Here is a 71,713-nt window from a genome sequence, read left to right as displayed (position 1 = left end):
TGGCTTCCTCCACCTTGGCGACGTTGGCCGCGGCCTCGGCAGCCCTGGCCTTGAGGTTGGCCTGCAAGCTGGAGAAGAACATCTCCACCGATGCTTGGCCTGGGTTCCCCTCCCGGCTGGTCACCTCGTAGGAGTCGGCGCGGAGCCACGCCTGCTCCATAGTGCAAGCTGACCCAAGGCTGGAGTCGGAGGCGGACGGCACGTGCAGCAGCCGGGCGCCCTTGGCCACATGAAGGCTCCCCAACGGCGGCGATGGGGCTCCCGTCCTCACCAGCGCGCGCGAGTCGGCGCCCTCCGTGCGCGCCGGCTCATCCCTTGCCGGCTCCTGCCTGGCCTGCTCCTCCGTCGTCGGCTCCGGCGGTGGCGGCGCTCCGGGCGAAGCAGCTGGCCCGCCGGCGCAGCCACCTCCGGCGCTCGAGGTGCCCCCTCCGGCTCTCCACCAGCACCACCACGCTTGGCCCGGCTCTGGCTCCGGTCGCAGGTGGCGCAGCCCTGCTGGCTCCAGCTCCGGTCGAAGGCGGCATGCCCCGGCCGGCCCCAGCGGCTGGGTCCAGAAGACGAGCACGGCGTGGAAACATGTCGTCCAGCGTCGGCTGGCGCGTCAGCTCGACCCGCGTGCCACGGCCACCCGCTGAGGCCAGTGGCACGGCGAAAGAAGGCGCCCCTGCGGGAGGCGGAGTACCCGCAGGCGGCGGCGGCGTAGGCACGCGCGATGGAGGCTGTGGCGTCAACTCCCTCCTTTGTCGCGGAAGCGGCGACACGACACGCGGGGCTTGCCGGGAGCCGCCGCCCTGAGCGAACTTGATGGGGGCCCTAGCCGAACAAATAAGGAAAAGATAAGCATAAAGAGTAAGGAAAGAAAAGGAATCAAACAAGAGAAAAAGAGAGCTCACCCGGCCTGCTCCGGAACCTTCTTCGGCTGCTGCCGGCGGAGCTTCTTCGCCTTCGCCTCCAAGGCGGCGGTGGAGCGGGGGTCGCCGACCCGCTTCTTCCCCTTGGGCGCCGAAGTCGCCGTGGTGCTTGGCGGCCTCGCGCGCAGGGGCACGGCGGGGATTGGCCCCGTGGCGGACGTCGCCGGCTCCTGGTGGAGGCGGATTGTGCTCCCCCTGGCCGCCTAGGTCAGGCGCCTGCAGCAGGTCGTCATCGCCGGCCTGGTCGCCGGCTTGGTCAGCCGGATCGGCGTGATCCGGCGTCCATCTCCTTGTCACCAGGTCGCCGTCCTCGACGTTCTGGCGGTCGAAGAGCTAGAAAAACAGGAGACATGAGCAAACAGCAAGCCGGAAGTCGGCAGAAAGGGAAGTCGGCCTCGCAGCCGCAAGCCGGAAGTCGGCCAGAACATAAAGCTCACCAGTTCGGGTTGATGGTCCCTGTCGTGGGGCGCCAGCCCGTAGTTCCACTCGTCCGGCATGTTCGCCTTGGTGATGTTATTCACCCGGCGGGCCACCTGGGCCTTGGAGAGCAGCGCCTTGGACGTCTGGTTCGGGTCGAACCGGCCGGACATGTGCCCGATCTTGTGGGTGCGCATTTGGAGCGGCAGCACCCGGCGCTCGGCGATGGTGCAGAGGAGGTCCTCGGCGGTCAGCCCATTCCCGACGGCCGCCCCCAGAAAGTCCCAGAGCTGGTTCACCTCAGCGTCCGGGTCCGTCGTGCGGGCGTTGTAGCTCCAGTTGATCCGGCCGACTGGAGGAGCCGGATTGAACTCCGGCAGGTTGATCCGGTCGACGAGCTGGCCCTCGTTGCGCACGTAGAAGAATGACATCTGCCAATTCTTCACCGAGTCAACGGTTGGAATTTTGGGGAAGGGCGTACCCGGCCGAGTGTAGATCGAGGCGGCGCCGCAGGCCCGCAGGCGGCCGTCAGTGGTTTGCGCCTTGAGGTAGAAGAGCCGGCTCCAGAAATCTATGTCTGGCCACAAGCCGGCGTAAGCCTCCATGAAGGCCACGTAGCAGCTGAGGAGGATGCAGGCGTTGGCCGGCAGGTGGTGCGGCTGCAAGCCGAAGTTGTCGAGGAATTGGCGGAAGAAGTTGGACGCCGGCAGGCCCAACCCGCGATCGAGGTGCGCGCCGAAGAAGACGCGCTCGCCGGGCCTCGGCTCGGGCTCCGTCTCCGCGCCGGGCGCCCTCGTGACCACCGACGACGGGATCCGACGAAGGCGCACCAGCCGCTCGATGTCGTCGTCCCTCATGTACGACCACCTCCACGATCCGCTGGCGGAGGCCATCGACGAAGAAGAAGAAGAGGAACCTCGCGACGGCGGCGGCGACGACGGCGGCGGAGGGCGCACGGTTGAAACTCGGGGCCCCGTGGCGCCGGCTCGATGGAGCGGCGGCGGCGGCTTGACGGAGACGCGTTCGCCGGAGCTCGCCAGTGAGAACCTTCGCCGGAACCGCGAGGAGCGACGGCGCGAAGAAAACAACTAAGAGCTCGAAGTGTAGCGGAGCAGGGCGCGGGCGCGAGGAAGAAGAAGTGCGGAAGTGCTGCCTCGATCCCCCCCGCGCGGCATTTATAGCCACCCGGGGCGGACCGTTGGCCTCCAAGTGGCGGACGTGGCCACGTCGCCCGGATCTTCTGCGCATTAACTCCCCCCACGACCGCTGCAGTTACCGGAAACTGCCACACCACGTCGCCCACGACCGCACCGGATCCGGAGGAGACATTGATGTGACCAGACGAACCGGCGGCAGAGCCCAGACGTCAGACCGGTCAAGTCGAGTGCAGGACCCGAGGCGGCGGAGACTCCGGCGCGCCGCAAGCCGGAGCCGGACACTAAGTTCACCTCGGCCCAAAATTTATCCAGCAAGGCGGAGACATCACCAAAACTTGCGAGAAAGCAAAAGCTGCATAAGTGTAAATAATGGCCGGCTAGAAGCAGCCGGCCGGAACGAGCCAGATGAGGGCGCAGCCGGTTGAATGGAAATTCTCAGTCGACCCCTCCAAGTGCCGTCAAGTATATCCGAGAAGCCAGGAAAACCTGCCTAGGTCCTTCTAAACGGAGGACCTTGCCAGCTTCGGGGGCTAATGTCGGGGGGAAGACCCCGGGTAGGGCAATGGACGCGGAGCAGCCGGCTGGCCACTGGCCGGCTCGTGGCAAAGGCCGGCTGAGGAGCAGCCGGCTGGCGCCGTGGCCGGCTGGTCCGGAAGCCGGCTGGCTCTAGGTCCTAGTCGGCCTGGCTACGGCCGCCAATGCTGTGGCTGGGCCGGCTTCTACAAGCCATATCCGACTGGGGGTTTGTACCTCAGACCGACTCGAGGCTGGCGAGTCTTGCACTAGAAGGAACCAGGTTGGTGATCCGGGTTCCCAAAGTCCACGCTGACTTCATCTTCCGCAAAGCGCGGGGCACTGTGGAGCAATAGTGCCACGCGCCGGACAGGCCATCATGGTCTACGTCGATCCGTACTAGCTACAGTGGCTGATGGCGACAGGGACACCTCCTCTCCATACCGCTGACCTTGGCAGCCGGATGGGACAGGCCATGAGGCCTCAATGGCTCCTGACGTCACTGCCTCGGGAAGGAGCGGAAGCCGGAGCCGGCCAAGCCGGCCAGTAAACTATAGGGTCTTATATGTAAAGTGCCGGTGCCTATATAAGCCGCACTACCCCCTCTCGTGCAGGGGATCGATCATTCTCACCTCACTTCCACCCCTAGCGCTGCCCTGTGAGAGAGACTCTTGTCTTCCTTAGCCTCCCAGGAGCAGCCGGACACAGCTCAAGGAGCAACCTTGTATTGTGTGATCATCATATACACTCTAGCAGGAGTAGAGGTGTTACCTCCATTGGAGGGACTCGAACCTGGATACGTCGCCGTGTCGCTCGTCCCCATACCCGCATCCGGATACCGCCGTGAGATCTCTTAGGAACCACCTTCGTTAGCCACCCTATGGCATATGCCGTGACGATACCACGACAATGGAAGTTTCTCACGCTCGGACAATTGTGATCGGGACTTTCAGAGGATTGCTGCTAAGTTTGGCCTGAGGCAGGAAATTACTGACCTTCCGTCGAAGACATCTTCACGCAGTAACAAGGAAGAAGAATGCGTCAGAGGAGCAAAGAAGAAGTCAGCCGACCTCGCCCTTGAAGCTTCGGCAGCACAAACTTCGGCAGCCCAAGCTCCGGCAGCAAAAGCTTCGGCAGTTGATGGTGCAGAAGACATAGGAGGCAGCAAGACACTGACAATCGCTGCCCAGGCCTCTGGCGAAATCAACGACGCTTCGAAAAACACCAACACGGTGACCAAGCCAGAAGATGATAAGAACCCCTTCAATACTTAAACAATCTACTAGTGTTTAGTTTCCCTTTCCTTTTCAAGCAGGGCTCTCCCTTTTTTTGCCCTTTAGTCCCGCGTTTTTTATTATTAATAAGAACTTAAGTTTTGATTCCTTGAAAAGCATTGCAGTTGATCGGAGCACTTAAACCGCATCCTTGTAAACCTTGCCCACGCCCCGTGGTGAACGATGGTACGACACAGTACGCGGCAAAGGATCGTGCTCCGAAAAAAGCCTCTACGAGTGCTACAGGATGCAAAGTAAACAAGGACATCAATTCTTGCCTCTGCTATAGATGCCTCTACGAGCGCCGTGAATAGCAAGAGTCCGGAAGTACACATGAACACAACCCACGTTCGATATTTTACTTATGGAAATATCAAAGAACAACGGGCTCATCGGCAGATTCATTGCACCCAAAATATTCGGGAGAATACATCGGTTGAAAGCAAAGTTGCGCATACAACAGGATTAGCAAAACCCGCAACACGAGCTGATCACTCAAAAGATTTGCTGACCAACGAATACACATACGAGCAATTAAGATTTTCTCCTTAAAAATTTGCCAACGGCATCAATATGGTAAAAATACATATACATGTATCTACCAAATAAAAAGCCTCGGCTAAAAAATCCTAACACTTGGATCAAGTAGCCAAAATATCTATTTACAAAAACAATCTTAATTCCTGAAATCACCCTTGCGGAGTGTCTTTTTCTTCAGGTACCTTTGAATCCTTCTCAAGCTTGTCGACAATCATATTGGCGGGCAGCAATACCTTCGGATACAACGTCTCCAAATCACCAGTTGCGTTGGCGATAGACAGCAAACTCGCTGAAGAGTAACGCGCAAGGACAAGGGAAAGTGTAAACCTGGCCCCTGCAAAGACCTGGGCTCGCACCAAGTCCCGAATCTTCTTGGTATTTCCAAACTACCCTCAGGGCTTTGTAGCACTTGTTGAAGAAATGGTGGACCTGTTGGACCCGATCCTGAAATTGCGCGACAGCCGAAGCCTTCGACTACTCCCGCCAGAAAATTTCTTCGGCTGATGATAACTGGGTCAATGCGTGTACACGCTCATGGACCCGCTTGTTTTCTTCCGCACGATTCAAAGATATGACTGGCAGAGCAATTAACGGAAGATCGGGCAATACGTTTTTGGCGGAAGAGCAATGAATGCAAGGATCAGGGAACTTACAGTTTAAAATTTCGGTGGCTTTATGAAGTTCCGTAAGGGCATAGCGCTCTACGTCAGCCGCAATCTCGCCCTTCTTCTTGATGATTGCAGCCAAGGCATAGGTGCTGCGCAGATCCTTCTCCAACTGCGTGATCCGATCCTTCATACGTTGGATCCGATCATCTTCAGAAAAAGCACCCGAAGAATCTTCGACAGATGCAGGCACGGGGAACACCTGCAAGAAACAATGTCAAAAGCATGACAGACCGATTCACACCAACATCGGAAGGTACTCCCATTGGGAGAATGCAAGTGAAAATATTATAACAAAGAGTGTGCTAGCAACATTGCTAGCACAAAGTTTATTACAACCAAAGGTTATCCAGTGGAACAGTGTTTCACATCCGATCAAAAGAAAAGTTTGCTACAAAGATCAAAGGGCTTGGGTCTGAGTCGATAAACTAGGGCCAACCGATGTCTTCCTTGATGAAACCAACTCGAGGAGCTGGCGTGCACATTTAACGGCTGACGCCTTGAAGGTGCTTAAATCGACAAACCGCCCATCCTCCTCTTTCGGCAGCTCCTTGGACATTTCTTCAATGTCGGCCTTAAAGCCGTGACCCATCATAAGTTGGAAGGCAAGGACGGCACCATAGGTACGCGAAGTACGTTTGAATACCTCGATAACCTCCTTGGTGTCAATCGCGAAGGCATCGATCAACTGCCCCAGAGTTTTGTCTTGACTGATCTTGGGGAAGATCATCGAGTGTATCCGCGCCATGGCACCTTTTCCCTTCTCAAGAAGCTCCCGCGTGAGCTGATGGGAGGCGAGAGTCATCGACAGACCATTGGCCGGAGAGTTGTTTGGAATTTTGTCCAAGGCATTGGCAGGGATGTTGGCGGCTTCTGCAAGAGAGTAAAATGGGAAAGGTCATTGACAAAAGGCCGAACCCACAAGTGCAATAATCGACAGAGGTATACAAAGGAGATTACCAAGTAAAGCCAAGGAAGACTGACGAAGGAGTTCATCCTTTTCAGCCGCCCGAGCTTCGGCAGCCAGCCTGGTCGCCTCCTCTTCTCTTAGCTTCTCCCTCAGCTTGCCCAGTTCCTCCTTCAGGGAGTCGACTTCTTGGCGGGCCTCGGTAGCTATCTTGACTGCACCGTCCAACTTCGAGGAGGAAGATTTAACTTCCTTCTGCAGCCGAACCTTCTTTGCCTCCAGAGAAGTGAATTGGGAAGCGAAGGCCTCCAAAGAGGAGATAACTCCTCGCAGGTCCTAAAGGAAAAAGGATATTCGATGAAGAATCATTAAGCAAGATACACATCAGAAAAGTTCATGTTGTAATCGAAAAGGACTTACAGAAGGAGGAGTCCTGGCGGCGGCAGTTGAAGGAGCATCTTTCCCTTTAGAAAGGGAGGAAGCTGTCGATACCTGAGCTGCGGGGGCTGCTTTAGGAACCGACGCTTCGGAAGCAGCAACGTCCGGCGGAGCAGCTCCGGATTTGGCTTTCTTAGCCGGCGGCTCGACAAAACCTTCGTCACTGTGAAAGGAGATGATTGATAAAAAGTTATGAAAGGAATGCAAGAAATAAAAAGGCAAAATATGACTTCAGGGAAGAAGGTGCTTACATATCGAAGAGATCGTCTTCATCGGCAAAGCCGCCGGTCGATCTCTTCACGGGCGAAGCCCTGGTCTCCTCCACAGCTGCATTAACAAAGGTATCACGATCAGCGTCATCATCACGCATTGATCCCTCTGTGTCGCAAGCGTCGTCGGCTGAGGAAGGAAGATCGGTGTGGGCAGCTTCTGAATTTATTGGGTCATTATGTTCACTCTTCGGGCTTGTGGGCCCGACAGTATGAAAGTCAACAGGGATTGAAGAGCCTCTTCCCTCAGAAGTATCATTTGGCGAATCACGCAAGTCGCCCGAAACTATGGGGATCTGCCGAAGAAAGGAGTAAATGAGAACAGCGGAAATTATGTCGACTGAGAGGAAGCAGCGTAATAAAAGTATAAGGAGGAAAGTTACCTCTGACAGTGGATGATCAGCATCAAGAGGAGTGTAGGAAGATATCAATGGAATCGAGTCTTCTTGACTAAAGAGAGTAAGGCAGCGGACTTCATCAAGCAGTTCCTTTTTCGACAGTTCAGCAACATTGATCCTGGTCTCATCTTTTGGACCCGTATACAACCACATTGGACGAACTCTTGCCATGACTGGTTGGACCCGACGTTTCAGGAACACCGCTGCTACCTCTGTGCCAATCATGGTTTGACCATCGGCCTCTTTGATTCGAAGGAATTTGGCGAATAATTCGTCGGCTGCTGCCCTTTCGTCGGGAGAAAGAATGTTCTTCCAAGAATCTTTCGGCTTAGCCTCAAGGACGTCGGCAAAGCAAGGAAGCTGGGACTCGGTTCTCAAAGAATCCTTGACATAAAACCATTTCAGTCTCCATCCTTGCACAGATTCTCTCATTGGGAAACTGAAATAGTTAACCTCCGAGCGAGCCACAAACCCCACGCCTCCAATGACAAAGGATCCATTGCTACTGCTATACCTCTTAACATAGAAAATCTTCTTCCACAACCCGAAATGAGGCTCAATGCCCAAAAATGCTTCGCAGAGGGTGATAAACACAGCAACGTGAAGGATCGAGTTGGGAGTGAGTTGCCACAGTTGGATTTCATAAGTCCGTAGAAGGCGAAGAAGGAACTCATGAGAAGGAAGCGAAAGACCCCGATACAAGAATAATAGGAACACCACGGTAAAACCAGCAGGGGGATTGGGCCGGGAAATCGCACCTGGAAGGATCACGTTCCCCTCGTCGGAGGAGACTAATCCAAGGCTTCGGGCCCTGTTCTCGTCACGTTTAGTGACGGAGGATGCTAGCCAATCCCCTGGCTTGGCTATTGAGTCTGGCGGCGCTGGCGGCGCCGGAGCTGGAGGAGGAGCGTCTGAAGAACTCTTCTTCGGAAGAGTAGAGGAAGATTTTGCGGCGGCGCCACCAGTCGTGGAGCTACCGGCGGCAGTAAGGCTCTTCTTCTTCACCATTGTGAGATCTGGGAAAGATTGGAGAAGCGGTGGTGGCGGCGCAGCAGTTGCGGAAGGAAGAAGAAGAAAGGCAAAGGCAGATGTGGGAGAAGATTAGGGATTTTCGTCCTTCGGAGATCTTAAGAGGAGGAGAACTACGTGGGCACGTGTCGTTGATGCCAGTTTATCAAGTGGACTTTTTTCCGATTGATGGTGTCGGGAATCGAGGAGACGCCTTGGTAACTGTGCGAGAAGGGCGGAAATTGCTTGAAAATAGGACCAGACAGAGAGAGAATGGGCCCAGCGGGTCGCGTCTTGTCAGTCAAAATCAAGACGTCGGTAAAATGTCATCAATGACGTCATAAAGAATGCTCGAAGCACTCGAAGGAATAAAAAGCTATCGGATGGTGAACTTGAGTCTATGCACAGATTGCGAAGCATCTGCGCTTAGACTCGGGGGCTACTCCCATCGGGAGCGCTGACGCGCACCCGACAGATTGAGGACTCGAAGGAAAAAGAGGATGAAGGAAAAGGTGTTTGTTCAACTCGAGTCTGCACCCGGTTGCAAGCACCCGTGCCCAGACTCGGGGGCTACTCCCATCGGGAGCGCTGGACGCGCACCCGACAGAACTTTTTTGTACTCCATGATCATGCCCGGGGACTTGATTCTGTGTAGGGTAACGTTGTTTTGCCATCGGTAGTTAACCAACAAAAGTTGGGCACGTTACTCGTCATCCCTTGCAAGCAAAAAATATATCGGATGCCTTATGAAGACCTGCAGAAAACTTCGGCAGAGAAGAATGTTCGAGTGGTACAACTTGAGTCTACGCACGGATTGCAAGCATCCGTACCTAGACTCGGGGGCTACTCCCATCGGGAGCGCTGACGTGTACCGGACAAACGAGGATGATGCTGATTCAAGATGAACAAGAACAATCAAGGAGAAGAACATCAGAAGAAGACATGCTTCAGTCTCTACCCGAACAATGTTCGGCTACACACTCGGGGGCTACTGACGTGGGCATTACCCTTCGGGTAACCGACATTGCCCTATCCTGTATTGACTAATTGGAGACCCATGAAGACACTTGAAGGCAAGATGGGCCACCTGAACGGCGCACCAGAGGAATCCTTGACGGACAAGACAAGGAAGCAGCCGAACAAGGAAAGATTAGATTCGAAATTGTTGTAAACCTAGTCGTACTAGGTTAGACTTCTTGAGACCTGGCCTCCTATATAAAGGCCAGGAGAGGGGCTGCTGAGGGACACAATCAATCTTAGCAGCCTTAGCCACCAAAAAGTCTAGAGCTAGATCACCATAACACTTAGCCTCTCGACGAGATCTCAGCCGAACTATTCGGCACCCCATTGTAACCCATTATCGTCATAATCAAGAACAGACAGGCAGGACATAAGGGTTTTACCTCATCGAGGGCCCCGAACCTGGGTAAATCGCTCTCCCCGCTTGTCTGTGAACCGATGTCTCGTGTCAGCTTGCAGGATTCCGTCAACCCTAAGCCCCAAACGGAGGGCATTGCCGAGGAGTACCCTCGACACCATGCGCTTTCAAATGCCCTATGCTAGTCAGCTGGTAGAGGATGAAAATCTCAAGCCTACAACGTTAAGTTTTCTGTTTCTATCAATGCTTTGTGTAGTCACCCTCTTTCTTGTATTGGTGTTGTTTTTGTCTCTTGTGCTTCATTTTAAGATGGTGTCCCAACATGTTTTTACTCGTACTCATGGCCACGAGGAGCATCATTAATTTGGAGCTGAGCTATTTAAGCCTTGTAAATTAATTTAAAGCTAGGAAATTAAAACCTTATGTCTACAAAGATTCGTGCATACTTTGGCCGTTTCAAACAAGCTTTCCATTGAAAATGCATTTCTAGTGGCACCATGGCCTCCCGGTCATGGATTGATCATTCACTAGCTAGTGATTCATGCTAGGCTTCTCATCATATATGACGTGTTTCACAATGACATGACATATCGTTGATATCTATGTGAAACTGTAATAAAATTTGTATTTTCTGTATAAACCAAGATAAACTATAATTTAACTAAAAACAATTGAAATGATCCAAATTGTGCTGGATCTGTCATGCCTTGTTTACTGGTCTTGGTTTTCATCCCAAGAGGTCGAGGAATGGTAGGGGATTTGGTGTTCACCCAATTTTCTCAAATATTCTTCTAAAAAAACACACTAGTTTGAACATGATTATCTAAACTAGGAAAAAAAGGAGGATTTGCGTGGCTATCTCGGGATTATCCCATCTAAATCCGGTGAAGTAATCGGAGTATTGGAGATTTTTCAGGATTAGACTCTAGAAGTAAACAAGGAATGAAGGATATTTCTGAAGTAACAAAAAATTAATTACCGTTTTCACTTAAGTCGAATACTAGATTTTGAAGATACTACATATCATATCAATGTGAAACAAGCAAACCTTGCCGACGGGTCTAATTAAGCATATCACAGAGCAGTGGCGAAGGATGGAAAAAATTTGATGTAGGGCAAACTAAAAAGAAATGATGCAAATACCAACATAGTTGTAAGAATGAACGTCATATATGATTCTTACAAAATAACTTAGTACGATAAAAACAAATACATATTTGATATACGTAGAACCTAAAATATAACAATGCCACCTCGATGCCAAAGCTTTACTTTTTTTTTGTAAAAATAATACTTTTATCGATTAAGACTTTTAAATATCCATAGTGAGCAACTAGATCTTAATGATCTTTGTCGCTAAGAAACCCTTCCAATTCACCATCTCAATGAGGTGATAATGTCTTTGATGAAATCATGGTGTGTCTTTCAAATATCAAGAAATTTTTAAATTTTCAATTCTACACGTTTGAATAATGAATATCACAAAGTTATCTCGCATATACTAACATTACTGATAAATCTCTATAATAGAAATATAAAATCATTGTTATTTACATTGAACCTAGAACATGAGTCTATGTTTTCAGTTCGAAATCGACTTTACACAATATTCACTAAAACAAGCATAAATTTCTCATCTGTCATCTGTTTTCGATGCATGACCTTTCAAAATATTCAAAAAAAATACATCAAAATGTATTCATCAAAAATCAAAATAAATCGACTGCCCTGCCTTGCATTAAGGGGACCTTCGCCCCTGTCACAGAGGACAGCTAAGGTTAGTGAACGGTCGATTCCTCTACCGTGTCGGCGGCTGAGCTGCGACGCGCGTGTATGCGTAGGCGTCTAACTTGTCTATCCCGGTGTGGTTTTCTCCGTCGCGTCACGGTGCGTTCTCTCTCCGGAACACCGTCGGCTCTCATCGTTGTCCGTTCCGCGGCGCAAGCCCCACCCTGTGCCAAACCATAAAGTTCGACGTTTATATATATCTGGCAGGTAGTCGGGCACACAGCAGGAGATAGCTACCGCCGGACCGGCGTAGGTGAACGCGTGGTGTACGTGTACCGTCCGATGGATGACATGAACAGGCATGTATATACCAGGACACTGGACACGAGTAGTAACGGCCGTCACGCTTTAGCTCGCGATCCCCAGAGAAGGTTGTGCCTGCCACATCACGGACGAGTCAGCTCACTGATCACTTCCCCAGGTGGTATAGCTGGACGTGCACACTTCCTCCGGCTCGCTGCACCGCCCGTCCCCTTTTGCCTCGCGTCTCTCCGGCCGGCCTTATAAAAAGAGCACAACACCAGATGATCTACTCACCAGTCCCGATCGAGATCGAGGCGACAAGGAGCCTGATGGCGGAGGAGGAAGCTATCATGGCGGAGCAGGAGGAGGAGGCTATGACTTCGGTAGCGAAGGCGGCGCCGGTGACGGCCCAGCGGCCGGTCCGGGCTGACCTGGAGAAGTACATTCCAAAGCCATGTGAGTTCCAGATCCAACTTCGACAATCTCAACGTAACATGGAGGGCATATATATGACATGCATGTATATATAAGCAGACTTGGCTCGAGCTCTGGTGGCGCCAGACGTGAACCATCCTGAAGGGACCAAGGACGGGCACCAGCACAGGCAGAGGAGCGTGCTGCAGCAGCATGTGGCATTCTTCGACGAGAATGGCGACGGTGTCATCTATCCATGGGAAACATACCGAGGTAATTAACTACGCACGGCGGCGCTAACCAGTACCTGTTACGGTCAGCGAATACCTTAGTGCATCTGTGTTCACGGCCGGTCGAGTACTAAGTCTACATTTTGCCGCTCGAGCGCGGCTGTAATCTTGAACGAATTTTCAGGACTTCGGAGACTGGGGTTCAACATTATCGTGTCTTTCATTGTAGCAATCGGCATAACTCTTGGTCTGAGCTACCCAACTATGCATGTAAGTCACAAAACAGCCAACAACTTTCGATTCGAGATGCTCCATTGTATTCGACATTTTCTGAACAGTATCGCAAGTTCATTTTCATCTGATCTCTTTCGTGGCCGGCTACAGTCCTGGATACCATCTCCCCTGTTCCCGATCTACATCGACAGGATCCACAGGGCCAAGCACGGCAGCGACAGCGCAACCATTGACACCGAGGGAAGGTAACCCAAAATCCTTTCCAGGTCATGAAGTTAAATATAATCTGCTAGTTACATGGCTGTCCGACATGTTGCAACTTTGAAAACGTAGGTTCATGTCGGTGAATTTCGAGAGCATATTCAGCAAGAACGCCCGCTCGCGGCCGGACAAGCTCACCCTTCGCGAGATCTGGACGATGACCAACGACAACCGGGCGCCGTACGATCCATTTGGATGGTGAGCACCTGCGAAGGCGCTGATTTCGTTTGATAGATTGGACAACATTTGCATGCCAGTTTTTCATCTCAGGGCAAATGAGAGATGCTTACCGATTTCTAAGGGTAAATCCATGTGAACTAATTCAGGATTGCGAGCAAGGGGGAGTGGATACTGCTGTACATGCTCGCGAAAGACGACGAAGGGTACCTGCCGAGGGAGGCGATTCGCGGCTGCTTCGATGGTAGCTTGTTCGAATTCATCGCCGACCAAAGGAAGAAGAAGGCACACGCGAAGCAGCACTAGCGTGCAGAGACATCCCGGAATTTCTGTTTTCGTGCGTGTGATTGTAAGGACTAGCTACCACCTCATATATGCCTATGGACTAAGGGAGCGAATGGACTAAAAGCTCAGGGAATTAAAGACTTAAAGTTGTATGTTCTTCATAAAATTTCATCACCTGAGAAAGAAGTGTTGGAAATATATCCTAAAGACAATCATGTGACACTACCCAAAAAAAAAAACGTGCCCACCGTGTGGACCTGACTTTACCATGTGTAAAAAGGTCTGAAACTCGGTAAATATGGGCTTTGCCGAGTAAGTCGAAAAAACACACGACAAAAATTGGCAACACATGGCAAACAACCAAACACGATACAGACGAAGGAAAAGATATATCAAAGATCAATCACACGATAAATTTCGGCCAATACACACATGACAAAGAATCCGACATGACAAGCACCCGGGGCACGTGGCTGTGGTGGCCACACTTGACGAAGCCGTTAGGGTGGTATGTCTTTTCCGTGTGTCCCCAGTGGTGGAGCCACGTTAAGTTTGTGCAGTCCCCAACTAGCAGGGGCGGGGGAATCAGACAAAATGATTTACCGATGCCACGTCGGATATTGACATGCTAGATTTTCATAGGTACAACGGCTGCTCATCTAACCCTATTGATGGAGGCGACAATTCTCAAGACGGAGGTCAGCGAGATGTCTTGTTGGGTAGCGTCTTCCCCACGCGATGGCATTAATGACCAATAAAGATCCTCACGCCATTTCTAGCTGCATCCCGCTCTGTTTCCTGCCCAATGCTCTGGCTATACAACTCAACCACCGCGCGGGGATCCAAGGCCACACTCATTCCTGGCCGCGTCCCGTCTACCTTGCCTGCAACATGCCTAGCCGCATTCCAACCACCTATTGTATGTTGGGAAACCATGTCCCACTGCTAGAGCAGAACCCACCCCCACTGCCACCGGAGCAGAACCCACCACCTTCGGACGAAGACTTGTTTCAACAAGTAAAACAAAGATAAGGCTATGTGAGAGACACATGAGGAGGAGACACATTGTTCTCTCGTGCCAGCACCGGCAGACTTGAGGAAGACGGGGATGCTCTCCTCTCCTACGAGACGATGCCAGAAGAGGAACGATGGCCGAGCCCTGGTGGACGTCGACGAGGCCCTCATGGATTGAGTCATGGACATCTCACATTTTTTTCGATAAAGGAGCGTAGCCCCAGCCTCTGCATCAATAGATGGACATCTCACATGAGAGGGATCCAGTGGAGGAGGCCGCTCATCTGCTTATGGATGCCGAGCGACATAAGTTCATCGACCTCAACACCTATGGCCTCGCTGAGGCTGCCATCCATGAGGCTCAACAGATCACCCAAAACGAGAAATATCATAGGGATCATGGGATATCGAAGGCTCGATGGCGCATGGAGGTGCCACCCTCACCAGTGACCGTGATGCACCGATAGTTGGTTGAATACAGAGTGGAGCGACACGTGGCGGCGCAGGGAAGTGCCACCCACACTAGTGTCCTATGCGCCCACCCCTGAGCTAATTCAAGTGTTACTTGTTGGGGCGCAACTAGCAGAGGCTCCCCATACGTAGTACTTGGTGCCGACGTCCCCATACGCTAGACGATGTATGGGGGTGGGGTGGGAGGGGGGGGGGGGCTGAAGATGCTCTTATTGTTTCTTGTATGGACTTGATGTGAGTTCAATAAAAGGTGAAAAAAGCAACGTGCAACCGGCCAACAAGTAGGAAGCATTGCTTTTATCATCATGATGAGCCTATTAATCTCTTATCTTTCATCGCAAGTTTGGTCATTTTGTACGGTGAGTCATTCACATGTCTTCGAACTTGTATCCATTTCATAACTTTTTTGGAACTTGGTTAGGAACGTGGATGTACAATCCAGCCATCCAGATTCAAATTCTCATAGACGCGGATTTGAATTCTTTTATAAAAAATCAGGGCTTCGCCTACCGCATTCATTTCGATTTTTTTGGTTGTGAAACATTTATCGCATGCTGTCCTCATTAGTGGGGGTGATAGCCTCAGTTTGGTTTCTATGACTATGCATATAATATATGGTCTTTAACTGTGGAAATGCAATGACTATGCATGTTATTTACCCCGTGTACATAGTGACTCCATTCATGTTACACTCTTCTAAGGTAGGAACACAACGAGCTGTTTAGGGGGTGTGCGCGCAGTTGGAGGAGGTGGCCAAGGATGTATTTACCCAGAGAGCCAGAGAGAGACCTCCCCCCAGGGCCGGCCCATAAGGCGGGGCAACGGGGCGACCGCCTTGGGCCCTCGCGAGGCAGAGGCCCCGGCCCAGGTTGTAGTTCAATACAAGGATTCTTCTGTATTAGAGTATTAGGCTCAAGAAAATAGAAAAAAAATTAGAAGAGGAGAAACATGGCCTAAGCTCACCACGTAGCTAGCATAGAAGGACGAAATCAATGGATCGGTATGCGAAATCTAATCGATCAATTACTCCCAGTACGGCAGCACCCATCGTTCTCCTCTGTACTCGCGCGTTGTCGACTCATCTTCTCCCCCCAAATTCTCCAATCCCAGAAGAGAACAGCGCCGCCGTCTCTGTGCCTTTTCAATTCCGAGGTTGCCGGCTCGCCGCAACCATTAATCAAGACCAACTGTGGTATTTTGTTCCCCAATCATCTCTCCAGTCGTTCTAGACGTTGGAGACATCACCGCATCAGAGATGAGAGATGGTACGTCTCCCTCCCTCCCCTTATCCTGCCTAAATAGCACGGTTCTCGGCTTGCTCCACATCTCCAATTCTTCTCTGCCACGGTACGTTCTTGAGTTCTTCCCTGATTGGATCAAGGGGTTGATGGAGATGATGAAGATCGTGAAGATCCAAGCTGCAGTGGTGATGGATGACCTTTTGCAAGTTCCCCCTCCAGATCCTCATAGAGATGATATTTCGCAGTTTTCTGGTTTCTTCGTGTGTCCATTCCATGATTCGGCCGCACAATGTGAAAGTACCTGAAGCGGTTCCACCATCGGGTCATACGCATACATGTAAAATGTATCCATGAACTTCAGTATATTTGATATAATATTTTATGATATATGCATGATATGTGAGGTTCCCTAGTTGTTTTATACTGTTTTATTGAGATTTGCAACAAAGTTTCCTGTCATTATTTTTTGACGTTGCAATACATGAAAACCCTATTTTGCATATTTTTGAGTCTCAAGGATCTTACAAACATGAAAATGAGCTGGAATTTTTGGAGCGTTATTTTTTGGGGTTTATCAAAATGATAACAAAGTGGACTAGGAGGCCCGTGGGCCTCAAGAGAGGGACTAGAAAGCGGCCACCCGAGCCCGTGCCATGAGGCCAACCTCGAGACTCGAGCACTCTCTGTTTCGGTTTTGATACCAACCGATTAGTTTTTCCCTAAAAACACACACACACACACACATATGATAATGATACCATCTGCAGTTTCACAAAGAGGCGTCCGTCAACACATAAAAACATGAAATAGAGAAGTCCTGCAAAGATTGAGAGGGGAAACATCACCAGAGTCGCTCTCAGTTGGTACTCTGCCTCCATGACTATGGTTACCACCATGATAAAGAGGTAGTAGTCCACCCTTGGACTATGGGTTTGTGGAAGTAGCTTGTATCATTTCTCACTAGGATCTTCACTAATTAGTATCACTTGAGCTTCCTATCATGATTGTGATCATATATGTAATGTTTTGATAGTGGATCTTTTGTTATAAGATGCGTTATGAGATGCAATGGATTATTTTGTGGTTGATGAATTAATAGATGCATATCTTATCCTATTTATGTATGTTATGTTCTGATCAAACTTGTATACATGAACATGTGTGGGATATGTGTGTGCCATTTGGAGTAACTTGGTATTATGCATGTGGTTCTGACAATAATTTGTATGCTAGTAAGGTTTTTTATCGTTTCATTGGTTACCTTAGTAGGGATTAAAAATTATGTATGATATTGTCATCAAGTGAAAATCTATGTGGTCTTATTTTCTCAAGATAGTATCAGTAAATCCACTTCATGTCAAAATACTTAAGGAAATAATCTATTTAGTCTTAAAATTGGTTCGAGAGGATCTCTTCCCAAGGGAGTATTAATCAGATGTGTTGCATCATTTCTATGCTAGGATGTGATGTCCATATAAATGGCTATCAACTACATAATATTACTTTCTACCACATGTTCCTTTATGCTATATTCATTTCACCATGTTTAAAAGAGAGATATAAAGCGAACCCATGAACCCTGGTCCATTTTAAACTATAGGAAATACCTATCTATATCTACTTTGCTTGCAATTTTAGTCTCATTAATTTAGTGCTTTGAAAATAAAAAAAATACTTTTCCTACTTTAATTTCTTTAATTATTTAAGTTTTGTATTACTTACACCTTGTTGTGCCTGGAAAACACTTCAGTGAAGTTGTGGACACAAAACTATTGCCATTACTTGTTAGGTTGATTGAAGAGGATGGAAGGAAAAACTAAACTTTTTTCCGAAGAGTTTGGCGTAAACCCTCGATACAGGGATCATGCGGCTCGGCTCAGTGGAACCATCTAGGTACCGTCCAGGGAGGATGTGGCTCGGCCTGGTGGTACCAGTCAAGTATCATCTAGGGAGCATGCGGCTCGGCCCGGTGGTACCAGCCAGGTACCGTTCGGCCACAGAAGGCATCAACGGGGGAGTGGACCAGGGACCGGTAGTAGCTCAGCACCCGGGGAGGAAGTACCGCCCGGGCCTAGAAAAAGCTTCTCCCCATTTTTTATTTTGAATAAACATCGCAAATAGCACATATGAGAAACACGGTAATTTGAGATTGGACCGATTTAGATGAAACCACGTTTTGCACGAATTTACAGGTGAAACCTCTCAACATGAAGAACCGGGAAAACTCCAAAATAAAAAACGCAACCAGTTTTGCATGTGAAATCCGTTTTCGACGAGCTAGAGCTTGTCAGGAGAATGAACACAAGCTCTACAACATCAGATGGATAAGAACCAAGAATAACCAAGAAAGTTTATGCAAAGCATGCAAGGGATTGAGATTTATTCGAATGATACGATCAAGTTAATCATTCGAGAACCCTCTTAATAGTATGTCCAACTATCCTATAAAGCGGTCTCCCAACAATGCCACGAGACTGGTAAGAAAGAAACCGTATAAAAAACAAACCTTAACCTTGATCTTTTCACTTAAACTAGATGATGAATATCTTGACATTTCAAGATATAATTCCTTTCTTGATTGTGCTTGCTTGATGAATTCTAGCAGATTGCTCTCCCATAATCATCATGGGAGAGATTCTTCTTCGGCATATCTTCATGTATTCATGATCACCATTTGAATGGCCAGCTCCGTCTTCATATATCTTATTCAATGAACATTATTTCTTCTTTATTCATATTGTTGATGTCTTGAAGATGCACAAGAAAGTTCACTTCGTCTTCTTCTTTAATACATACTCGACATTGGCTCAACACTTGTCATAACCAAACTTTGGATCACTCCTTGATCATCTTGGTTTGATAATCTTGATTATCACTTCCTCTTCAACTTTCAACAATGAAACCAACATATGGTTCAATGATAATATATGGACAAAGCCTACAAACATAACTCAATACACACAACATTAGTCCATAGGAATTTCTACCAATTATCAAAACCACACATGGGTCTCCATGCGCTTTCAAATGCCCTATGCTAGTCAGCTGGTAGAGGATGAAAATCTCAAGCCTACGACGTTAAATTTTCTGTTTCTATCAATGCTTTGTGTAGTCACCCTCTTTCTTGTATTGGTGTTGTTTTTCTCTCTTGTGCTTCATTTTAAGATGGTGTCCCAACATGTTTTTACTCGTACTCATGGCCACGAGGAGCATCATTAATTTGGAGCTGAGCTATTTAAGCCTTGTAAATTAATTTAAAGCTAGGAAATTAAAACCTTATGTCTACAAAGATTCGTGCATACTTTGGCCGTTTCAAACAAGCTTTCCATTGAAAATGCATTTCTAGTGGCACCGTGGCCTCCCGGTCATGGATTGATCATTCACTAGCTAGTGATTCGTGCTAGGCTTCTCACCAAATATGACGTGTTTCACAATGACATGACATATCGTTGATATCTATGTGAAACTGTAATAAAATTTGTAGGATTTTCTGTATGAACCAAGATAAACTATAATTTAACTAAAAACAATTAAAATGATCCAAATTGTGCTGGATCTGTCATGCCTTGTTTACTTGTCTAGGTTTTCATCCCAAGAGGTCCAGGAATGGTAGGGGATTTGGTGTTCACCAAATTTCCTCAAATATTTTTCTAAAAAAATACACTAGTTTGAACATGATTATCTAAACTAGGAAAAAAAAGGAGGATTTGCATGGCTATCTCGGGATTATCCCATCTAAACCCGGTGAAGTAATCGGAGTATTGGAGATTTTTCAGGATTAGACTCTAGAAGTAAACAAGGAATGAAGGATATTTCTGAAATAACAAAAAATTAATTACCGTTCGCTTGTGACGGTAAAGCACACGTCCGTTGGAAATCCCAAGAGGAAGGTATGATGCGTACAGCAGCGAGTTTTCCCTCAGTAAGAAACCAAGGTTATCAAACCAGTAGGAGATGAAGATCACATGAAGGTTTACTTTTTTTTGTAAAAATAATACTTTTATCGATTAAGACTTTTAAATATCCATAGTGAGCAACTAGATCTTAATGATCTTTGTCGCTAAAAAATCCTTCCAATTCACCATCTCAATGAGGTGATAATGTCTTTGATGAAATCATGGTGTGTCTTTCAAATATCAAGAAATCTCTAAATTTTCAATTCTACACGTTGAATAATGAATATCACAAAGTTATCTCGCATATACTAAGATTACTGATAAATCTCTATAATAAAAATATAAAATCATTATTATTTACATTGAACCTAGAACATGAGTCTATGTTTTCAGTTCGAAATCGACTTTACACAATATTGTCGGGGGGAAGACCCCGGATAGGGCAATGGACGCGGAGCAGCCGGCTGGCCACTGGCCGGCTCGCGGCAAAGGCCGGCTGAGGAGCAGCCGGCTGGCGCCGTGGCCGGCTGGTCTGGAAGCCGGCTGGCTCTAGGTCCTAGTCGGCCTGGCTACGGCCACCAATGCTGTAGTTGGGCCGGCTTCTACAAGCCATATCCGACTGGGGTTTGTACCTCAGACCGACTCGAGGCTGGCGAGTCTTGCACGGGAAGGAACCGGGTAGGTGATCCGGGTTCCCAAAGTCCACGCTGACTCCATCTTCCGTGAAACGCGGGGCACTGTGGAGCAATAGTGCCTCGCGCCGGACAGGCCGTCAGGGCTTACGACGATCCGTACAGGCTACAGTGGCTGACGGCGACAGGGACACCTCCTCCATACCGCTGACCGTGGCAGCCGGATGGGACAGGCCACGATGCCTCAACCACTCCTGACGTCACCGCCTCGGGAAGGAGCGGAAGCCGGAGCCGGCCCAGCCGGCCCGTAAAACTATAGGGTCTTATATGTAAAGTGCCGGTGCCTATATAAACCGCACTGCCCCCTCTCGTGCAGGGGATCGATCATTTTATTGCTTTCACCTACCTACAGAGCTGCCCTGTGAGAGAGACCATAGTCTTCCTTAGCCTCTCAGGAGCAGCCGGACACAGCTCTAGGAGCACCATTGTACTGTGTGATCATCATATACACTCATAGCAGGAGTAGAGGTTTTACCTCCATCGGAGGGCCTCGAACCTGGGTACGTCGCCGTGTCGCTCGTGCCCATACCCGCATCCGGATACCGCCGTGAGATCTCTCAGGAACCACTTCGATTAGCCACCCTATGGCATATGCCGTGACGATACCACGACATTTGGCGCCCACCGTGGGGCCTTCAGCATCCTCGGCCGGTGTCTTCATCCGGACGGGCCTCACCACCACCACCGGCGAGCGAGTCGCTTCAGGCTTGATCTGGAGATTCGGCTCCCTCGACTGCGTCGGCCGACAACGCTGGCTGCTTCGCTGACCGGCCCTTCCCAGCCGGCGGCAGCGTCATCTCCTTCGGCGGCTTCGACGTCTACGTCGCCACCGTCGCACCGCCGCGCTACCCGCGGCAGGTGCTGCGCTGCGCTAGCCCTCCTCCGCGAGCCGGCAGCAGCGCTCCCGCCAGCCCCGCCGTCGTGCAAGTCATGATGGCTGGCGACGAGCTCCCCACCAAGAACCCGCGCATGCGCGGCCCCGACCTGGAGCGCAACATCGACCCCAACGCCTCCGGCTCGGGCCCAAAAGCGCCACCACCGCCGTCCCGGCTGGATGCAGTCCGGGCAAAGCTGAGCACCCCGCTCACGCCTGGCGGAGACCCCACCGCCGTCGAGGCGGACTTGGAGGCGCACCGTCAGCTCCTCCTCAAGCAAACCGAAGAACTGGCTGCTGCTAAGCGCCAGATGGAGATCACCCAGCGCGAGTACAACCGCGCCCACGGCCTCACTCCAGGCGGCGACGAGCCAAGCCGAGCCGGCCACATCCGCCGCAGGGGCCGCGACCTCGGCGCTGAGATCGCCCGCGACGGCGCTCCTTCGCCGGCTCCGTCCGCGGAGCTCCCCGTCTACAACACCCCCGACAAGAACATGCGTGCGGCAGAAGCCGCCGCAGAAGAGCTGAACCGCCTTCAGGGCGAAGAGTTACGCCGCCAGACCAGGCGGGTGACTGAGCTGCTCAACGCAGCCAACAGGCAGATCGCCGACCCCAGGTATGTCGATGCCCCCAGGGCCTCTCACGCTCGTGGAGCTGCAGGCAACGATAGGGAAGGCGCCAGGGACACGGCCGAGTCCTCCTCCCCAGCACCAAGCCGGCGCCATGACTCCCGGGCCACGCACAGCTCGGGCCGGCCAAGCCACCAGCCGAGCGGCCGCAGCCGCAGCCGGCCCCCTCCGAGCCGGAACCAGGAGCAAGACTCCGGGCCCCGCCGTCATCACCGGCCGGCTCCAGAAGCAAGCGGCGCGCGCCAGCCGGCACATTCCCGGCTGGGCCCGCGCATCGAGCCCGCCGACGCCCGAGACCGCCTCGACCGGCTGGTTCAATCCCGCATCGCGGAAGAAGAGGGGCCAGCCGGCCCAAAGTGCTTCGGACCGCGGATCCTCAACGAGCCCATGGTCGAGGGTTTCCAGCTCCCGCGCGACACCCCCAAGTACGACGGCACCACCAAGCCGGAGGACTGGCTGCTGGACTACTCCACGGCAGTCGGCATCGCCAAGGGCAACAAGCGCTGGGCCGTGCGCTACTCCCCCCTCATGCTACTCGGCTCCGCCCGCACGTGGCTCAACAACCTGCCAGCCGGCAGCATAAACGGCTGGCTGGACTTCGAAGCCGCCTTCATCAGCAACTTCACTGGCACTTATCGCCGGCCGGGTCGCCCTCAACAGCTTGAGATGTGCAAGCAGGGCCCCGACGAGACGGATCGCGCATACCTGACGCGCTGGTGCGAGATGCGCAACTCTTGTGAGGGCGTGCACGAGATGCAAGCCATCAGCTTCTTCATGGGAGGCTGCCGACCCAACACCATGCTGTGGCACAAGCTACGCCGCAGCGAGCCCAAGACGATGGCCGCCTTGATGGTCATCGCAGACAAGTACGCGCTGGCAGAGGAAGCCGGCAAGGCGCCGGCTGATGTTTCACCGGCCCCAGCAAAACGGGACAACAACAAGCCGGCCGAGGGCGCCTCGCACGGCAGCCGGCGGGACAACTACCGCGGCAAGCGTCACAACGACCAGCCGGACCGCCGGTACGGCTCCGCCCACGTGGCCGCCGTGGCAGGCAACGCGGCAGGCGGAAGCCGCCGCCAGAAGCAAGACCGGCAGTGGAAGCCGAAGTACACCTTCGAGCAGATGCTCGACTCGCCGTGCAAGTATCACAGCGGCAAGAACCCCTCCAACCACACCACCCGCGACTGCCACTTCATGAAGCGGCTGACAAGCGGTGAACCCCTCCCGCCTCCACCCCCGCCTCCACCAGCCGGCGGGCCGGGTGGCCAAGCCGGCGCGGAGAACGTCAACCTCGAGCACCACGAGGCTAACCAAGTGCACCATGCCGGCCGGTATCTGGCCGAAGACGCCACCTACATCATCTTCACCTCCGAGCCCGAGGACAGGACGAGCCAAGAGCGCCGTTCCCTCGAGGTCAACGCGGTCATACCGCCGGTTCCCCAGTACCTAAACTGGTCAGAGCAGGCCATCACTTTTGATCGCCGCGACACACCGGCTGTCCTGCCGAAGCCGGGCAGCTACGCCATGGTCCTCGACCCCACCATCGGCACAACCCGGCGCAGCGTGCGTTTCTCGCGCGTCCTCATCGACGGCGGCAGCAGCATCAACATCCTCTACCGCGACACCGCCCGCAAGCTGGGCATCCAGAGGCCGAGTTGCGCCCACCCCCACCGTCTTCCATGGCATCGTGCCAGGCCATTGCTGCCAGCCGATCGGCCGGATCACGCTGGAGGTGATGTTCGGGAAGCCGGACCACTTCCGCACTGAGAGAATCGAGTTCGAGGTGGTGGACCTCGTGAGTCCCTACCACGCGCTCCTGGGCAGGCCGGCCCTGACCAAGTTCATGGCGGTGCCCCACTACGGGTACCTGAAGATGAAGCTGCCTGGCCCCAAGGGGGTCATTACCGTAGCCGGCGACTATCGCCGCTCCATGGACTGCGCCATGCAGAGCTCCAAGATGGCCCAGACGCTGGTCATCGCCACCGAGAAGCAGCTCATCCACGACGCCGTCGCCCTCGCCAAAGCCGCGCAGACAGACATGCCGGCTGCGGGCAACCCGGCTGGGACGACTCACTTCCAGCCGGCCGACAACACCAAGAAGATCCTGCTGGACCCGGCGCAGCCGGACAAGTTCGTCACCATCGGTGCCGGCTTAAACAAGAAATAGGAAAGCGAGCTCACCAGCTTCCTCCGTGAGAATCGGGACATCTTCGCGTGGACTCCAAGAGACATGCCGGGTGTGCCGAGGGAGTTGGCTGAGCACCACCTCCACGTCCGGCCTGAGGCCAAGCCGGTGAAGCAGCCTCTCAGGCGCTTCGCCGAAGAACGAAGGAAGGCCATCGGTGAAGAAATCGCCCGGCTCCTAGCTGCCGGCTTCATCATGGAAGTGCTGCACCCGGACTGGTTGGCGAACCCGGTCCTGGTTTTGAAGAAGAACGGCTCCTGGCGCATGTGTATCGACTACACCAGCCTGAACAAGGCGTGCCCAAAGGATCCCTTCCCCCTGCCGCGCATAGATCAAGTCATAGACTCGACTGCCGGCTGTGAACTGTTGTCTTTCTTAGACGCCTATTCAGGCTACCACCAGATTCCTTTGAATCCGGCTGATCAAATAAAGACTTCGTTCATTACCCCGTACGGGGCTTATTGCTACACGACTATGCCGTTCGGCTTGAAAAATGCAGGCGCCACCTACCAAAGGTGCATGCAAAAATGCTTGCAGGATCAAATCGGCAGAAACGTTCACGCATATGTGGATGATGTCGTTGTAAAGACCAAGGAGACGACTACCCTCCTTGATGACCTAAGAGAAACCTTCACCAATCTGAGAAGATTCCGGATGAAGCTCAACCCGGCCAAGTGCACATTCGGCGTGCCGTCTGGCCAGCTCCTTGGCTACCTCGTCTCTCAGCGAGGGATCGAAGCCAACCCGGACAAGATCAGCGCCATAGAGAAGATGGAACTGCCGCAGTGCCTCAAGGACGTCCAGAAGTTTGCTGGCTGCCTGGCCTCCTTGAGCCGCTTCGTCAGCCGGCTGGGGGAGAAGGCACTGCCCCTGTATCAACTAATGAGAAAGGCGGACAAGTTCGTCTGGTCACCGCAGGCGGATGAGGCTTTCCGTGACTTAAAGCGTGTGCTCTCAACCGCGCCAATCCTTGCAACGCCGGGTTCAATGGAGCCGATGCTGTTGTACATCGCAGCCACCAATCGAGTGGTTAGCGTTGTCCTGGTGGTGGAGCGCAGAGAAGCCGGCGACAGGGAGCAGCTGGTTCAGCGCCCAGTCTATTACCTTAGCGAAGTGCTCTCCCAGTCGAAGCAAAATTACCCCCACTACCAGAAGGTCACCTACGGCGTCTACATGGCGGCCAAGAAGCTCAAGCACTACTTCCAAGAGCACCCCATCAGGGTGGTTGCCACAGCACCCTTGGCGGAAATCATCGGCAGCAAGGACGCCAACGGCCGGGTTGCCAAGTGGGCCCTGGAGCTAGCCGCCCACACCATCCTCTACGAGCCACGCACAGCCATCAAGTCGCAGATCCTCGCGGACTTCTTCGTCGACTGGGCTGAGATGCAGTACCTGCCGCCTGTGCCGGATTCCACACCTTTGGAAGATGCACTTCGACGGCTCGAAGATGCGCAACGGCTTGGGTGCCGGCATCGTCATCACTTGTCGCACGGGGGCGCGGCTGGACTACGTCCCCGCAGATCCACTTCGCCGCCTCCAACAATGTGGCGGAGTACGAAGCGCTCATTCATGGGCTGAAGCTGGCCAAGGAGATTGGCGTGCGTCGCATACTCTGCTTCGGCGACTCCGACTTGGTCATACAGCAAGCATCTGGCGACTGGGACGCGAAGGACGCCAACATGGCCTCGTACCGCTTCCATGTCCAGCAGCTATCCGGCTTCTTCGACGGCTGCGAATTCCACCATGTGCCACGAGCAAATAACGAAGCGGCTGATGCCTTATCCAAGATTGGCTCAACCCGGCAAGCCATTCCGCCGGGTGTCGCCTTGGCGGTTCTCAAGAAGCCGTCCATCATACCGTCACCGGACTCGGATTCAATATTCGTGCCGGCTGACCCGGGGGCTGCTCAGCCGAACCCGGGGGCTTCATCGCCCAAGTCGGGGGCTAACAAGCCAAACCCGCCGGCTAGCAAGCCGAACCCGGGGACTTCTCAGTCCAACCCGGGGGCTACAACGCCAAACTCGGGGGATAGCAACCCGAACCCGCAGACTAGCAACCCGAACCCGGCGACCATGCGCCGAATCCGGAAGCTCCCACGCAGGAGGCCCTGTTGGTCAGCGTATTCGAGATAAGATGCGTACCTTCATGGGCACGAGAATTCCTCTCCTACCTCACCAACGGTGTGCTGCCTGATGATAGAGTCCAGGCCAGGCAGATTGAGAGAAGGGCCAAGGCCTATACCATCATCAACCACCAGCTGTACAAACGCAGCGTAAGTGGGGTGTTCCAGCGGTGCGTCGAGCCGGCTGAAGGGATTGAACTCCTACGGGAAATCCATCAAGGAGAGTGCGGACATCACGCCTCATCCAGAGCCATAGTGGCCAAAGCCTTCCGGCACGGTTTTTACTGGCCGACTGCGCTCAGAGACGCAGAAGATTTGGTGAAGAAGTGCAACGGCTGTCAGCGCTTCGCAAGGCAAAGACACCAGCCGGCTTCCGCCTTGAAAACCATCCCCATCACATGGCCATTTGCCGTATGGGGCTTGGATATGGTAGGCCCATTCAGAACAGCGCGAGGCGGCATGACACACCTCTTGGTGATGATTGACAAATTCACCAAGTGGATCGAAGCCAAACCAATCAAGAAACTGGACGGGTCCACAGCCGTCACATTCCTCAAGGAAATCATTGTGAGATTCGGCTACCCCCACACCATCATCACCGACAACGGCACCAACTTCTCCCAAGGCATCTTCTCTCGCTATTGCGGGGAAATGGGGATCCGGATGGCCCTATATTCTGTGGCAAACCCAGAGTCCAATGGACTATTGGAAAAGGCTAACGGCTTAGTCCTAGCCGGCATCCGTCCCCTGATGTTGGAGCCGCTCGATCGAGCAGCCGGATTCTGGATTGAATATCTGCACAATGTTATGTGGAGCCTGCGCACAACGACAAACCGCTCAGTCGGCTTCACACCTTTTTTCCTCGTATACGGGGCCGAAGCCGTCTTGCCAACTGATATCGAGCATGACGCGCCAAGGATCAAGCTCTACACAGAAGCCGAAGCCAAAGAAGCTCGCGAAGATGGAGTTGACCTGGTCGAAGAGGCCCGGCTGCTGGCTGAGTCTAGATCTACTATCTACCAGCAAAGCCTCCGACGCTATCACAGCCAGAGGGTCCAGCCCTTAGCATTCCGAGAGGGAGACCTAGTGCTCCGACTGATCCAGAGGACAGCCGGACAGCATAAACTATCATCCCCATGGGAGGGTCCCTTCATCGTGAGCAAGGCAGTAGGCAATGATTCCTACTATCTCATAGTTGCCGAAGAGTCTTAGAAAAACAAGCCGGACAAGGCTGACGAGGAGACTAAACGTCCCTGGAATGTCGGGTTACTCCGCCCATTTTACACATGAGAGCGAGGAATGTATGTATCCCTTGTATCCCTTTTGTGAGTTATGAAAAAGCTTGCGCCACGAGCGCTGTGACCGACAAGTTTTTCGTATACATGACCTTCTTCCCCCACTGGGCATGAACCCTCTCACGCGGTCGGCTCGATCGTGATCCGGTTTCCGACAGCCGGCTTCCGACCCAGCTACGCATCGCAATCCGGCTGTCCGGCTGGCGGGAGTAAGGCCTAGGGAGCCGGCACGCGAAAAACGACTAAGGGAAAGAGTAAAAGCGAGTTGACTTACAACTTTTCATAAAAGTGCCGAAGTGCCGAATTCAGCTCGTTCGACTGAAATACTGTCGGCCTCACCCAGCGGCCCGCTCGTGACCCGGCGACTGAGCGCACGTCGGCCGAACGCCCGGCAAGGGCACAGCCAAAGAGTGGGGCGGATGGGAAAAAGCGAACGAGTCGAAAGAAAGCAACTCGGCACACAGATGATTAACAAACACACTAAAGCGTGCCTTAATAAAAGGATAACAACATTGTCTTACATATGCACCCGGCATCCCGGGGATTTAACGAATTGTCTTGGCAAAAACATAAGGAAACAGGTAAAAGCTAAGCGCCGGCTGCATCAGCAGAGCCGGCCGCCGGGTCATCCCCGGGCACATCGTCCGCCTCCTCGTCCTCAGCCGCCTCCTCCTCGTCGTCAGACGGCGGATTCGGGTCCTCGATGAAGAGGGACTTGTCGACGAAGTCGGCAATGGCGCAGGCACGGGCAAGCCGAGCAGTCTTGTTCTCCGCCGGGAGCTTGTCCTCCACGCCGGCGCGCCGGAACTCCAACTGGTCGAGGCTAACCTCGTTATACCAGGAGAGCACAAAAGATAGAGCCATATCAGCTCCGGCACGCGTGGCTGACTCCTTCCGATCAAGAAGCGGTCGGGAGCCCTGTCCAGCCAAGCGATGAGATTGGAGAGATCTTCTGGCAGCGTCTCCGTCGGCCACAGCAGTCGCATCAGCTCCTCCGCCGCCTTCCGCAGCTCCCAGCCGAGCTTGGTGACCGGCTCCACGCGGGCGGCGATGGACGCCAGATAGTCGTCCATGGTGAAGCAGTCGGAGCTCTGCTCCCCAGTGGCCTGCCGGTGATCCTCCCGCGCACTGCCAACAGCCGCTAGCGCCTCCTCCTGCGCCTCAGGGAAGGCCGCTGCAAAGAAGAAAAGCATGTCAGAAGCCATCAAAGCCGAAATAAGCTGAAAAACGCAAATTTTCGAAGTCCTAAAGTAAGCCTGGCGGCAGCCGGCAAGATCCGACTGCCCCCAGCCTGAAGATGGAGATCCCAAAGCTTTAAAGAAAACCTGGCGGTAGCCGGCAAGAACCGACTGCCCCCAGCCCGAAGATGGAGATATCGAAAAAATCAAGGTTCTGCCGCCGGCTGCCAACCTAAGCCGGCAGCCGACGGCCGAAAGCCGGCAAAGGGGAAGGCATAAGACAAAAGACTCACCAGCCAAGCCGCGGTCGAGCGCGCTAAGTTCCCCCAACCACCGCTTGGCGGTGGCCGACAGCTCGTTGGACTTGGTGGTCACCTCCTGCTGAAGCGAAAGCCGCTGCCGTTCCACCTCCTCCAACCGCTTGCTCAGACCCTCCAGCTTTTCCTCCTGTTCCTTCTTGAGGGCGGCAAGTTCCTTGAGATGGTTAGCCTCAAGAAGGCGCAGCCGTTTCAGCTCCCCGTCAGCCACCTTCAGCTTGGCGGCAGCAGCTTGGTTCGCCTCCTCACTTGTGGCGCATTGAGCGCGGGCAACCCGGAGGTCCGACTCAAGCTGCGGGACCCGGGCGGCCTCAGCTGCAAGCCGGCAAAAACAAGCCGTCAGTAAAACAGAAGCATAAAAAAGAGTAAAGGCAAAGAGAGAAAGCCTCACCCTTGACAGCCTCCAGCTCGCGAGCCAAGCCGGCTCGCTCGATCTTGGCCTTGTGGTAGCTGGTCACCACCTTGTTGTACAAGACGGTGCGTCGCTCCGTAACCGTCTGAAAGAATCAGTTGCTTAGACGAAACCCGGACCGGCTCCAAGCAGCCGGACCATGCCTCGGAGGGCTACCAGGATAATAACAAAATTGCAAAAACAGAAAGACACCTACCTTGTCAGCATCCTCCAGCGTTGCTAGCTGGGCCAGGGCCTCGGCGGCCTTGTTCTTAAGGGCGGCCCGGTAGCCGGAGAAGACCATCTTCATGGGCGCCGTGCCAGGCTGCCCCTCCCGGTTGAACACCTCGCAGGAATCTGCCGAGTGCCACGCAGCCTCCATGGTGCCAGCCGAGCCAAGGCTGGAGTCAGAGGCAGACGGCACCTGCAGCAGCCGGGCCCCCTTGGCCACGTGGAGGCCCTCAGTTGGGCCCGACGGGCCCCTCGTCCTCACCAGAGCCCGGGAATCGGCGTCCTTTGAGCGCGATGGCTGCCCCCTCGCCGGCTCCTTCCCGGTCGGCTCCCTCCTCGTCGGCTCCGAAGCTGGAGGCGGCGCGGTCGAAGCAGTCGGCCCGGTGGGAGCCGTCGCATCCGGCGCCCGAGGCGCTCCCTTCGGAGAACTCCCCGGCACCACGACGTTGGGCGCGGGCCCGCCGACTCCGGCCGAAGACGGCGCAGCCCCACCAGCTCCAGCTCCTGCCGCAGGCGGCATGCCCCTGCCGGCTCCGGCTGCCCGCTCCACGAACGGGGCGCGGCGCGGAAACATGTCGTCTAAGGTCGGCTGGCGCGCCGACTGACCCTGGTCTCCGCCGCCAGGCGCCGCAGAAGAAGACGCCCCCGCAGAAGGTGGCGTGGCCACAGGCGGCGCGTTGGCAGCCGGCGGCGTGCGCACGCGTGCTGAAGGTTGCGGGGTTGGCTCCCTCCTTTGCCGCTGAAGCGGCGACGTGACGGGAGGAGCCTGCCGAGAGCCGCCTCCCTGGGTAAACTTAATCGCGGCCCTAGTCGAACAAGCAAGAAAAGATAAGTACAGAGGAAGGAAAGAAAAGGAATCAAACAACAGAGGAAAAAGAACTCACCCGGCTTTCTCCGGGACCTTCTTGGGCGCCAGCCGGCGCTGCTTCTTGGCCCTCGCCTCCGAAGCGGCCGTGGACCCGACGCCGGCCCGCTTCCTCCCCTTCGGCGCTGAAGTCGCCGTGCTCGTAGGCGGCGCCGCGCGCAGAGGCACCGCCGGGATGGCCCCCGTGCCGGATTGAGCCGGCTCCGCCTGCAGCTGCTCCTGCTCCTGCTCCTGCTCATGCTCGGGCGAAGGAGGCGGGTTATGCTCCCCCTGGCCGTCCTGATCCTGCGCCACCAGCAGATCGTCGTCGCCAGCTTGGTCGCCGGCTAAGTCAGCCGGGTCAACGAGATCCGGCGTCCAGACCTTCGTCGCCAAGTCGCCATCCTCAATGCCTTGGCGGACGAAAAGCTGAAAACAAGACAAGATAAATATCGAGTCGGCCACGCTGCCGCAAGTCGGAAGATGGAAAAACATCAACTTACCAGTTCAGGCGGCTGCTCCCGATTGTAGGGCGCCAGCCCCCAGTCCCAGTTGTCCGGCATGTTGGCCTTGGTGATGTTGTTCACCCGGTGAGCCACCTGGGCCTTGGAGAGCTCCAACTTCGACGTCCGTGTCGGGTCGAGCAAGCCGGACATGTGGCCGATCTTGTGGACGCGCCACTGGAGCGGTACGACCCGGCGCGAGATGTAGGTGCAGAGGAGGTCCTCGGCACTCAGCCGGCCCTCCGAGACGCACTGGCCCAGGAAGTCCCACAGGAGGTTCACCTCCGCGTCCGGGTTCGAGGACTTGGCGTTGAAGCCCCAGTTGATCCGGCCGACTGGCGGGGCCGGGTTGAATTCCGGCAGATTGAGCCGGTCGAAGGCCGGGTTCTCGTTCCGCACGTAAAAGAAAGACATCTGCCAATTCTTTACAGAATCGACAGTCGGAATCCGCGGGAAGGACGTACCCGTACGGGGATAGATGGAGGCGGCGCCGCAGGTCCTCAGGCGGCCTTCGGTCGTCTGCGCCTTGATGTAGAAGAGCCGGCTCCAAAACTCCACGTCCGGCCACAAGCCGGCGTAGCCTTCCATGAAGGCCACGTAGCAGCTGAGGAGGATCATGGCGTTGGCCGGCAGGTGGTGCGGCTGCAGGCCGAAGTGATCGAGGAACCGGCGGAAGAAGGTGGAAGCCGGCAGACCCAGCCCGCGGTCGAGATGCGCGCCGAAGACCACGCGTTCGCCGGGCTCCGGCCGAGGCTCCTGCTCCTCGCCCGGCGCCCTGGTAATCACCCCCGCCGGGATGCGGCGGAGGCGCACGAACCGGGCAATGTCGTCGTCTTGCATGTAGGAGCCCTTCCAGGAGCCGCTCGGCTGGGCCATCGAGGACGAAGAAGAGGAGGTCCAAGAGAGGCGGAAGGGCGAAGAAGAGCCGCTCCTCGCCGGAGGAGATCGCGGTGGAGAAGATCGCGCCGTCGATGCGCGCGGCCCCGTGGCGCCGGATTGGCGGGCTTGCGGCGGTAGCTCGGCGGAGGCTCGTCGGGGCGACCGCTCGCTGAGATTCGCCAGAAGAGCGGATGAAGAACGGCGTCGGAGCAGCGAAGCGCTCGAGCGAAGCGAAGGAGCAAGGCAGGAGCGCGAGGAAGAAGAAAGGGGCAAGTGCCGCCTCGGTACCGCCCCCGCGGCATTTATAGCCGACCGCGGCGGTTGGCCTCCAAGTGGCCGACGTGGGCCACGTCTCCGGATTTACTGCGCCATAACTCCTCCCACGACCGCTACCGTTACCAGAAACGGCCACACCACGTCGCCCACTACCGCACCGGATCCGGAAGGACATTGATGTGACCAGACGAACCGGCGGCAGAGCCCTAGCGTCAGGCCGGTCAAGTCGGGCGCAGAACCCGAGGCGGCGGGGACTCCGGCGCGCAGCGAGCCGGAGCCGGACAAGAAGTTCCACTCGAGCCAAAATTCATCAGCAAGGCGGAGGCGCCATCAGATCTGGCGAGAAAGCAAAAACTGCACAAGTATAAAAAGCGGCCGGCTAGAAGCAGCCGGCAGGAACGAGCCGGATGAGGGCGCAGCCGGCTGAATGGAAATCCTCAGTCGGCCCCTCCAAGTGCCGTCTAATATATTCGAGAAGCCAGGAAAACCTGCCTAGGTCCTTCTAAACGCAGGACCTTGCCAGCTTCGGGGGCTAATGTCGGGGGGAAGACCCCGGATAGGGCAATGGACGCGGAGCAGCCGGCTGGCCACTGGCCGGCTCGCGGCAAAGGCCGGCTGAGGAGCAGCCGGCTGGCGCCGTGGCCGGCTGGTCTGGAAGCCGGCTGGCTCTAGGTCCTAGTCGGCCTGGCTACGGCCACCAATGCTGTAGTTGGGCCGGCTTCTACAAGCCATATCCGACTGGGGTTTGTACCTCAGACCGACTCGAGGCTGGCGAGTCTTGCACGGGAAGGAACCGGGTAGGTGATCCGGGTTCCCAAAGTCCACGCTGACTCCATCTTCCGTGAAACGCGGGGCACTGTGGAGCAATAGTGCCTCGCGCCGGACAGGCCGTCAGGGCTTACGACGATCCGTACAGGCTACAGTGGCTGACGGCGACAGGGACACCTCCTCCATACCGCTGACCGTGGCAGCCGGATGGGACAGGCCACGATGCCTCAACCACTCCTGACGTCACCGCCTCGGGAAGGAGCGGAAGCCGGAGCCGGCCCAGCCGGCCCGTAAAACTATAGGGTCTTATATGTAAAGTGCCGGTGCCTATATAAACCGCACTGCCCCCTCTCGTGCAGGGGATCGATCATTTTATTGCTTTCACCTACCTACAGAGCTGCCCTGTGAGAGAGACCATAGTCTTCCTTAGCCTCTCAGGAGCAGCCGGACACAGCTCTAGGAGCACCATTGTACTGTGTGATCATCATATACACTCATAGCAGGAGTAGAGGTTTTACCTCCATCGGAGGGCCTCGAACCTGGGTACGTTGCCGTGTCGCTCGTGCCCATACCCGCATCCGGATACCGCCGTGAGATCTCTCAGGAACCACTTCGATTAGCCACCCTATGGCATATGCCGTGACGATACCACGACAAATATTCACTAAAACAAGCATAACTTTCTCATCTGTCGTCTGTTTTCGATGCATGACCTTTCAAAATATTTTAAAAAAATACATCTAAATGTATTCATCAAAAATCAAGATAAGGCGACTGCCCTGCCTTGCCCTAAGGGGACCTTCGCCCCTGTCAGAGAGGACAGCTAAGGTTAGTGAACGGTCGATTCCTCTACCGTGTCGGCGGCTGAGCTGCGACGCGCGTGTATGCGTATGCGTCTAACTTGTCTATCCAGGTTACTCGCAAAAAAAAACTTGTCTATCCAGGTGTGGTTTTCTCCGTCGCGTCACGGTGCGTTCTCTCCGGAACACCGTCGGCTCTCATCGTTGTCCGTTCCGTGGCGCAAGCCCCGCCGTGCCAAACCATAAAGTTCGACGTTTCCATATATCTGGCAGGTAGTCGGGCACACAGCAGGAGATAGCTACCGCCGGACCGGCGTAGGTGAACGCGTGGTGTACGTGTACCGTCCGATGGATGACATGAATAGGCATGTATATACCAGGACACTGGACACGAGTAGTAACGGCGGTCACGCTTTAGCTCGCGATCCCCAGAGAAGGTTGTGCCTGCCACATCACGGACGAGTCAGCTCACTGATCACTTCCCCAGGTGGTATAGCTGGACGTGCACACTTCCTCCGGCTCGCTGCACCGCCCGTCCCCTTTTGCCTCGCGTCTCTCCGGCCGGCCTTATAAAAAGAGCACAACACCAGATGATCTACTCACCAGTCCCGATCGAGATCGAGGCGACAAGGAGCCTGATGGCGGAGGAGGAAGCTATCATGGCGGAGCAGGAGGAGGAGGCTATGACTTCGGTAGCGAAGGCGGCGCCGGTGACGGCCCAGCGGCCGGTCCGGGCTGACCTGGAGAAGTACATTCCAAAGCCATGTGAGTTCCAGATCCAACTTCGACAATCTCAACGTAACATGGAGGGCATATATATGACATGCATGTATATATAAGCAGACTTGGCTCGAGCTCTGGTGGCGCCAGACGTGAACCATCCTGAAGGGACCAAGGACGGGCACCAGCACAGGCAGAGGAGCGTGCTGCAGCAGCATGTGGCATTCTTCGACGAGAATGGCGACGGTGTCATCTATCCATGGGAAACATACCGAGGTAATTAACTACGCACGGCGGCGCTAACCAGTACCTGTTACGGTCAGCGAATACCTTAGTGCATCTGTGTTCACGGCCGGTCGAGTACTAAGTCTACATTTTGCCGCTCGAGCGCGGCTGTAATCTTGAACGAATTTTCAGGACTTCGGAGACTGGGGTTCAACATTATCGTGTCTTTCATTGTAGCAATCGGCATAACTCTTGGTCTGAGCTACCCAACTATGCATGTAAGTCACAAAACAGCCAACAACTTTCGATTCGAGATGCTCCATTGTATTCGACATTTTCTGAACAGTATCGCAAGTTCATTTTCATCTGATCTCTTTCGTGGCCGGCTACAGTCCTGGATACCATCTCCCCTGTTCCCGATCTACATCGACAGGATCCACAGGGCCAAGCACGGCAGCGACAGCGCAACCATTGACACCGAGGGAAGGTAACCCAAAATCCTTTCCAGGTCATGAAGTTAAATATAATCTGCTAGTTACATGGCTGTCCGACATGTTGCAACTTTGAAAACGTAGGTTCATGTCGGTGAATTTCGAGAGCATATTCAGCAAGAACGCCCGCTCGCGGCCGGACAAGCTCACCCTTCGCGAGATCTGGACGATGACCAACGACAACCGGGCGCCGTACGATCCATTTGGATGGTGAGCACCTGCGAAGGCGCTGATTTCGTTTGATAGATTGGACAACATTTGCATGCCAGTTTTTCATCTCAGGGCAAATGAGAGATGCTTACCGATTTCTAAGGGTAAATCCATGTGAACTAATTCAGGATTGCGAGCAAGGGGGAGTGGATACTGCTGTACATGCTCGCGAAAGACGACGAAGGGTACCTGCCGAGGGAGGCGATTCGCGGCTGCTTCGATGGTAGCTTGTTCGAATTCATCGCCGACCAAAGGAAGAAGAAGGCACACGCGAAGCAGCACTAGCGTGCAGAGACATCCCGGAATTTCTGTTTTCGTGCGTGTGATTGTAAGGACTAGCTACCACCTCATATATGCCTATGGACTAAGGGAGCGAATGGACTAAAAGCTCAGGGAATTAAAGACTTAAAGTTGTATGTTCTTCATAAAATTTCATCACCTGAGAAAGAAGTGTTGGAAATATATCCTAAAGACAATCATGTGACACTACCCAAAAAAAAAACGTGCCCACCGTGTGGACCTGACTTTACCATGTGTAAAAAGGTCTGAAACTCGGTAAATATGGGCTTTGCCGAGTAAGTCGAAAAAACACACGACAAAGATACAATACACAACAAAAATTGGCAACACATGGCAAACAACCAAACACGATACAGACGAAGGAAAAGATATATCAAAGATCAATCACACGATAAATTTCGGCCAATACACACATGACAAAGAATCCGACATGACAAGCACCCGGGGCACGTGGCTGTGGTGGCCACACTTGACGAAGCCGTTAGGGTGGTATGTCTTTTCCGTGTGTCCCCAGTGGTGGAGCCACGTTAAGTTTGTGCAGTCCCCAACTAGCAGGGGCGGGGGAATCAGACAAAATGATTTACCGATGCCACGTCGGATATTGACATGCTAGATTTTCATAGGTACAACGGCTGCTCATCTAACCCTATTGATGGAGGCGACAATTCTCAAGACGGAGGTCAGCGAGATGTCTTGTTGGGTAGCGTCTTCCCCACGCGATGGCATTAATGACCAATAAAGATCCTCACGCCATTTCTAGCTGCATCCCGCTCTGTTTCCTGCCCAATGCTCTGGCTATACAACTCAACCACCGCGCGGGGATCCAAGGCCACACTCATTCCTGGCCGCGTCCCGTCTACCTTGCCTGCAACATGCCTAGCCGCATTCCAACCACCTATTGTATGTTGGGAAACCATGTCCCACTGCTAGAGCAGAACCCACCCCCACTGCCACCGGAGCAGAACCCACCACCTTCGGACGAAGACTTGTTTCATCAAGTAAAACAAAGATAAGGCTATGTGAGAGACACATGAGGAGGAGACACATTGTTCTCTCGTGCCAGCACCGGCAGACTTGAGGAAGACGGGGATGCTCTCCTCTCCTACGAGACGATGCCAGAAGAGGAACGATGGCCGAGCCCTGGTGGACGTCGACGAGGCCCTCATGGATTGAGTCATGGACATCTCACATTTTTTTCGATAAAGGAGCGTAGCCCCAGCCTCTGCATCAATAGATGGACATCTCACATGAGAGGGATCCAGTGGAGGAGGCCGCTCATCTGCTTATGGATGCCGAGCGACATAAGTTCATCGACCTCAACACCTATGGCCTCGCTGAGGCTGCCATCCATGAGGCTCAACAGATCACCCAAAACGAGAAATATCATAGGGATCATGGGATATCGAAGGCTCGATGGCGCATGGAGGTGCCACCCTCACCAGTGACCGTGATGCACCGATAGTTGGTTGAATACAGAGTGGAGCGACACGTGGCGGCGCAGGGAAGTGCCACCCACACTAGTGTCCTATGCGCCCACCCCTGAGCTAATTCAAGTGTTACTTGTTGGGGCGCAACTAGCAGAGGCTCCCCATACGTAGTACTTGGTGCCGACGTCCCCATACGCTAGACGATGTATGGGGGTGGGGTGGGAGGGGGGGGCTGAAGATGCTCTTATTGTTTCTTGTATGGACTTGATGTGAGTTCAATAAAAGGTGAAAAAAGCAACGTGCAACCGGCCAACAAGTAGGAAGCATTGCTTTTATCATCATGATGAGCCTATTAATCTCTTATCTTTCATCGCAAGTTTGGTCATTTTGTACGGTGAGTCATTCACGTGTCTTCGAACTTGTATCCATTTCATAACTTTTTTGGAACTTGGTTAGGAACGTGGATGTACAATCCAGCCATCCAGATTCAAATTCTCATAGACGCGGATTTGAATTCTTTTATAAAAAATCAGGGCTTCGCCTACCGCATTCATTTCGATTTTTTTTGGTTGTGAAACATTTATCGCATGCTGTCCTCATTAGTGGGGGTGATAGCCTCAGTTTGGTTTCTATGACTATGCATATAATATATGGTCTTTAACTGTGGAAATGCAATGACTATGCATGTTATTTACCCCGTGTACATAGTGACTCCATTCATGTTACACTCTTCTAAGGTAGGAACACAACGAGCTGTTTAGGGGGTGTGCGCGCGGTTGGAGGAGGTGGCCAAGGATGTATTTACCCAGAGAGCCAGAGAGAGACCTCCCCCCAGGGCCGGCCCATAAGGCGGGGCAACGGGGCGACCGCCTTGGGCCCTCGCGAGGCAGAGGCCCCGGCCCAGGTTGTAGTTCAATACAAGGATTCTTCTGTATTAGAGTATTAGGCTCAAGAAAATAGAAAAAAAATTAGAAGAGGAGAAACATGGCCTAAGCTCACCACGTAGCTAGCATAGAAGGACGAAATCAATGGATCGGTATGCGAAATCTAATCGATCAATTACTCCCAGTACGGCAGCACCCATCGTTCTCCTCTGTACTCGCGCGTTGTCGACTCATCTTCTCCCCCCAAATTCTCCAATCCCAGAAGAGAACAGCGCCGCCGTCTCTGTGCCTTTTCAATTCCGAGGTTGCCGGCTCGCCGCAACCATTAATCAAGACCAACTGTGGTATTTTGTTCCCCAATCATCTCTCCAGTCGTTCTAGACGTTGGAGACATCACCGCATCAGAGATGAGAGATGGTACGTCTCCCTCCCTCCCCTTATCCTGCCTAAATAGCACGGTTCTCGGCTTGCTCCACATCTCCAATTCTTCTCTGCCACGGTACGTTCTTGAGTTCTTCCCTGATTGGATCAAGGGGTTGATGGAGATGATGAAGATCGTGAAGATCCAAGCTGCAGTGGTGATGGATGACCTTTTGCAAGTTCCCCCTCCAGATCCTCATAGAGATGATATTTCGCAGTTTTCTGGTTTCTTCGTGTGTCCATTCCATGATTCGGCCGCACAATGTGAAAGTACCTGAAGCGGTTCCACCATCGGGTCATACGCATACATGTAAAATGTATCCATGAACTTCAGTATATTTGATATAATATTTTATGATATATGCATGATATGTGAGGTTCCCTAGTTGTTTTATACTGTTTTATTGAGATTTGCAACTGTTATCACCAGATTTTGGACAAATCCAGAGGTGGGCCGTAAGAGAGATGGGCTTGGAAGACTACACGTGGAAGATCTCTGAAGCGGCCTTGCACGGAGAATTTGGGCTAGTTTGCCCGTGTATCTTTAATTATAGTAGATTATATCTTAGATCAAGATTTAGAGTTTGTATCGCACACGGTGGGATATTCCCACGTTAGAAAGTCCCCTGGACTATAAATATGTATCTAGGGTTTATGGAATAAACAACAACTCACGTTCAACCCAAAACAAACCAATCTCGGCGCATCGCCAACTCCTTCGTCTCGAGGGTTTCTATCAGGTAAGCGACATGCTGCCTAGATCGCATCTTGCGATCTAGGCAGCACAAGCCCCACGTTGTTCATGCGTTGCTCGTACTGAAGCGTCTTTGATGGCGAGCAACGTAGTTATCATAGATGTGTTAGGGTTAGCATAGTTCTTCGTATAACATGCTTACGTAGTGCAACCCTTGCATGTCTAGCCGCCCTCACACCTATCTCAGGTGTGGGGGCGGCACCCCGCTTGATCTTTATTTAGTAGATCTGATCCGTTACGATTGCTCCTTGTTCTGCAAGGATTAGTTTAATATCTGCAATAGTTAGGCCTTACAAAGGGGTGGAGGATCCAGCGGCACGTAGGGTGGCGTTCGCAAGCCCTAAACAGGATGTTCCGAGGATCAACTTCATGTTGGTTTTTAGGCCTTGTTTAGGGTCGGCTTACGATCACCGTGCGTGGCCGCGAGGCCCAACCTGGAGTAGGATGATCCGATTATGCGGTGAAAACCCTAAATCGTCGTAGATCTAATTAGCTTTATCTTGATCAAGCAGGATCACCATATATTCGTGCACCCCGTACGAATCATGGGTGGATCGGCTCTTTGAGCCGATTCACAGGATAACCTGAGAGCCGATCGAGGCTCGTATTTAATGTTTACGTGTATGCCATGCAGGAAACTAAGCGAGGCATCCCCATCACCTTCCTGACCAGGTATAGGTCAGGTGGCACGCCCTTGCACTTCGCATCGGACGTGTGACCAGAAGAGCATTGCGGGCCGTCGCTCGGAGGGGTCTCAGCCAGCCGCAGCTCTAGGCTCTTCCCGGCTCTACCGTGTTGACAGTCGCTGCCCGCCGGTGGGTTTTGGCAGTCAACACATTCTGGCACGCCCGGTGGGACAATCGTCTACATCAACCACATCGCCATCTACATCTGAGATGGCGGACGGCACGCCAGTCACTTACGAGGAGCTGCCTGACGAGCTCAAGAAGAGATACGACGAGATCAAGGTCACCCTCGAAGCCGACCTCATCGGCTCTTTTCAGAGAACCCGTTCCCATGGCATCAGATGGAAGGGATTCTCACCGCAAGGTGCACTCGATGGGATAGACCTCTCTGCCCCGTCGGAGGAACGCACCAGGGGCCTGCGGCAGGAGATCAACTACTTGGTGGCTCACTCGCTACACCGCCACTCTGAAAACTTGGTCAACGTGTTGGAGCGTCTCGCTCTGCGCGTGATCCAGGAGATCATGAGCCACCAGTACTCGCCGTCAGGACCAGCTCTCGGGACGCATCAAGGAGAGTTGCCACTCCAGTCCCGTCCACCGCTGCCATATGCGTTGGCAGCACCAGCTGAAGTGCCGGCTACACCGGCATTCGTCGTCTACAAGATCGGTGGTGACCCTAGTGACTACCAGTTCTTGGCTGAGGCGCCTAAGGAGATCCCTCAAGGATACGCGTGCACGTATGTGCCAGATTGTGGCAACTGGGCACTCTCAAACCAGGCCACAACATCAGGGACTCCGGCGAAGACAGGAGGAACGTCAGCGACAGAGCTTGAGAAGCAGACGTGGCTAACTAAGTATGCCACCCCGACGAAACTCCAGAGCCCAGCTCCTGCAGTTGGCTCAGAGCTGGAAAAGCAAACATGGCTGGCTAAGTACGTGATGACCCACAAGTATAGGGGATCGCAACAGTCTTCGAGGGAAGTAAAACCCAATTTATTGATTCGACACAAGGGGAGACAAAGAACACTTGGAAGCCTTAACAACGGAGTTGTCAATTCAGTTGCACCTGGAAACAGACTTGCTCGCAAGAGTTTATCGGTAATAACGCTTTATAGCGATAGCGAGTGAAATAACAGCAGCAGAGTAACAGAGACAGCAGTAGTGATTATAGTAAACAGCAGGATTAAAATACTGTAGGCACGGGGACGGATGACGGGCGTTGCATGGATGAGAGAAACTCATGTAACAATCATAGCAGGGCATTTGCAGATAATAATAAAACGGTGTCCAAGTACAAAGCAATCAATAGGCATGTGTTCCATATATAGTCGTGCGTGCTCGCAATGAGAAACTTGCACAACATCTTTTGTCCTACCAGCCGGTGGCAGCCGGGCCTCAAGGGAAACTACTGGATATTAAGGTACTCCTTTTAATAGAGTACCGGAGCAAAGCATTAACACTCCGTGAACACATGTGATCCTCACATCGCTACCATTCCCTCCGGTTGTCCCGATTTCTGTCACTTCGGGGCCATCGGTTCCGGACAGCGACATGTGTATACAACTTATAGATAAGACCATAAACAATGATTATCTTCATGAAACAATAACATGTTCAGATCTGAGATCATGGCACTCGGGCCCTAGTGACAAGCATTAAGCATAACAAGTTGCAACAATATCATCAAAGTACCAACAACGGACACTAGGCACTATGCCCTAACAATCTTATGCTATTACATGACCAATCTCATCCAATCCCTACCATCCCCTTCGGCCTACAGCGGGGGAATTACTCACACATGGATGGGGGAAACATTGCTGGTTGATGGAGAGGCGTTGGCGGTGATGGCGGTGATGATCTCCTCCAATTCCCCGTCCGGCGGAGTGCCGGAAACGGAGACTTCGGCTCCCGCGACGGAGTTTCGCGATGTGGCGGCGTTCTGGAGGGTTTCTGGCGACTTCGACTTCTCTCCTGGTGTTTTTAGGTCGAGGCGAATAAGTAGTCCGAAAGAGGGCGTCGGAGGCCGGCCGAGGGGGCCACACCACAGGGCCGCGCGAGCCCCCCCTGGGCCGCGCCGCCCCATGGTGTGGGGCCCTCGGGCCTCCACTTCAATTGCCCTTCTGGCTCCGATAGTTTCCTGGGAAAATAGGGCCTTCTGCATAAATTCCGAGGTTTTTCCCGAAAGTTGGATTTCTGCACAAAAACGAGACACCTGAGCGATTCTGCTGAAAACAGCGTTAGTCCGTGTTAGTTGCATCCAAAATACACAAATTAGAGGCAAAACAATAGCAAAAGTGTTCGGGAAAGTAGATACGTTTTGGACGTATCAACTCCCCCCAAGCTTAGCTTATTGCTTGTCCTCAAGCAATTCAGTTAACAACTGAGCGATAAAAGAACTTTCACGAACACATTTGCTCATATGATGTATATATTCTCATGGTATGGCTAATACTTAAGCAGTTCGTAATGAGATACATGCAAATAAGATCATCTAACAGCTATGTCAATCATGGAGAAGCACCAACAATTAATAATAAGCATCATGAATCATGTATATAAGCAGAATTGTAATGTTCATAAGAGAGCATGATAAAGTGGTATCTCGCTTGCCTGTATTTGGTTGGCAAAACATAAATGCCCGGGCACCTCTGGAGTTCATAGAAAGACTAGAAGTAGTGATTGTCAAAAGATAAATGCATCAAAGTTATACCACAATCAATCATATTTTGAGACAAGCATATTATACTAAGAATGACAGTTGTGCTCTCAAGATAGTGCTCAAAGAAATAATGGAGACACAACATAAAAGTAAAAGATTGACCCTTCGCAGAGGGAAGCAGGGATTAACATGCGCTAGAGCTTTTTATTTTTATAAAGACAGGAGTAAAATTATTTTGAGAGGTGTTTGTTGTTGTCAACGAATGGTAATGGGTACACTAACTACCTCGCCAACCGGACTTTCAAGAGCGGCTCCCGTGAATTATTGCATATTTATTTGGCACTCCTTCCAACCTTTCTTTCACAAACCATGGCTAACCGAATCCTCGGGTGCCTGCCAACAATCTCATACCATGAAGGAGTGCCTTTTTAAGTTAATTAATTCGGGACTGGGAATCCCATTGCCAGCTCTTTTTGCAAAATTATTGGATAAGCGGATGTGCCACTAGTCCATATGAGAGTCCGTCAAAAGTAAATGACAAGGTTGAAAGCTAAACACCACATACTTCCTCATGAGCTATGAAACATAAACACAAATTGAGAAACATTTTGAAGATTTTAAAGGTAGCGCATGAGAATTTACTTGGAATGGTTTGAAATGCCATGCATAGGTATTTATGGTGGACACTCTGGAATAACTTGGTTTTCATGTGTTTGGAAGCACGAGCAGCGTTCCCGCTCAGTACAAGTGAAGGCTAGCAAAGACTAGGGAGCGACAAATCAAGAGAGCAGTAACTGTCATAATCATGCTTGCGGCAAAATAAATTAACGGAGGCATAAAAGTGATACAAGAACTCTGAAGCAATATAGATCATCGAGGCTTAATTGACTTTTTTGTTCAGTCATATGCATGCGTGAGCATGTGCCAAGTCGATATAAATGAATTATTCAGAGGAGGATACCACAATGCCATACTTACTTATGAATAAAACAATGCAGACAAACATACATGACATGCTACTCATATTAATAAATTGAAGCTAAACATGAGAGATCATGAACTACTAGACTTTCTCAAATAACATATACCTCACATGAACCAACTAAGCATGCTCACATGGATGAGTATATGTACAAAAATGAAAACAAATAGAGTTCATACCAGCCTCTCACCACAATCAGATTGTCGTAGATCGTCATTATTGCCTTTTCACTTGTGCAGCTTGGATAATATGAAATGAAAACCACGCTCCAGCCACCGAAGACCATTGAACTCAAAAAGAAATTTACAAACCAAAGAAGAACAGCAAATATTTTTGGTGTTTTCAATTTGCAAATAAGAACAAGAGGAAACAAACAAACAAAGCAAAATCTTTTTGGGTTTTCTTATAGCAAACTAGCAATAGCAAATAAAGTGAAACAAATGCAAGAAACCAAAGCAAACAAATGGTGAAGAGAAACAACAGAAATATTTTTGGTCTTTTTGTGTTTTGGGAAGGAAACAAAACAAAAACAAGAAATAGCGAACTAAAAGAAACACAGAAAAGCAGGATGACAGAAATCTGCCAAAACCTGACAGCAGTACAGAAATCGATTTTTACAAAAATCTTACGTTGCTCAGATCGAAAAGTGTTCAACTAATGAAAGTTAGATAACAACCTGGGGAACCTACACAAAAATTTGCAGCTTAAAATGACGTTCTGGCTATTTTTGACGATTTTTACAGCAACGTTCCAGAATCTGTTTTCAGGCAGCACATCCCCAAATATCATCTTCCTCTCATTAGAAAACCACTCAAACGAACAAAACAAGTGTGTGCAAGTATCCAGCAATCATAATATGCAAAGAATGAGTGATGCCGGTATACCTCCCCCCAAGCTTAGGCTTTTGGCCTAAGTGGAGTTCAATCCCATCGATCCCATGAAGTAGTGTCTCCGTAATATGAAGAAGATGGGTCGTATTCCGGTATGTGCTAGAAGAAGCACCCGGATATGTGACGGTGTGGTCGTAGGAGGTCCCGACATCCTCGGAGTCATGTTGCTGGTGGAATTCTTGTATCTTCATATGTTCATCCACCTCCTCCTTGGTGCACGACCATGATTGCCTGTCAATACTTAACAAACCAGGTTGGGGAAGAGGGATTTCCTTCTCCTCCCGTCGAGAAAACAACATTCTATACACCATATTATCTAAAGTAGAGTCAGTGGTAACAAAATGATGACTCTTCATAGCAGTAATATCGAGTCTCCTAGGGGCCAATGGCACATCATTAGGATCAAGAGGAAGATTAAGATATGTTAAAACACGCAATGCGATAGTTCCTCCAAAAATAGGCCCCCTGGTAGTCAGGCGGCGAGCAATAAGAGCACCGAGGTGATAGGAGGTTTGACCAGTAAGTGCAATATGCAAGAAAGCAAGATGGTAACTAGAGATATTACTAGTGTTCTCCCTACCAAGAATGCTAGTAGCAATGTAGTATGCGAAATACTTAATGGCGGGAAGTTGGATGTTCCTTATCTTGCCCCGCTGGATGGTGCGACAATCATCCTCGGTGATCCCTCGGTAGAGCTCCAGCAAGTCCCGGGGGTTGTCATCAATCCTACTTGCTGTACCTACAGGGGCAATGTCCAAAGCACAACAAAAATCCTTCAACGGCATAGTCACAGTCTTACCATAGATTCTGAATGCAACCGTTGGCTCATATTGTTTGTTGTCGAACTGGAAACTCTCGACAAAGATCTTGGTGAGCATGTGGTATTGCTCCCTTTCATCGCTCATATAGGTGGTTAACCCTGCCCTGTTGACAAGGGTCAAGAAATCCTCCAGTATCCCTACATTCCTTAGAAAATCATAACATGGAAAAGTAGAAGCATTAGGGGGACCGTGGTCCTCTTCGGGCGCGAAGCTAGGCGCGAGGATGTCTTCATTGTATGATTGCCTAATCCGGGTGGCGGCCCTAGAAGGCCTCCCGGTGCTGGTTGTCCCCTTCTTGAACAACTCTCCAAAGCTAAACTTCTTCATAGCTTCTCTGAAATTTTCAACAAATGACATAAAAATTTGATTTGGTGACATATAATTGAGGGAAACTACAATAGGAACTTGCTAGAGTACTAATCATGCATCAAAACTAGTTTCTACCACTTAGAACAAGCATGCAAACTCACTAAACATGTTACCTACAGCAGCAAAATATTCAAGATATACTCAACCAAACGAAATTCTACTTGGATGGGTGGAGGAGTCACATACCGAAGAGCAAATGTGCCAAATTTCAGACAGAAATCTGGGCTGAGTAAAGAGATCGAAAAATCTGGAGTTCTGGAGCAAAAACGCGAGTGAGAGGAACTTGGTACGAGTTTTTTCGGGAGAGAGACTGTTCTGGGCGAAAGAGATGACAAAGTGGGGCAGAGGGGGTCCCACACCACATGGTGGCGCGGCCACCTCCTTGGCCGCGCCGGCCAGTGGTGTGGCACCCTCTGGTGCCCCACAGGTCATCCTCTGGTACTCCCAGGTGCCTCGTCGAAAAATAGGACCAACGGTATAATTTTCGCGAATTTTTGAAAACTTTGAAAAACGCACATTTCTGGGTATTTAGTTTATTATTACTGGCCAGGAAAAATTTTGAAATCTTCGAATAACTCAAGAACTTTGCAGATTAAAAGTGCTACAACAACTAGAGCAAGTGGAGGAAGAAAGAGATGTTGTTTACCCTCTCCATGCATATAAAAAGTATCCGTTAACAAGGTTGATCAAGTCTTGTCACCAAATAACTTTTTCATAGCATAAGAAGAAATAAACCTCAAATCAATCATGTTACCTTGAATTGTATTGATATGGATCCAATCACGAGAGTGTGATATTCTTCCTTAGGCTCATATATAGGACAATCAATAGTTCCCACTTTGATAGTTCTCACATTAGAAATAGTATTAACTCCACATGCCTTCTCAATCCTCTTGGGAAAATAAACGGTATGCTCCCTATCATCAACATTGAAAGTAACCTTTCCTTTATTGCAATCAATAACAGCCCCTGCGGTGTTAAGAAAAGGTCTCCCAAGAATAATAGACATATTATCATCTTCAGGCATTTCCAACACAACAAAATCAGTTAATATCAAGCAGTTAGTAGTAACTTGAACAGGAACATTCTCACATATACCAACAGGAATAGCAGTAGATTTATCAGCCATTTGCAAAGATATATCAGTAGGTATCAACTTATCTAGGTAAAGTCTCTTATAAAGAGAAAAAGGCATAACACTAACACTGGCTCCCAAGTCACATAGAGCAGTTTTAACATAATTATTCTTAATAGAACAAGGAATAGTAGGTATACCTGGGTCGCCCAACTTCTTTGGAATTTTGCCATTGAAAGAGTAATTAGCAAGCATAGTGGAAATTTCCTCATTGGGGATTTTCCTTTTGTTAGTAACAATATCTTTCATATACTTTGAATAAGGAGGCAATTTAATGGCATCAGTCAAAGGGATTTGCAAGAATAAAGGTTTCATCCATTCGCAAAATTTATTATAGTGTTCTTCTTCCTTTGATTTTAGTTTCTTAGCAGGAAAAGGCATTTGCTTTTGCACCCAAGGTTCTCTTTCATTACCATGTTTCTCAGCAATAAAGTCTTCTTTAGTATACTTTTTATTTTTAGCATGCTTCTTAGGTTCTTCTTCAGCCTCTTCTTTATCAGGAGTATCATTCTTATCATTATCTTTATAATTATCATGTTCATTACCACTTTCAGTTTCAGCATCAGAAATAGAAATACTATTAGGATCATTAGCAGGTTCAGAGGATTCTACAACATTTTTATGTTTCTTCTTCTTTTTCTTCCTAGAATGAGCACTAGGTTCAATGCGTTGAGAATCTTGTTCAATTCTTTTGGGATGCCCTTCAGGATATAGAGGATCCTGGGTAGAGACACCACCTCTAGTTGTTACTTCATAAGCATGTTTCTCTTTAGAATTATTCCCTAACAAGTCATTTTGCACTTTAGTGAGTTGATCAATTTGAGTTTGAATCATTTGAAAATGTTTAACAAGCATCTTAACATCATTGGAGGTTCTCTCCACAATATCATGCAATTCACTAATAGCTTGAGAATTTTCCATTAAATGATTCTCTACTCTCATATTAAAATTTTCTTGCTTAACAATATAATTATCAAACTCATCTAAGCATTGTGCAGGAGGTTTCGAATACGGAATATCTTCCCTAGTAAAGCGTTGAAGGGAGTTTACCTCAATCATGGACGAAGGGGGAATTATCTCACATATATCTTCAATAGGAGGTAGATTCTTCACATCTTCAGATTTAATACCTTTCTCCTTGAGAGACTTCTTGGCTTCCCTCATATCTTCATCATTCAATTTAATTAAACCCCTCTTCTTCACTATTGGCGTTGGAGTTGGTTCAGGCGTATTCCAATCATCATAATTCCGCCCTATTTTAGCCAATAATTCTTCAGCGTCGTCTGGAGTTCTTTTCCTGAAAACACAACCAGCACAACTATCCAGGTATGCCCTAGAATCAATGGTTAGTCCACTATAAAATATATCAAGTAATTCATGCTTTTCTAAATCATGGTCAGGCAAAGCTCTAATAAGAGAGCAAAATCTCGCCCAAGCCTCGTGCAATTTCTCTTCATCTCCCCGATCAAAACTATAAACTCTCTCGCAAAGCGACATGTTGAGCACTAGCAGGAAAATATTTCCGAAAGAAAACAGCAAGCAATTCTTTTGGACTTTTAATAGAACTAGGTGGCAAATTATTATACCAAGTTTTAGCGTCATCCTTCAATGAGAATGGAAATATTTTAGCAACAAAGTAAGTACGCTTCTTAACGTCATCAGAAAACAAGCTACTCAAAGTAGATAACTCAGTCATGTGTTCAACAGCACTTTCTTTTTCAGTACCACGTAAAGGTGTTTTCTCAACAATAGCTATATGAGATAGATCAAGAGAAAAATCATAATCTTTATCCCTAATGTTTATAGGAGATGTGGCAAATTTAGGATCAGGAGACAGTTTATATCTAACAGTATGTTCTGCAAGCAACTTTTTAATTTTTCTTGCATCAGTAGTAGCATTGCATTTTTCAATAAAATCATCATCAAGCTCCACATAATCTTCCTCAGGATCATCACTAAAATAACCAAGTTCAGGTGAACTAACGGGTGTAGTAGCATTAGGAGTTTCGGTATTTTCAATTTGTCTAGACCTAGCAATTGTAGCATCTAGAAAGGATCCCAATGAACCACTATCATCAAGCACAGCAGAAACATTATCAATATTATGAGAGTGTTCAGATTCAGCGAGATGTACCCACATGCGAAGCATGTGGCGGTGAAACAAGTTTATCAATCACAGATGGTGAATCAAGTGTAGCGGAGGTACTCAGAATTGTACCTTTTCTTGTAGTGGATGGTAATATGGCGATCTTAGTATCGCGAGGTTTACCCATGATGGAGAATTTGCAGCGAACAATATTAATCCAAGTGAACTTCCAAATAAAGCTATGCTCCCCGGCAACGGCGCCGGAAAATAGTCTTGATGACCCACAAGTATAGGGGATCGCAACGAGTCTTCGAGGGAAGTAAAACCCAATTTATTGATTCGACACAAGGGGAGACAAAGAACACTTGGAAGCCTTAACAACGGAGTTGTCAATTCAGTTGCACTGAAACAGACTTGCTCGCAAGAGTTTATCAAGAGTAACAGTTTTATAGCAGATAGTAGTGAAATAACAACAGCAGAGTAATAACAGAGACAGCGATAGTGATTATAGTAAACAGCAGGATTAAAATACGTAGGCACGGGGACGGATGACGGGCGTTGCATGGATGAGAGAAACTCATGTAACAATCATAGCAGGGCATTTGCGAGATAATAATAAAACGGTGTCCAAGTACAAAGCAATCAATAGGCATGTGTTCCATATATAGTCGTGCGTGCTCGCAATGAGAAACTTGCACAACATCTTTTGTCCTACCAGCCGGTGGCAGCCGGGCCTCAAGGGAAACTACTGGATATTAAGGTACTCCTTTTAATAGAGTACCGGAGCAAAGCATTAACACTCCGTGAACACATGTGATCCTCACATCGCTACCATTCCCTCCGGTTGTCCCGATTTCTGTCACTTCGGGGCCATCGGTTCCGGACAGCGACATGTGTATACAACTTATAGATAAGACCATAAACAATGATTATCTTCATGAAACAATAACATGTTCAGATCTGAGATCATGGCACTCGGGCCCTAGTGACAAGCATTAAGCATAACAAGTTGCAACAATATCATCAAAGTACCAACAACGGACACTAGGCACTATGCCCTAACAATCTTATGCTATTACATGACCAATCTCATCCAATCCCTACCATCCCCTTCGGCCTACAGCGGGGGAATTACTCACACATGGATGGGGGAAACATTGCTGGTTGATGGAGAGGCGTTGGCGGTGATGGCGGTGATGATCTCCTCCAATTCCCCATCCCGGCGGAGTGCCAGAACGGAGACTTCTGGCTCCCGCGACGGAGTTTCGCGATGTGGCGGCGTTCTGGAGGGTTTCTGGCGACTTCGACTTCTCTCCTGGTGTTTTTAGGTCGAGGCGAATAAGTAGTCCGAAAGAGGGCGTCGGAGGCCGGCCGAGGGGGCCACACCACAGGGCCGCGCGGGCCCCCCCTGGGCCGCGCCGCCCCATGGTGTGGGGCCCTCGGGCCTCCACTTCAATTGCCCTTCTGGCTCCGTTAGTTTCCTGGGAAAATAGGGCCTTCTGCATAAATTCCGAGGTTTTTCCCGAAAGTTGGATTTCTGCACAAAAACGAGACACCAGAGCAGTTCTGCTGAAAACAGCGTTAGTCCGTGTTAGTTGCATCCAAAATACACAAATTAGAGGCAAAACAATAGCAAAAGTGTTCGGGAAAGTAGATACGTTTTGGACGTATCAGTACGCCACCCCGGCGAATCTTCAAAGTGCAACTCCTGCAGCCAGCACAGCGGATCAGATCAGTACCATACTGAGAGACCAGTTCGGCATGGTGCCGAAAAGAAGGGCAATCGGCTATTCCAAGCCGTACCCCGACGAGTACGAGATGATCCCGCTGCCACCTAAATATCGGCTCCCTGACTTCTCCAAATTCAGTGGATCAGATGGCTCCAGCTCCATCGAGCACGTCGGCCGATATTTGGCGCAACTAGGACCGGCTTCAGTGTCGGATCAGCTACGCGTGAGGCTCTTTTCACAGTCCCTCACGGGATCGGCTTTTGGATGGTACACCTCTTTGCCAGCAAACTCCATCCAGTCTTGGAAGCAATTGGAAGAACAATTCCATACGCAATACCATTCAGAAGCTTCCGAGTCTAGCATTGCCGATCTAGCACAACTACGTCAGAAGCGCGGAGAAACGGTGATAGAGTACATCCAGCGCTTCAGGAATCTTAGGAACCGATGTTATTCGGTTCGTATCACTGAAAAGGAAGCAGTCGAGTTGGCAGTAGCTGGCCTCGCAACACAGCTCAAGGACATGGCCTCCCAAGCAGATTATCCCTCGCTGGCGCACATGGTTCAGAAGCTATCAGCATATGAACAGTGCCACCCGGACCTGTACCAAGACAAGTTCAAGCGTGCAGTAGTCCTGGTCGATGCAGAGGAAGACGAAGTTCCTACGGGAGACCAAGAAGTAGCAGTGGCTGAGTGGACTCGGGGAGGAACCCCCGTGTCCTGCAAATGGGTAAAGCCACCAGGGCCGCCCAGGGGATTTGATTTTGACGTGACCAAGACTGAACAAATCTTCGACCTCCTGCTCAAGGAGAAACAGTTGACGATTCCTGAAGGTCTCAAGTTCCCCACGGCGCAAGAGCTAAACGGAAAGCCGTACTGCAAATTCCACAACTCGCTCTCCCATGCCACCAACGACTGCAGGGTGTGGCGTCAGCACATCCAAGCGGCGATAGAGAAGGGGCGTTTAATTTTCAACCAGTACGCCATGAAGCTCGACACCCAACCCGGCCCCGCCGTGAACAGGGTGGAAGTCACCTACCACGAGGGTTGCCAGCCAGGTCCCTCGTTCGGTATCAACATGGTAGGACCCTGGAAACCACTGCAGCAAAGATGGAGATGAGGGCAGCTGCTCTCATAGCAAGGACACAAAGGAGGCCGCTCCACGCGATCGGCTCCATCATGATGGCAAGCGCTACGTCACAGAGGGAGAGGTGAAGAATATAAGATATCAACGACCTCTCTCTGATCACCTCCTCAACAAATATGTGAGTCAGTATGACCAACGCCGACGGTCCAACTATGATGATGAAGGAGATCGTCTGGCTAGAGAAGCCAGAAGACATCGTCGGCATGATCGCGATGAGGAGGAGTGCGAGCGCCGTGCCACGGACAGGTCAAGGGAGCAAGATGACAACGCCAGACATTGGGACTGCCCTTTCTTCGGACATCGCTGGGATTCAGGAATGAGCCGATTGCCCACAATCGGCAATTGCCCGTAATGCAACAAGAAGAAGAAGGAGGCAGCCAACGTGTACGTGTTCGAGCGATTAGGGCCTCTCCCGCCACACGAGCAAACGTGCTGAGTCACCTCGTTGGGCAGATCTTGAGGATTCCGAAGACGAGGGACTAGAAGAAGAAGAAGAAGACAGTACCACCGTCCAAGGTGGTGCCACCGACGGACTCAGCCGTTCACAAAAACGCAGGGTTCAGCGGTTGCGCGGCCTGGAGGAAGCCGAAAGGTTATACCTGCATACGTTAAGGAAGGCACGGCCTGATCTGGCTGCAAAGGTTCAGCGAGCCCTGGATGAAGAGGGTCGTCCACGGAGAATGGAGTGGCGTCCCAAGCAAAAGAAAGCCGATGATGAAACATCGGCTGGCACAAACATGGTGCTCGTCTTGCCGACAGAGCTTAGCGCTCCACGAGTCTACGATGCACTCAAGGTGGACGACAGCAGGCGCATCAAGTCAGAGGTTGGGTTGGTTTTATCCAGCCTGACCGAGTAGCAAGATTAAACCAATGAGCAAACCGTGCGAGGCTGATCCTTGTGATCGGCCCCAAAAAATTTTATGGAGGAACATTACAAAACCTTCATCGAACAAGCAATGTGGAGGCCGATTCCAGCAATCGGCCAAAATTATCCTCTGCACATATTCTGCGTGTGTTCAGCAACGATCCACTGGGCGGCGGCCACGTCAGCAGATGAAAGTCAGCATGAATCTTTGCGAAGCCGACGTACAAGAGCAGTGCCCTGACTAACCATGAAAGCCGATATCTGCAGTCATTTGGCAGATTCGGCTCGGGGGGCATATAGTCAGATGAACATGTGCAGATAAACATGTGCAAACTTGCGTGCAGTGGAACATTGGGGGCCGATTAAGGAAAAATCGGCCAAATAAAAAAAAAAAATTCGCACGAAGCGAAACCGATGCGCAGCCATCGACTAGTACAGTCACACAAGACCAAGACCGGCTGGTTATATGCTCAAAGTTCACATCGACATCAACGGTCAGTGCAGGGAAGGAGCCGACCTGGCCTGCAAGGCGCGAAAAGTAGACTGAAGAAGCTCGGGGGGCAGCTCACCCTGAAGGTTCTCTGCTTTGGGGAGCCGATTTTGTTGAAATCGGCTAACTCTGCATGGGCGGCACATTCGGCTGATCCATTACCGTTCTTGCCTCGACTGAGACTCGGGGGGCAGCTGGCTTGGTGGCTGCTTTGTTTTGGAGAGCCGATTGAAGTCGCATCGACTGGCCCTGCATTGTGATCTCCTCTGGATCGGGTTAGGAGGCCGTCGGTTTTTTGCAAGTTGGACCGTCCTGTCGCTGCAAAAGGAAGAAAGGGACTAGATTCTCAAAATAGCCGATGAGTAGTCATCGGCTAAGGGATTGCGAAAAATTGTGGTCGTATACCAAATCGCAGCCTGAAATTGAGAAGTTCTTGGCCTACGAGCTAACTGACATGGGGTCCGGCTTCATGGGCGTCCAAAAGAAGAGAAATCCGATACGCTGCTATCGGTCTTGGCATGACAGGCGGAAGGAATGAAATTGGAATAATTGAAGGCTGAATCAAAAGACCGATTTCATTAATTCAGAGGAGCGGCTTTACAAGAAAGAGCCGATGGCTCTCAAAAGAGGGATCTAGTGCCTAGTACACTGCTACTACTAGTCCTATTCTACTAGTCGTCGCTGTCCTCGTCATCACCGCCGTCGATGTCGTCGGCGCTGCTCCCAGGGAGCTCCTCGTCGCTGCTGCCCCAGCCCGTGGCCGGAGCCTCTTCCTCCTCGTCATCATCATCATCCTCGCTGTCCGCCCAGGAGCGGAAGCGCTTGGTTGGCGGGTACCCGGCGGAAGAGGAAGATTCATCTTCCTCCTCTTCTTCTCCTTCTTCCTCGTCATCTTCGTCCTCGCTGTCCGCCCACATACGCGAGCGCTTCTTCGGCGGGAGCTTGGTGGAGGGGGAGGTCTTGGCCTTCGCTACTTCTCCTTTTTTCTTCTCATTATCGGAGGAGAGGGGGTTCACCTCGGAATGAGGCTTGTCCTCGTTCTTCTTCTTCGGCGAGAATTGGGGGAAGAGGTTTGAGAAGGAGGAGGAAGAGGAAGACATGGCTGAGGGAGAAGAGGGTTTTTTGGGTGCCGATGGCTGGAACAAAGGAAGGGGATGAAGAAAGCTAATCGATCGGCACAGTTAAATAATGAGGAGCCTGGTGGAAATTTAATGTCATTACAGTTTCCAAGGAGATGACGCCAGAGCTATCGAATTTTGCGGAGAAGCTGAGAAGACGGGCGTAATGATAACGGATACGCAACAGCTACGTTTGCCACGACATGACCCGACGAAGGAAGGCATAATGATTTTGGAAAAATTATTTCCAAAACCAGGGGGGCATGTGTTATCACCAGATTTTGGACAAATCCAGAGGTGGGCCGTAAGAGAGATGGGCTTGGAAGACTACACGTGGAAGATCTCTGAAGCGGCCTTGCACGGAGAATTTGGGCTAGTTTGCCCGTGTATCTTTAATTATAGTAGATTATATCTTAGATCAAGATTTAGAGTTTGTATCGCACACGGTGGGATATTCCCACGTTAGAAAGTCCCCTGGACTATAAATATGTATCTAGGGTTTATGGAATAAACAACAACTCACGTTCAACCCAAAACAAACCAATCTCGGTGCATCGCCAACTCCTTCGTCTCGAGGGTTTCTATCAGGTAAGCGACATGCTGCCTAGATCGCATCTTGCGATCTAGGCAGCACAAGCCCCACGTTGTTCATGCGTTGCTCGTACTGAAGCGTCTTTGATGGCGAGCAACGTAGTTATCATAGATGTGTTAGGGTTAGCATAGTTCTTCGTATAACATGCTTACGTAGTGCAACCCTTGCATGTCTAGCCGCCCTCACACCTATCTCAGGTGTGGGGGCGGCACCCCGCTTGATCTTTATTTAGTAGATCTGATCCGTTACGATTGCTCCTTGTTCTGCAAGGATTAGTTTAATATCTGCAATAGTTAGGCCTTACAAAGGGGTGGAGGATCCAGCGGCACGTAGGGTGGCGTTCGCAAGCCCTAAACAGGATGTTCCGAGGATCAACTTCATGTTGGTTTTTAGGCCTTGTTTAGGGTGGAAACTACGATCACCGTGCGTGGCCGCGAGGCCCAACCTGGAGTAGGATGATCCGATTATGCGGTGAAAACCCTAAATCGTCGTAGATCTAATTAGCTTTATCTTGATCAAGCAGGATCACCATATATTCGTGCACCCCGTACGAGTCATGGGTGGATCGGCTCTTTGAGCCGATTCACAGGATAACCTGAGAGCCGATCGAGGCTCGTATTTAATGTTTACGTGTATGCCATGCAGGAAACTAAGCGAGGCATCCCCATCACCTTCCTGACCAGGTATAGGTCAGGTGGCACGCCCTTGCACTTCGCATCGGACGTGTGACCAGAAGAGCATTGCGGGCCGTCACTCGGAGGGGTCTCAGCCAGCCGCAGCTCTAGGCTACCGTGTTGATAGTCGCTGCCCGCCGGTGGGTTTTGGCAGTCAACAGCAACAAAGTTTCCTATCATTATTTTTTGACGTTGCAATACATGAAAACCCTATTTTGCATATTTTTGAGTCTCAAGGATCTTACAAACATGAAAATGAGCTGGAATTTTTGGAGCGTTATTTTTTGGGGTTTATCAAAATGATAACAAAGTGGACTAGGAGGCCCGTGGGCCTCAAGAGAGGGACTAGAAAGCGGCCACCCGAGCCCGTGCCATGAGGCCAACCTCGAGACTCGAGCACTCTCTGTTTCGGTTTTGATACCAACCGATTAGTTTTTCCCTAAAAACACACACACACACACACATATGATAATGATACCATCTGCAGTTTCACAAAGAGGCGTCCGTCAACACATAAAAACATGAAATAGAGAAGTCCTGCAAAGATTGAGAGGGGAAACATCACCAGAGTCGCTCTCAGTTGGTACTCTGCCTCCATGACTATGGTTACCACCATGATAAAGAGGTAGTAGTCCACCCTTGGACTATGGGTTTGTGGAAGTAGCTTGTATCATTTCTCACTAGGATCTTCACTAATTAGTATCACTTGAGCTTCCTATCATGATTGTGATCATATATGTAATGTTTTGATAGTGGATCTTTTGTTATAAGATGCGTTATGAGATGCAATGGATTATTTTGTGGTTGATGAATTAATAGATGCATATCTTATCCTATTTATGTATGTTATGTTCTGATCAAACTTGTATACATGAACATGTGTGGGATATGTGTGTGCCATTTGGAGTAACTTGGTATTATGCATGTGGTTCTGACAATAATTTGTATGCTAGTAAGGTTTTTTATCGTTTCATTGGTTACCTTAGTAGGGATTAAAAATTATGTATGATATTGTCATCAAGTGAAAATCTATGTGGTCTTATTTTCTCAAGATAGTATCAGTAAATCCACTTCATGTCAAAATACTTAAGGAAATAATCTATTTAGTCTTAAAATTGGTTCGAGAGGATCTCTTCCCAAGGGAGTATTAATCAGATGTGTTGCATCATTTCTATGCTAGGATGTGATGTCCATATAAATGGCTATCAACTACATAATATTACTTTCTACCACATGTTCCTTTATGCTATATTCATTTCACCATGTTTAAAAGAGAGATATAAAGCGAACCCATGAACCCTGGTCCATTTTAAACTATAGGAAATACCTATCTATATCTACTTTGCTTGCAATTTTAGTCTCATTAATTTAGTGCTTTGAAAATAAAAAAAATACTTTTCCTACTTTAATTTCTTTAATTATTTAAGTTTTGTATTACTTACACCTTGTTGTGCCTGGAAAACACTTCAGTGAAGTTGTGGACACAAAACTATTGCCATTACTTGTTAGGTTGATTGAAGAGGATGGAAGGAAAAACTAAACTTTTTTCCGAAGAGTTTGGCGTAAACCCTCGATACAGGGATCATGCGGCTCGGCTCAGTGGAACCATCTAGGTACCGTCCAGGGAGGATGTGGCTCGGCCTGGTGGTACCAGTCAAGTATCATCTAGGGAGCATGCGGCTCGGCCCGGTGGTACCAGCCAGGTACCGTTCGGCCACAGAAGGCATCAACGGGGGAGTGGACCAGGGACCGGTAGTAGCTCAGCACCCGGGGAGGAAGTACCGCCCGGGCCTAGAAAAAGCTTCTCCCCATTTTTTATTTTGAATAAACATCGCAAATAGCACATATGAGAAACACGGTAATTTGAGATTGGACCGATTTAGATGAAACCACGTTTTGCACGAATTTACAGGTGAAACCTCTCAACATGAAGAACCGGGAAAACTCCAAAATAAAAAACGCAACCAGTTTTGCATGTGAAATCCGTTTTCGACGAGCTAGAGCTTGTCAGGAGAATGAACACAAGCTCTACAACATTAGATGGATAAGAACCAAGAATAACCAAGAAAGTTTATGCAAAGCATGCAAGGGATTGAGATTTATTCGAATGATACGATCAAGTTAATCATTCGAGAACCCTCTTAATAGTATGTCCAACTATCCTATAAAGCGGTCTCCCAACAATGCCACGAGACTGGTAAGAAAGAAACCGTATAAAAAACAAACCTTAACCTTGATCTTTTCACTTAAACTAGATGATGAATATCTTGACATTTCAAGATATAATTCCTTTCTTGATTGTGCTTGCTTGATGAATTCTAGCAGATTGCTCTCCCATAATCATCATGGGAGAGATTCTTCTTCGGCATATCTTCATGTATTCATGATCACCATTTGAATGGCCAGCTCCGTCTTCATATATCTTATTCAATGAACATTATTTCTTCTTTATTCATATTGTTGATGTCTTGAAGATGCACAAGAAAGTTCACTTCGTCTTCTTCTTTAATACATACTCGACATTGGCTCAACACTTGTCATAACCAAACTTTGGATCACTCCTTGATCATCTTGGTTTGATAATCTTGATTATCACTTCCTCTTCAACTTTCAACAATGAAACCAACATATGGTTCAATGATAATATATGGACAAAGCCTACAAACATAACTCAATACACACAACATTAGTCCATAGGAATTTCTACCAATTATCAAAACCACACATGGGTCTCCATGCGCTTTCAAATGCCCTATGCTAGTCAGCTGGTAGAGGATGAAAATCTCAAGCCTACGACGTTAAATTTTCTGTTTCTATCAATGCTTTGTGTAGTCACCCTCTTTCTTGTATTGGTGTTGTTTTTCTCTCTTGTGCTTCATTTTAAGATGGTGTCCCAACATGTTTTTACTCGTACTCATGGCCACGAGGAGCATCATTAATTTGGAGCTGAGCTATTTAAGCCTTGTAAATTAATTTAAAGCTAGGAAATTAAAACCTTATGTCTACAAAGATTCGTGCATACTTTGGCCGTTTCAAACAAGCTTTCCATTGAAAATGCATTTCTAGTGGCACCGTGGCCTCCCGGTCATGGATTGATCATTCACTAGCTAGTGATTCGTGCTAGGCTTCTCACCAAATATGACGTGTTTCACAATGACATGACATATCGTTGATATCTATGTGAAACTGTAATAAAATTTGTAGGATTTTCTGTATGAACCAAGATAAACTATAATTTAACTAAAAACAATTAAAATGATCCAAATTGTGCTGGATCTGTCATGCCTTGTTTACTTGTCTAGGTTTTCATCCCAAGAGGTCCAGGAATGGTAGGGGATTTGGTGTTCACCAAATTTCCTCAAATATTTTTCTAAAAAAATACACTAGTTTGAACATGATTATCTAAACTAGGAAAAAAAGGAGGATTTGCATGGCTATCTCGGGATTATCCCATCTAAACCCGGTGAAGTAATCGGAGTATTGGAGATTTTTCAGGATTAGACTCTAGAAGTAAACAAGGAATGAAGGATATTTCTGAAATAACAAAAAATTAATTACCGTTCGCTTGTGACGGTAAAGCACACGTCCGTTGGAAATCCCAAGAGGAAGGTATGATGCGTACAGCAGCGAGTTTTCCCTCAGTAAGAAACCAAGGTTATCAAACCAGTAGGAGATGAAGATCACATGAAGGTTTACTTTTTTTTGTAAAAATAATACTTTTATCGATTAAGACTTTTAAATATCCATAGTGAGCAACTAGATCTTAATGATCTTTGTCGCTAAAAAATCCTTCCAATTCACCATCTCAATGAGGTGATAATGTCTTTGATGAAATCATGGTGTGTCTTTCAAATATCAAGAAATCTCTAAATTTTCAATTCTACACGTTGAATAATGAATATCACAAAGTTATCTCGCATATACTAAGATTACTGATAAATCTCTATAATAAAAATATAAAATCATTATTATTTACATTGAACCTAGAACATGAGTCTATGTTTTCAGTTCGAAATCGACTTTACACAATATTGTCGGGGGGAAGACACCGGATAGGGCAATGGACGCGGAGCAGCCGGCTGGCCACTGGCCGGCTCGCGGCAAAGGCCGGCTGAGGAGCAGCCGGCTGGCGCCGTGGCCGGCTGGTCTGGAAGCCGGCTGGCTCTAGGTCCTAGTCGGCTGGCTACGGCCACCAATGCTGTAGTTGGGCCGGCTTCTACAAGCCATATCCGACTGGGGTTTGTACCTCAGACCGACTCGAGGCTGGCGAGTCTTGCACGGGAAGGAACCGGGTAGGTGATCCGGGTTCCCAAAGTCCACGCTGACTCCATCTTCCGTGAAACGCGGGGCACTGTGGAGCAATAGTGCCTCGCGCCGGACAGGCCGTCAGGGCTTACGACGATCCGTACAGGCTACAGTGGCTGACGGCGACAGGGACACCTCCTCCATACCGCTGACCGTGGCAGCCGGATGGGACAGGCCACGATGCCTCAACCACTCCTGACGTCACCGCCTCGGGAAGGAGCGGAAGCCGGAGCCGGCCCAGCCGGCCCGTAAAACTATAGGGTCTTATATGTAAAGTGCCGGTGCCTATATAAACCGCACTGCCCCCTCTCGTGCAGGGGATCGATCATTTTATTGCTTTCACCTACCTACAGAGCTGCCCTGTGAGAGAGACCATAGTCTTCCTTAGCCTCTCAGGAGCAGCCGGACACAGCTCTAGGAGCACCATTGTCTTGTGTGATCATCATATACACTCATAGCAGGAGTAGAGGTTTTACCTCCATCGGAGGGCCTCGAACCTGGGTGCGTCGCCGTGTCGCTCGTGCCCATACCCGCATCCGGATACCGCCGTGAGATCTCTCAGGAACCACTTCGATTAGCCACCCTATGGCATATGCCGTGACGATACCACGACATTTGGCGCCCACCGTGGGGCCTTCAGCATCCTCGGCCGGTGTCTTCATCCGGACGGGCCTCACCACCACCACCGGCGAGCGAGTCGCTTCAGGCTTGATCTGGAGATTCGGCTCCCTCGACTGCGTCAGCGACAACGCTGGCTGCTTCGCTGACCGGCCCTTCCCAGCCGGCGGCAGCGTCATCTCCTTCGGCGGCTTCGACGTCTACGTCGCCACCGTCGCACCGCCGCGCTACCCGCGGCAGGTGCTGCGCTGCGCTAGCCCTCCTCCGCGAGCCGGCAGCAGCGCTCCCGCCAGCCCCGCCGTCGTGCAAGTCATGATGGCTGGCGACGAGCTCCCCACCAAGAACCCGCGCATGCGCGGCCCGACCTGGAGCGCAACATCGACCCCAACGCCTCCGGCTCGGGCCCAAAAGCGCCACCACCGCCGTCCCGGCTGGATGCAGTCCGGGCAAAGCTGAGCACCCCGCTCACGCCTGGCGGAGACCCCACCGCCGTCGAGGCGGACTTGGAGGCGCACCGTCAGCTCCTCCTCAAGCAAACCGAAGAACTGGCTGCTGCTAAGCGCCAGATGGAGATCACCCAGCGCGAGTACAACCGCGCCCACGGCCTCACTCCAGGCGGCGGCAGGCCAAGCCGAGCCGGCCACATCCGCCGCAGGGCCGCGACCTCGGCGCTGAGATCGCCCGCGACGGTGCTCCTTCGCCGGCTCCGTCCGCGGAGCTCCCCGTCTACAACACCCCCGACAAGAACATGCGTGCGGCAGAAGCCGCCGCAGAAGAGCTGAACCGCCTTCAGGGCGAAGAGTTACGCCGCCAGACCAGGCGGGTGACTGAGCTGCTCAACGCAGCCAACAGGCAGATCGCCGACCCCAGGTATGTCGATGCCCCCAGGGCCTCTCACGCTCGTGGAGCTGCAGGCAACGATAGGGAAGGCGCCAGGGACACGGCCGAGTCCTCCTCCCCAGCACCAAGCCGGCGCCATGACTCCCGGGCCACGCACAGCTCGGGCCGGCCAAGCCACCAGCCGAGCGGCCGCAGCCGCAGCCGGCCCCCTCCGAGCCGGAACCAGGAGCAAGACTCCGGGCCCCGCCGTCATCACCGGCCGGCTCGGAAGCAAGCGGCGCGCGCCAGCCGGCACATTCCCGGCTGGGCCCGCGCATCGAGCCCGCCGACGCCCGAGACCGCCTCGACCGGCTGGTTCAATCCCGCATCGCGGAAGAAGAGGGCCAGCCGGCCCAAAGTGCTTCGGACCGCGGATCCTCAACGAGCCCATGGTCGAGGGTTTCCAGCTCCCGCGCGACACCCCCAAGTACGACGGCACCACCAAGCCGGAGGACTGGCTGCTGGACTACTCCACGGCAGTCGGCATCGCCAAGGGCAACAAGCGCTGGGCCGTGCGCTACTCCCCCCTCATGCTACTCGGCTCCGCCCGCACGTGGCTCAACAACCTGCCGGCCGGCAGCATAAACGGCTGGCTGGACTTCGAAGCCGCCTTCATCAGCAACTTCACGGCACTTATCGCCGGCCGGGTCGCCCTCAACAGCTTGAGATGTGCAAGCGGGGCCCCGACGAGACGGATCGCGCATACACGACGCGCTGGTGCGAGATGCGCAACTCTTGCGAGGGCGTGCACGAGATGCAAGCCATCAGCTTCTTCATGGGAGGCTGCCGACCCAACACCATGCTGTGGCACAAGCTACGCCGCAGCGAGCCCAAGACGATGGCCGCCTTGATGGTCATCGCAGACAAGTACGCGCTGGCAGAGGAAGCCGGCAAGGCGCCGGCTGATGTTTCACCGGCCCCAGCAAAACGGGACAACAACAAGCCGGCCGAGGGCGCCTCGCACGGCAGCCGGCGGGACAACTACCGCGGCAAGCGTCACAACGACCAGCCGGACCGCCGGTACGGCTCCGCCCACGTGGCCGCCGTGGCAGGCAACGCGGCAGGCGGAAGCCGCCGCCAGAAGCAAGACCGGCAGTGGAAGCCGAAGTACACCTTCGAGCAGATGCTCGACTCGCCGTGCAAGTATCACAGCGGCAAGAACCCCTCCAACCACACCACCCGCGACTGCCACTTCATGAAGCGGCTGACAAGCGGTGAACCCCTCCCGCCTCCACCCCCGCCTCCACCAGCCGGCGGGCCGGGTGGCCAAGCCGGCGCGGAGAACGTCAACCTCGAGCACCACGAGGCTAACCAAGTGCACCATGCCGGCCGGTATCTGGCCGAAGACGCCACCTACATCATCTTCACCTCCGAGCCCGAGGACAGGACGAGCCAAGAGCGCCGTTCCCTCGAGGTCAGCGAATACCTACAGCGGGGGAATTACTCACACATGGATGGGGGAAACATTGCTGGTTGATGGAGAGGCGTTGGCGGTGATGGCGGTGATGATCTCCTCCAATTCCCCATCCCGGCGGAGTGCCAGAACGGAGACTTCTGGCTCCCGCGACGGAGTTTCGCGATGTGGCGGCGTTCTGGAGGGTTTCTGGCGACTTCGACTTCTCTCCTGGTGTTTTTAGGTCGAGGCGAATAAGTAGTCCGAAAGAGGGCGTCGGAGGCCGGCCGAGGGGGCCACACCACAGGGCCGCGCGGGCCCCAGGCCGCGCCGCCCCATGGTGTGGGGCCCTCGGGCCTCCACTTCAATTGCCCTTCTGGCTCCGTTAGTTTCCTGGGAAAATAGGGCCTTCTGCATAAATTCCGAGGTTTTTCCCGAAAGTTGGATTTCTGCACAAAAACGAGACACCAGAGCAGTTCTGCTGAAAACAGCGTTAGTCCGTGTTAGTTGCATCCAAAATACACAAATTAGAGGCAAAACAATAGCAAAAGTGTTCGGGAAAGTAGATACGTTTTGGACGTATCGATCGCCACCCGGCGAATCTTCAAAGTGCAACTCCTGCAGCCTGACGGATCAGATCAGTACCATATCGAGAGACCAGTTCGGCATGGTGCCGAAAGAAGGGCAATCGGCTATTCCAAGCCGTACCCCGACGAGTACGAGATGATCCCGCTGCCACCTAAATATCGGCTCCCTGACTTCTCCAAATTCAGTGGATCAGATGGCTCCAGCTCCATCGAGCACGTCGGCCGATATTTGGCGCAACTAGGACCGGCTTCAGTGTCGGATCAGCTACGCGTGAGGCTCTTTTCACAGTCCCTCACGGGATCGGCTTTTGGATGGTACACCTCTTTGCCAGCAAACTCCATCCAGTCTTGGAAGCAATTGGAAGAACAATTCCATACGCAATACCATTCAGAAGCTTCCGAGTCTAGCATTGCCGATCTAGCACAACTACGTCGAGCGCGGAGAAACGGTGATAGAGTACATCCAGCGCTTCAGGAATCTTAGGAACCGATGTTATTCGGTTCGTATCAACTGAAAAGGAAGCAGTCGAGTTGGCAGTAGCTGGCCTCGCAACACAGCTCAAGGACATGGCCTCCCAAGCAGATTATCCCTCGCTGGCGCACATGGTTCAGAAGCTATCAGCATATGAACAGTGCCACCCGGACCTGTACCAAGACAAGTTCAAGCGTGCAGTAGTCCTGGTCGATGCAGAGGAAGACGAAGTTCCTACGGGAGACCAAGAAGTAGCAGTGGCTGAGTGGACTCGGGGAGGAACCCCCGTGTCCTGCAAATGGGTAAAGCCACCAGGGCCGCCCAGGGGATTTGATTTTGACGTGACCAAGACTGAACAAATCTTCGACCTCCTGCTCAAGGAGAAACAGTTGACGATTCCTGAAGGTCTCAAGTTCCCCACGGCGCAAGAGCTAAACGGAAAGCCGTCGCAAATTCCACAACTCGCTCTCCCATGCCACCAACGACTGCAGGGTGTGGCGTCAGCACATCCAAGCGGCGATAGAGAAGGGGCGTTTAATTTTCAACCAGTACGCCATGAAGGTCGACACCCAACCCTTCCCCGCCGTTAACATGGTGGAAGTCACCTACCCTGAGGGTTGCCAGCCAGGTCCCTCGTTCAGTATCAACATGGTAGGACCTGGAAACCACTCTGGCAAAGATGGAGATGAGGGCAGCTGCTCTCATAGCAAGGACACAAAGGAGGCCGCTCCACGCGATCGGCTCCATCATGATGGCAAGCGCTACGTCACAGAGGGAGAGGTGAAGAATATAAGATATCAACGACCTCTCTCTGATCACCTCCTCAACAAATATGTGAGTCAGTATGACCAACGCCGACGGTCCAACTATGATGATGAAGGAGATCGTCTGGCTAGAGAAGCCAGAAGACATCGTCGGCATGATCGCGATGAGGAGGAGTGCGAGCGCCGTGCCACGGACAGGTCAAGGGAGCAAGATGACAACGCCAGACATTGGGACTGCCCTTTCTTCGGTTTCTTGCTTGGATTCAGGAATGAGCCGATTGCCCACAATCGGCAATTGCCCAGAATGCAACAAGAAGAAGAAGGAGGCAGCCAACGTGTCTGTGTTCGAGCGATTAGGGCCTCTCCCGCCACAGAGCAAACGTGCTGAGTCACCTCGTTGGGCAGATCTTGAGGATTCCGAAGACGAGGGACTAGAAGAAGAAGAAGAAGAAGACAGGTACCACCGTCCAAGGTGGTGCCCTGACGGACTCAGCCGTTCACAAAAACGCAGGGTTCAGCGGTTGCGCGGCCTGGAGGAAGCCGAAAGGTTATACCTGCATACGTTAAGGAAGGCACGGCCTGATCTGGCTGCAAAGGTTCAGCGAGCCCTGGATGAAGAGGGTCGTCCACGGAGAATGGAGTGGCGTCCCAAGCAAAAGAAAGCCGATGATGAAACATCGGCTGGCACAAACATGGTGCTCGTCTTGCCGACAGAGCTTAGCGCTCCACGAGTCTACGATGCACTCAAGGTGGACGACAGCAGGCGCATCAAGTCAGAGGTTGGGTTGGTTTTATCCAGCCTGACCGAGTAGCAAGATTAAACCAATGAGCAAACCGTGCGAGGCTGATCCTTGTGATCGGCCCCAAAAAATTTTATGGAGGAACATTACAAAACCTTCATCGAACAAGCAATGTGGAGGCCGATTCCAGCAATCGGCCAAAATTATCCTCTGCACATATTCTGCTTGTGTTCAGCAACGATCCACTGGGCGGCGGCCACGTCAGCAGATGAAAGTCAGCATGAATCTTTGCGAAGCCGACGTACAAGAGCAGTGCCCTGACTAACCATGAAAGCCGATATCTGCAGTCATTTGGCGTATTCGGCTCGGGGCATATAGTCAGATGAACATGTGCAGATAAACATGTGCAAACTTGCGTGCAGTGGAACATTGGGGGCCGATTAAGGAAAAATCGGCCAAATAAAAAAAAAAAATTCGCACGAAGCGAAACCGATGCGCAGCCATCGACTAGTACAGTCACACAAGACCAAGACCGGCTGGTTATATGCTCAAAGTTCACATCGACATCAACGGTCGGTGCAGGGAAGGAGCCGACCTGGCACGCAAGGCGCGAAAAGTAGGCGAAGAAGCTCGGGGGGCAGCTCACCCTGAAGGTTCTCTGCTTTGGGGAGCCGATTTTGTTGAAATCGGCTAACTCTGCATGGGCGGCACATTCGGCTGATCCATTACCGTTCTTGCCTCGACTGAGACTCGGGGGGCAGCTGGCTTGGTGGCTGCTTTGTTTTGGAGAGCCGATTGAAGTCGCATCGACTGGCCCTGCATTGTGATCTCCTCTGGATCGGGTTAGGAGGCCGTCGGTTTTTTGCAAGTTGGACCGTCCTGTCGTAAAAGGAAGAAAGGGACTAGATTCTCAAAATAGCCGATGAGTAGTCATCGGCTAAGGGATTGCGAAAAATTGTGGTCGTATACCAAATCGCAGCCTGAAATTGAGAAGTTCTTGGCCTACGAGCTAACTGACATGGGGTCCGGCTTCATGGGCGTCCAAAAGAAGAGAAATCCGATACGCTGCTATCGGTCTTGGCATGACAGGCGGAAGGAATGAAATTGGAATAATTGAAGGCTGAATCAAAAGACCGATTTCATTAATTCAGAGGAGCGGCTTTACAAGAAAGAGCCGATGGCTCTCAAAAGAGGGATCTAGTGCCTAGTACACTGCTACTACTAGTCCTATTCTACTAGTCGTCGCTGTCCTCGTCATCACCGCCGTCGATGTCGTCGGCGCTGCTCCCGAGGGAGCTCCTCGTCGCTCTTGCCCCAGCCCGTGGCCGGAGCCTCTTCCTCCTCGTCATCATCATCATCCTCGCTGTCCGCCCAGGAGCGGAAGCGCTTGGTTGGCGGGTACCCGGCGGAAGAGGAAGATTCATCTTCCTCCTCTTCTTCTCCTTCTTCCTCGTCATCTTCGTCCTCGCTGTCCGCCCACATACGCGAGCGCTTCTTCGGCGGGAGCTTGGTGGAGGGGGAGGTCTTGGCCTTCGCTACTTCTCCTTTTTTCTTCTCATTATCGGAGGAGAGGGGGTTCACCTCGGAATGAGGCTTGTCCTCGTTCTTCTTCTTCGGCGAGAATTGGGGGAAGAGGTTTGAGAAGGAGGAGGAAGAGGAAGACATGGCTGAGGGAGAAGAGGGTTTTTTGGGTGCCGATGGCTGGAACAAAGGAAGGGGATGAAGAAAGCTAATCGATCGGCACAGTTAAATAATGAGGAGCCTGGTGGAAATTTAATGTCATTACAGTTTCCAAGGAGATGACGCCAGAGCTATCGAATTTTGCAGAGAAGCTGAGAAGACAGGGCGTAATGATAACGGATACTGCAACAGCTCTGTTTACGCCACGACATGACCCGACGAAGGAAGGCATAATGATTTTGGAAAAATTATTTCCAAAACCAGGGGGGCATGTGTTATCACCAGATTTTGGACAAATCCAGAGGTGGGCCGTAAGAGAGATGGGCTTGGAAGACTACACGTGGAAGATCTCTGAAGCGGCCTTGCACGGAGAATTTGGGCTAGTTTGCCCGTGTATCTTTAATTATAGTAGATTATATCTTAGATCAAGATTTAGAGTTTGTATCGCACACGGTGGGATATTCCCACGTTAGAAAGTCCCCTGGACTATAAATATGTATCTAGGGTTTATGGAATAAACAACAACTCACGTTCAACCCAAAACAAACCAATCTCGGTGCATCGCCAACTCCTTCGTCTCGAGGGTTTCTATCAGGTAAGCGACATGCTGCCTAGATCGCATCTTGCGATCTAGGCAGCACAAGCCCCACGTTGTTCATGCGTTGCTCGTCTTGAAGCGTCTTTGATGGCGAGCAACGTAGTTATCCTATATGTGTTAGGGTTAGCATAGTTCTTCGTATAACATGCTTACGTAGTGCAACCCTTGCATGTCTAGCCGCCCTCACACCTATCTCAGGTGTGGGGGCGGCACCCCGCTTGATCTTTATTTAGTAGATCTGATCCGTTACGATTGCTCCTTGTTCGGCAAGGATTAGTTTAATAACTGCAATAGTTAGGCCTTACAAAGGGGTGGAGGATCCAGCGGCAAGTAGGGTTGCGTTCGCAAGCCCTAAACAGGATGGTCCAAGGATCAACTTCATGTTGGTTTTTAGGCCTTGTTTAGGGTGGAAACTTCTACGATCACCGTGCGTGGCCGCGAGGCCCGACCTGGGGGAGGATGATCCGAGTATGCGGTGAAAACCCTAAATCGTCGTAGATCTAATTAGCTTTATCTTGATCAAGCAGGATCACCATATATTCGTGCACCCCGTACGAGTCATGGGTGGATCGGCTCTTTGAGCCGATTCACGAGATAACCCGAGAGCCGATCGAGGCTCGTATTTAATGTTTACGTGTATGCCATGCAGAAACTAAGCGAGGCATCCCCATCACCTTCACGACCAGGTATAGGTCAGGTGGCACGCCCCTTGCACTTCGCATCGGACGTGTGACCGAGAAGAGCATTGCGGGCCGTCACTCGGAGGGGTCTCGGCCGGCGCAGCTCTAGGCTACCGTGTTGATAGTCGCTGCCCGCCGGTGGGTTTTGGCAGTCAACAGCAACAAAGTTTCCTATCATTATTTTTTGACGTTGCAATACATGAAAACCCTATTTTGCATATTTTTGAGTCTCAAGGATCTTACAAACATGAAAATGAGCTGGAATTTTTGGAGCGTTATTTTTTGGGGTTTATCAAAATGATAACAAAGTGGACTAGGAGGCCCGTGGGCCTCAAGAGAGGGACTAGAAAGCGGCCACCCGAGCCCGTGCCATGAGGCCAACCTCGAGACTCGAGCACTCTCTGTTTCGGTTTTGATACCAACCGATTAGTTTTTCCCTAAAAACACACACACACACACACATATGATAATGATACCATCTGCAGTTTCACAAAGAGGCGTCCGTCAACACATAAAAACATGAAATAGAGAAGTCCTGCAAAGATTGAGAGGGGAAACATCACCAGAGTCGCTCTCAGTTGGTACTCTGCCTCCATGACTATGGTTACCACCATGATAAAGAGGTAGTAGTCCACCCTTGGACTATGGGTTTGTGGAAGTAGCTTGTATCATTTCTCACTAGGATCTTCACTAATTAGTATCACTTGAGCTTCCTATCATGATTGTGATCATATATGTAATGTTTTGATAGTGGATCTTTTGTTATAAGATGCATTATGAGATGCAATGGATTATTTTGTGGTTGATGAATTAATAGATGCATATCTTATCCTATTTATGTATGTTATGTTCTGATCAAACTTGTATACATGAACATGTGTGGGATATGTGTGTGCCATTTGGAGTAACTTGGTATTATGCATGTGGTTCTGACAATAATTTGTATGCTAGTAAGGTTTTTTATCGTTTCATTGGTTACCTTAGTAGGGATTAAAAATTATGTATGATATTGTCATCAAGTGAAAATCTATGTGGTCTTATTTTCTCAAGATAGTATCAGTAAATCCACTTCATGTCAAAATACTTAAGGAAATAATCTATTTAGTCTTAAAATTGGTTCGAGAGGATCTCTTCCCAAGGGAGTATTAATCAGATGTGTTGCATCATTTCTATGCTAGGATGTGATGTCCATATAAATGGCTATCAACTACATAATATTACTTTCTACCACATGTTCCTTTATGCTATATTCATTTCACCATGTTTAAAAGAGAGATATAAAGCGAACCCATGAACCCTGGTCCATTTTAAACTATAGGAAATACCTATCTATATCTACTTTGCTTGCAATTTTAGTCTCATTAATTTAGTGCTTTGAAAATAAAAAAAATACTTTTCCTACTTTAATTTCTTTAATTATTTAAGTTTTGTATTACTTACACCTTGTTGTGCCTGGAAAACACTTCAGTGAAGTTGTGGACACAAAACTATTGCCATTACTTGTTAGGTTGATTGAAGAGGATGGAAGGAAAAACTAAACTTTTTTCCGAAGAGTTTGGCGTAAACCCTCGATACAGGGATCATGCGGCTCGGCTCAGTGGAACCATCTAGGTACCGTCCAGGGAGGATGTGGCTCGGCCTGGTGGTACCAGTCAAGTATCATCTAGGGAGCATGCGGCTCGGCCCGGTGGTACCAGCCAGGTACCGTTCGGCCACAGAAGGCATCAACGGGGGAGTGGACCAGGGACCGGTAGTAGCTCAGCACCCGGGGAGGAAGTACCGCCCGGGCCTAGAAAAAGCTTCTCCCCATTTTTTATTTTGAATAAACATCGCAAATAGCACATATGAGAAACACGGTAATTTGAGATTGGACCGATTTAGATGAAACCACGTTTTGCACGAATTTACAGGTGAAACCTCTCAACATGAAGAACCGGGAAAACTCCAAAATAAAAAATGCAACCAGTTTTGCATGTGAAATCCGTTTTCGACGAGCTAGAGCTTGTCAGGAGAATGAACACAAGCTCTACAACATCAGATGTATAAGAACCAAGAATAACCAAGAAAGTTTATGCAAAGCATGCAAGGGATTGAGATTTATTCGAATGATACGATCAAGTTAATCATTCGAGAACCCTCTTAATAGTATGTCCAACTATCCTATAAAGCGGTCTCCCAACAATGCCACGAGACTGGTAAGAAAGAAACCGTATAAAAAACAAACCTTAACCTTGATCTTTTCACTTAAACTAGATGATGAATATCTTGACATTTCAAGATATAATTCCTTTCTTGATTGTGCTTGCTTGATGAATTCTAGCAGATTGCTCTCCCATAATCATCATGGGAGAGATTCTTCTTCGGCATATCTTCATGTATTCATGATCACCATTTGAATGGCCAGCTCCGTCTTCATATATCTTATTCAATGAACATTATTTCTTCTTTATTCATATTGTTGATGTCTTGAAGATGCACAAGAAAGTTCACTTCGTCTTCTTCTTTAATACATACTCGACATTGGCTCAACACTTGTCATAACCAAACTTTGGATCACTCCTTGATCATCTTGGTTTGATAATCTTGATTATCACTTCCTCTTCAACTTTCAACAATGAAACCAACATATGGTTCAATGATAATATATGGACAAAGCCTACAAACATAACTCAATACACACAACATTAGTCCATAGGAATTTCTACCAATTATCAAAACCACACATGGGTCTCCATGCGCTTTCAAATGCCCTATGCTAGTCAGCTGGTAGAGGATGAAAATCTCAAGCCTACGACGTTAAATTTTCTGTTTCTATCAATGCTTTGTGTAGTCACCCTCTTTCTTGTATTGGTGTTGTTTTTCTCTCTTGTGCTTCATTTTAAGATGGTGTCCCAACATGTTTTTACTCGTACTCATGGCCACGAGGAGCATCATTAATTTGGAGCTGAGCTATTTAAGCCTTGTAAATTAATTTAAAGCTAGGAAATTAAAACCTTATGTCTACAAAGATTCGTGCATACTTTGGCCGTTTCAAACAAGCTTTCCATTGAAAATGCATTTCTAGTGGCACCGTGGCCTCCCGGTCATGGATTGATCATTCACTAGCTAGTGATTCGTGCTAGGCTTCTCACCAAATATGACGTGTTTCACAATGACATGACATATCGTTGATATCTATGTGAAACTGTAATAAAATTTGTAGGATTTTC

General features: G+C 50.7%; 2 protein-coding genes across 2 annotated transcripts; both read left to right on the top strand.

The window, feature by feature from the left end:
* Positions 1 to 12,014: 12,014 nt before the first annotated feature.
* On the top strand, positions 12,015 to 13,705 carry LOC127330573 (peroxygenase 1-like). Its single transcript, XM_051356738.1, has 6 exons — positions 12,015 to 12,362; positions 12,441 to 12,593; positions 12,735 to 12,820; positions 12,935 to 13,029; positions 13,118 to 13,243; positions 13,372 to 13,705. The coding sequence occupies exons 1-6, from the start codon at positions 12,188 to 12,190 to the stop codon at positions 13,526 to 13,528; spliced, it is 792 nt and encodes a 263-aa protein (XP_051212698.1). The 5' UTR covers positions 12,015 to 12,187; the 3' UTR covers positions 13,529 to 13,705.
* A 20,825-nt stretch (positions 13,706 to 34,530) lies between these two features.
* On the top strand, positions 34,531 to 36,221 carry LOC127330572 (peroxygenase 1-like). The gene is made up of 6 exons (XM_051356737.1): positions 34,531 to 34,878; positions 34,957 to 35,109; positions 35,251 to 35,336; positions 35,451 to 35,545; positions 35,634 to 35,759; positions 35,888 to 36,221. The coding sequence occupies exons 1-6, from the start codon at positions 34,704 to 34,706 to the stop codon at positions 36,042 to 36,044; spliced, it is 792 nt and encodes a 263-aa protein (XP_051212697.1). The 5' UTR covers positions 34,531 to 34,703; the 3' UTR covers positions 36,045 to 36,221.
* Positions 36,222 to 71,713: the final 35,492 nt, after the last annotated feature.

Source organism: Lolium perenne, chromosome 2 (genome assembly GCF_019359855.2).
Source record: "Lolium perenne isolate Kyuss_39 chromosome 2, Kyuss_2.0, whole genome shotgun sequence".
In the NCBI taxonomy this organism is placed as follows: Eukaryota; Viridiplantae; Streptophyta; class Magnoliopsida; order Poales; family Poaceae; genus Lolium; species Lolium perenne.
Note: the sequence above shows the minus strand (reverse complement) of the source record. Positions and strands in the feature narration are given on the sequence as shown.

Bases quoted from the DNA above. Each gene is read 5' to 3' on its own strand.
- LOC127330573 (XM_051356738.1), top strand. From the start codon at position 12,188: ATGATCTACTCACCAGTCCCGATCGAGATCGAGGCGACAAGGAGCCTG. The intron at 12,594-12,734 runs GTAATTAACTAC...ACGAATTTTCAG, and splicing joins TCCATGGGAAACATACCGAG to GACTTCGGAGACTGGGGTTC. The intron at 13,244-13,371 runs GTGAGCACCTGC...GAACTAATTCAG, and splicing joins CCGTACGATCCATTTGGATG to GATTGCGAGCAAGGGGGAGT.
- LOC127330572 (XM_051356737.1), top strand. From the start codon at position 34,704: ATGATCTACTCACCAGTCCCGATCGAGATCGAGGCGACAAGGAGCCTG. The intron at 35,110-35,250 runs GTAATTAACTAC...ACGAATTTTCAG, and splicing joins TCCATGGGAAACATACCGAG to GACTTCGGAGACTGGGGTTC. The intron at 35,546-35,633 runs GTAACCCAAAAT...TTGAAAACGTAG, and splicing joins ACCATTGACACCGAGGGAAG to GTTCATGTCGGTGAATTTCG.